The 60,948-nt window shown below is 34.3% G+C and overlaps 3 protein-coding genes and 1 pseudogene across 3 annotated transcripts; 2 read left to right on the top strand and 2 right to left on the bottom strand.

Annotated features, from left to right (window-relative positions):
• Positions 1–1,401: 1,401 nt before the first annotated feature.
• Positions 1,402–9,336, top strand: LOC129871007 (transcription factor MYB74-like; the record flags this gene model as incomplete). Its single annotated transcript, XM_055945872.1, has 4 exons — positions 1,402–1,537; positions 1,964–2,093; positions 2,445–2,572; positions 9,230–9,336. Coding segments are annotated over exons 1-4 (501 nt in total), but the record flags the coding sequence as incomplete, so codon positions are not given.
• Positions 9,337–11,790: 2,454 nt separating this feature from the next.
• Positions 11,791–15,382, bottom strand: LOC129870095 (cytochrome b6-f complex iron-sulfur subunit, chloroplastic). The gene is made up of 5 exons (XM_055944686.1): positions 15,205–15,382; positions 14,789–15,039; positions 12,890–13,007; positions 12,577–12,759; positions 11,791–12,087 (listed from the first exon to the last, which is right to left on the bottom strand). Exons 1-5 carry the CDS (start codon positions 15,241–15,243, stop codon positions 11,986–11,988), a joined length of 693 nt encoding a protein of 230 aa, XP_055800661.1. The 5' UTR covers positions 15,244–15,382; the 3' UTR covers positions 11,791–11,985.
• Positions 15,383–19,508: 4,126 nt separating this feature from the next.
• Positions 19,509–22,360, bottom strand: LOC129871006 (transcription factor MYB14-like; annotated as a pseudogene).
• Positions 22,361–30,212: 7,852 nt separating this feature from the next.
• LOC129871313 (uncharacterized) lies at positions 30,213–31,655 on the top strand. The gene is made up of 2 exons (XM_055946216.1): positions 30,213–30,349; positions 31,171–31,655. Exons 1-2 carry the CDS (start codon positions 30,227–30,229, stop codon positions 31,582–31,584), a joined length of 537 nt encoding a protein of 178 aa, XP_055802191.1. The 5' UTR covers positions 30,213–30,226; the 3' UTR covers positions 31,585–31,655.
• Positions 31,656–60,948: the final 29,293 nt, after the last annotated feature.

Genomic DNA, 60,948 nt, shown 5'->3' with positions numbered 1-60,948 from the left:
TGGGTTCATGTGAATGAATACATGAATCCATACTCTCAACAAACTCAACTCAAGAACATCATTAATATATATGAATTTATATACAAAACTCAATAGAAATTATAGATAACTCAAGAACTAAACTCATGGAACCTCAAAACTCAACTAAACTCGAATAAATGAAGATGTAGGACACGTGGATGAAATCAATCCAACGTTGTGAGTAACCTTACATACCTAGAAATGAAGAACAAACCAAGGATTTGATGGCCTTACTTGAAGAACTTGAACCCTAACTCTTTTTCTCTTCTCCAATTCTCGCTCTCAATGTTCTTGGATGTTTTTTGGAGAGAAAACACCTTAGAAACTGATATGGGGCGGAAATGGTGATCCCTAATGTAATAGGTTTAGATATAGGATGGGTGGGAAAGGTCCAGAATGCCCTTTCCTCAAGAAAAATCTTTAAAACGAGTCCAGGACCCTGCTGGCGCTATAGTGGCGTGCCGCGCCAGCACCCAAACTACTGAGACTAGTTTCGGGCGCTATAGTGGCGTTGGGCGCCACTCCAGCACCAGGCCTAAAATCGCTACAGTGATAGTCTATAGTAAAATGGTCATAACTTTTGACTCTGAATTCCAAAAAATGCAGTCTTGGTGGTGTTTGAAAGAAGACTCAAGGACCTTTAATTTGATAGGTAATGGGACACCTAACTCTTAATATACTGAAAGTTATGTCCGTTTGAAGTTGACCCTTATATGGACTCATCGAAAAACTTAGCCGATAGAAATTCTTTGAACTTGGTTTGATTTTAGAGATCCCTCATCAAACTAAACCACATGTAATACTCTTCAAATACTTAAGAATTGATCCTAACTCATATATACAACTAGAAGTCATTCAGTTCGAGTCTATATGCATATAAAGAATGGTTTGAGTCATTCGCGAAAAAAATTTGGGATATTACAAATAGATCATGATTTTTTACTTTCTTGAGTAAGAAATTTTTTCATGGAAAAAATTCTCCGTGTTGATTTACAATCTACACTTTACTTCTTATTGGGCAACTCAAAAACCTGATTCTTCAGAGTATTATAAATCACATAAAAATAATAGATATGATCTACGTTGAATTATACTGTTAATATATAAGAGTTAAACGTAGTCTTTCGGATAACATTTTTAACATTTCCCCCTAAGACACAACAAAGATAGGGACGCGTTGACGTACGTACAAAAAGGCCGGTACCAAATACAATTGACTTTCACTTTCCTTCAAATCTATAAATAAGAGTCTTAATTTCATAACTATAAATGCACTTTTATTTACAAATCACATCTTAGAACTTTTCCAATAATTGCCATAACTCTCTTTATTTCCTTCAAAATAATTACACCATTTTAGTGCAAAAAATAACCAAAAAAATGGGAAGATCACCAATTAGTTCTGATAAAAATGGACTAAAAAATGGTCCATGGACCCAAGAAGAAGATCTTAAGCTTATTCAATACATTCAAGTTCATGGTCCTGGAAATTGGCGTAGCCTTCCCAAGAATGCTGGTATGTACATCAATACTATAATATTTCCTCCGTCTCAATTTATTTGGTGGTGTTCGAATTTCGAAAGTCAAACAACTTTTTTGTTTGACCGATCAATATTTTGTCATTCTCCATTTAAAATATTTAAATTGTTAATTAGTTTGACTTATAATACCACTTATATGTATAGTTTTAAATTTGTAAATTTTATTTCAAAACCCGAAAGATTTTTTTATCCAAATTCATGGTCAAATCAAAAAATAAAATTTGACTCTTGGATTCGAAGTATATATGACACATAAATTGGAACAAAGAGAGGATTTGTTACTCTATTTGACAACTTGAAGATTATTAACCTTATATATATATATATATATATATATATTCAATCTTATTGATTAATAGGTTCTTTATTCTAATGTTTTATTTGAAAACTCGTATATGTAGGACTTGAAAGGTGTGGAAAGAGTTGTCTTCTTCGTTGGACAAATTATTTAAGGCCAGATATTAAGAGAGGAAGATTTTCATTTGAGGAAGAAGAAACTATTATCCAACTTCATAGTGCTCTTGGCAACAAGTAAGATATTATTATTTATTTTCTCTTTGTATCTTGGTAGTTAATACTCAAATCTGTTTCATTTTATATGATACTTTATTTTAGTTTATTTTACAAAAAATGACGTATTTTAGTATTTGGGTATTATTAACTTTATACTATCATTTTACTCTTAGGCTCTATATATTTAGTTTAAATCTATTTTTTTAATGTTTGATTGATTATAATATTTTGAAAAATATTTTTTCTAGCAAAACTAGTTTGTAAAAAAAATAATTAGAAAAATGACTTTTCTAATGAGAATAGAAAAAATCAAGTTTCATAAGAGAAATTTCATATAAACTTATCATTGTTATTGTTATCATTTTTCAGGTGGTCAGCCATAGCGGCTCGTTTACCTGGAAGAACAGACAATGAAATCAAAAACTATTGGAACACTCACATAAGAAAAAGACTTTTAAAGATGGGATTTGATCCAGTAACTCACAACCCTCGTCTTAATTTATTAGACTTATCATCACTCCTAAATTCCACACAATTCAACCTTACAAGTTTACTTGGACTACAAGCACTTTTAAACCCTCAAGTTTTGAGACTTGCCACTTTTGCCCCTAATATTTTTGCATCCCACAATGAAACTAATCCAGAAATATTATTACAAAAACTACAAGAAAATCAATTCTTTAACAAACAAATTCAAAACCATGAAGGGCAAGAAATGTCATTGCAAAAATTTCAAGAAAATGAACAGTTTTCCAATGCCCCTTTAGAAAACTATACCACAAATATTTTCCAACATAATAATAATCAGATTCAAGAAATACCAACATACACACAATCAAACGTGGGACCATATTTGGTGAATAATTGCCAAAACTTAAAAGAAAATGGGATGGTACCTTTGCAAAACTATGGCCAAAATGTAAAAGAAAATGCCATCAATCAGAATTTCAGTTTTGAAAATGAGAGAGATAGTTATTGTAATAATTTTATGAAGTTTGAGATTCCAGAGGGTTTATATTTTGATGATTTACTGTAAATATATTTTGAAAATGTATGTACTTTTTGTTATTTTATTTTTTCTTTTGTATTTTTTTGAATTTCTTTTCTAGGTTTGTTTGGATGGAACCATTGGTACATTTTTTTCCCCATTTGGTCGATCAAATTTTGTTGTTAGTTTTGCTTAGGTGGATTTTGAACTTTGTCTATATATATAAGCTTTGTGCTGTGTTACTATCGTTCTTTTTCCCGTGTAATTGGTGAATTATATAAAAAAAAGTGCTTTTAACCCTTGGTTTTAAGATAAATCGATAAAAATAAGCCCACAATCATAATTTAGAATTTTTAACTTAGCTTTTGGTTTATAAGTCAAAATCAAAAGTCAAAAGTCAATTCAAACAGGTTCTATATTATGTTAGAATTACATTCAATACTACTCTTCCGTCCTAAAATAGTTGTCACTAGAGTTAATTTGACTAACTTTCAAAGCTAAATTTGATTATATTAATTCGATATTTAAAATTAAAATTTAGATATTCAAAGACTATATATATAGTACTATAAATTACACTTTTTCTCATATCAATATGATGAAAAAATACATTTTAAAATATTGATCAAAGTCATATAATTTGATTCTGAAAAAGAATATCGTGACAATTAAAAAGAAATGGACGGAGTACATCTTTTCCAGGTTTGCTATTTCATATCGTTTGTATGCTTGTCACTTGTAGCGTGCTACATTTCCTAAATTTCTTCCGACTTTTATTTGTATTGTATCGTTAAATTCGGTATGTAATATTGAAAAGTATTATTTTGCGTAACAATTGATTTAGTGTACATAATCAATTTTTTTTCTTTATTTTATCCGTATTTATTATTTAATAATTTTATTTTCTTTCCCTTTATTTTACCTTTACATATATTATAAGTGTACCTTGTAACCTTCTTTTTGGTACCATTGTAAGCTTATTATTCAAATTGCCAATACATGACATTATGAAATGATAGAAAATGATATAATCTATTCAAATATTATATTTATTAAAATAATACAATATAATATAATATAAGATATTATGAAACTATAGGTAACAACCAATTCATACAAGCTACTACGTTTGTATTCTTTACTCTTAATGAAAGTGGAGTGAATTAAATAAAATAATAAACAAACTGTAACAATTCGAACCGTCGTTAATTAAAATCGAGAGAAATCGCAAGAAAAATAATTTAACTGCTCCGCACTATCCCGCCACAGCGGGATAGTCCCGCCACAGCGGGGTTGCTCCAGTGGGACTCCTGCCGCCAGAGCGGAAAATCGTGGGATAGAACTTAAGTCGTGATTTTCTTATTTTCCTACTTTTTTCAAAGGGTAAGTTAAGGGCGAGGGTTACTGCAAAAACCCTCAAAAAGGCTACTCAAGACTTGGGAAGGAGGGAAGAAGGAATTTCAGTCCCAGAGGAATTCCTACCGGTAGATTTCAAGCCTATCTTGCCCGTCTAACATCTGAAATCAAGGATTGGAGCCGATGTATCTCTTCACTACTTCTTGGCGCCCAGGTAGGCCAGGCTTCTCTTATCTCAATAGTTAAATCTATATCCATTGCGTAGTATAAAAAAATTTAATGAAAGGTTGCATAATTAGGCTCCGGGTCATGAGTAGAAATTCAGGTGTTATCAGTGGTCTAACTTGAAGTGACCTGGGTAAGAAAGTTGTGTAATGATTTTTGAGGAAATTAGCGGTGGTATTGTAGCATCTAGACTTGTGTATTGGTAAATGTCATAATTACACGTACAGTGGTAGAAAACATGAGAAGAATTATGATAAACCTTAGGGGTTAGCAACCTTGATGATTTAGTGCAAGACCTGAGTGATTTTATGTGCATTGTTCTGTTTGCCTAATTAAATTGTAAATGTGAATTTTGTGGTTGTGAGGATCGAGTGTCACGTTTCGACACATTATGAATTGTGTATCACGTTCTGACACATTTTTAGATCGGATGTCACATTCCGACACATATATGACTGAGTCTGAGTCCCATGAGAGGGCCAAGTGTGTGTGTGAATAGTCCTATGAGAGGACTCAATGATATCTGTTAATTGTGGAATAGTGAATATAGTTGTTAATGAACTAAAGAGTAAGATTTTATGAAAGAACCTCGCCGATGTTGTAGGTGTTAATAGTTGAGGATTGGGAGTCAACATAGGCTCATTATTGAGTAAGAACGTGAAAATTTGTGAGGCCAAGTTGTAATACATGGGATATTCTATGTCTTCGGGCTTAATAGGGGAGGTGGCTTGTTGGTAGAGAGTTGTTCTCATTGGAGCTTCGGTCAGGTGGTAGTTGTTTGTCATGACCCAAGCATAGGTCCTAGATGTGACACGGCAAATGAGACACCCGGAGGTACCTCACCCAAACCTCTTAGCATTCATTAAGCATTTCATTGGTAATGGTAAATAATAACAAGCGAAAATTAAAAATATTTTTTATTTTTGTGTCCAAACATACCTCTACTAATAGACTTGGCGGGGGCTAAGACATGTCCCTAGCTCACCCTCAAAATAAGTGTCAAGAAATTTTTTAATAAAAGTCTTATTATTCTACATAACCTAAGCTTAGAATAAAAAGGATGTTGTTCCCGAAATATGGGAACTCACCACAAACAATCTTCAACTAACTCGAATTAGCCACGTGAAGGAGATCGAGGTGCGACGTCGATTCCTACATGGTGATATCATGCAGGCAAAAGTATGCGTTAGTATTTTGAATGTACTAAGTATGTGAGTATGCTATCAAATGAAGAACATAAGAGAGACATGAGTAAGCAATATGCATAATGATTGCATGCATTAAACATAAAAAAAAAAAACCTTAAAACATTCATTTTTGTGGGGAAGTGACCTTAACCGACATTTAAGACCATGCGAGCTATTACATGGAATTCAACATAACCCCCTATGTTGGCACGGGGAGTCTGCTTGTCGGGTAGGACTCCATCAACTTTAACGTTCTTTAATTTTAACTTTATTGGCTAATTGTGGATCCACTAGCCTAAATAGCCTACAAGGACTCCTATGTTGGCGCATAATTAATGCAATACGAGATTTTACTTAAGGACCCCTTAGGTCGAGTCCCCATATACATGCTACATTCGGTGTTAGGTCAATCCCACGGAATAACATTTAAGTATCATAATGACATAGGCATTGTATAATTTTAGACATCACATCTTCATCGGTGGAATAGCTCATTAAAACATTTCATTTGATTCAAATATGTGAGAATTGTCCCTTCACATTGAATTCTTTCTTTGACTAAAAGCCCTTTCGTCATCATTCAATCATTTTACAAGACTCCTTTAAACCTATGCATTTGCTTCCTAAACTTTCAATTCAACTTCATTCAATATGAGAAGACTAGGTGAGTTCAATTCATAAAGACCTCCAAATACATTTAAAGAATACTTGTATGCATAAGGGTGATGGAAATGCATCAAAATACACATGTTAAAACAACCCACCATATATGCCTTAAATCCTTTTCAAACTTTCATATAAGCATTTTAACAAATCATTCATTTGATGAAATTAAGAGTCAATATACATCAATATATGTCAATAAGCATAAAATACATCATAATATATGCATTAAGAGTCATTGTGTAAAAGCCCATGAAGGTTCACCATTAGAATTTGAAATATCAAGTTGAGAAAATATTTGGGCCCATGGATGAAAACCCACATTCCTTGAGGATTCAACTCTTGAATGAAAAACTTGAAAAGAAATGAAGGCTTGATCTTCTTGGACATGGAGGAAGAAAGCTGTCACGCTCCGGGAGGGTACCCTAGGCGAAACCGGCACCCGAAGGCCATTTCTGACCCCCGAGCGAACCACCTGGTTCAGTCACTCATTCATTCAATCACATGCTATTAGTAGGAACTCAATTAAAGAAATACTTTTCATAATATAAAGGCCGAAGGCCAAACATCTACAATCAAAAGAAGACAATAAAAATAGGACTCCTCAAGATGATCGCTCGACCTCCCACACTCCAGTCTATGAAGACTCTATTCATGTCTAAAAGGTGCCAATGACAGGCCCATGGTTACCAACAATCTAAATAAAAGGAAGAGCAACAAAACTGTACAAGAAGGCCCAATACCCTCCGGGAACTAGGAGGACTCACCGACTGGCTGGAAGTGTATGTGGATCTTCAACGGAGCGCCGGTTGATGATCTCTAGTACCTGTCTCTGCATCATGAAACGATGCAGGCCAAATAGCGTCAGTACATGGAATGTACGAGTATGTAAAATGGCCGAATACAACGAACATCAAGGAAGAATAAATCAACTCGGGAGCTCAACTCAAAAAGGATGACAACTCAATCAAATGTCCTAAGTCTAAACAAGGATATGATTTAAACTGGACCAATCATATTTAATTCAACTCAATCTGACTCAGAGTATTATCAAAACCTATTTGGGAGTTTCTCTTAATCGACAACCAACACTTATGAGCCAGTGAAGGTACAACAAAACGACGTTGTTGCCACGCCCGTTCATACCTTGCCAGGGTATGAACGAATCGAACACTCATGGATCCAATCCAACCAGGTCCTATAATGTCAGGACAAAAGCTCTCGGAGAAGCATCCTGTCACGCCCCGGGAGGGTACCCTAGGCGAAACCGGCACCCGAAGGCCATTTCTGACCCCCGAGCGAACCACCTGGTCCAGTCACTCATTTATTCAATCACATGCTATTAGTAGGAACTCAATTAAAGAAATACTTTTCATAATATAAAGGCCGAAGGCCAAACATCTACAATCAAAAGAAGACAATAAAAATAGGACTCCTCAAGATGACCGCTCGACCTCCCACACTCCAGTCTATGAAGCCTCTATTCATGTCTAAAAGGTGCCAATGACAAGCCCATGGTTACCAACAATCTAAATAAAAGGAAGAGCAACAAAACTGTACAAGAAGGCCCAATATCCTCTGGAAACTAGGAGGACTCACCGACTGGCTGGAAGTGTATGTGGATCTTCAACGGAGCGCCGATTGATGATCTCTAGTACCTGTCTCTGCATCATGAAATAATGCAAGCCAAATGGCATCAGTACATGGAATGTACGAGTATGTAATATGGCCGAATACAACGAACATCAAGGAAGAATAAATCAACTCGGGAGCTCAACTCAAAAGGGATGACAACTCAATCAAATGTCCTAAGTCTAAACAAGGATATGATTTAGGCTGGACCAATCATATACAATTCAACTCAATCTAACTCAGAGTACTATTAAAACCTATTTGGGAGTTTCTCATAACCGACAACCAACACTTATGAGCCAGTGAAGGTACAACAAAACGACGTTGTTGCCACGCCCGTTCATACCTTGCTAGGGTATAAACGAATCGAACACTCATGGATCCAATCCAACCAGGTCCTATAATATCAGGACAAAAGCTCTCGGGGAAGCATCCGACTTTAACGGTTCAATCCCCCCTACGTTTGGCAACACAGGTATTGGGTTCGAGTATGGACTATACTCTTACCCAATTCGGTGCTCGATACTCCTCCCAAGACTCAATGCTCATAAAACTCCATCCAATCAACTCAATCAACTCATATCAACAAGTCTCATTACAACCTTGTCAACTCATCAACTCTATCACAATCAAATCTCTTCCAAGCATACTATTTGCTCAATCTCAATCATATCTTCAAAAGAAAATTTAAATGCACATGTATAACATCATCTAGATATAATCAATCATTACCTCCATCCATTTGAGAAAATCCTCATGACTCACCACATCTTCAAGACTTCAAATCGACATTTTTATAATAGGCAACATTTTTAAGAAAATAATATACTTTATCAAATCTACATAATTAAGAAGATCAATAAAACATATTTAGCAACTCATTCCTTCATCATCTCATACTCACATAAGGGCTCATTTTAGGAACCTCTTAGCTCCACAACATTGGCACATAAATAATTAAATAAAATAGAGACAAAACTCATTCAAACATGTACCATATCAAGAAACTCTATTTTTATGAATATCTAACCTCAAAACAAGAATAGGGCACATGGGTGGACTCAACCCATGTTTTGGATAGCCTTACATACCTTAGTGAAGACTTGAAGAAAACCTTGTAGTTGGGTCTTCAATGGAGGACTCAAATCTTGAAGTTCTTGGACTCCTTTTTGTTGGAAATGGAGAAGAAGAGAAGAGAGAGGAGCTAGGGCTTTTAGAGAGAGAGTGGGGGCTGAAGAAATGGTCCCAAAATGTATAAGGCTTGTGTATATATAATTTGGGACAATTCCCAAATTGCCCTTCCTCCAAATTCTGAAAATTAGGCCAAAACGCCCTTGGTGCGATAGTGGCGCGTCGTGCCCTTACAGCGCCAAGGCCAATTACGCCTAAAACCTGCACAACTTTTAGTGGCGCATCGCGCCAGGGATCAAACTACTGAGGCATGTTTCTGACGCGATAGTGGCGCGTCGCGCCCTTACAGCGCCAAGCCCATTGTTCTGAATTCTAGGAATTTAGCCTGAAAATCCTGCACAACTTTTAGTGGCGCGTCGCGCCAAGGGCCAAACTATTGAGGCATGTTTCTGGTGCGATAGTGGCGCGTCGCGCCCTTACAGCGCCAAGGTCATTTCCCCAGCAGTTGCAACCCAGGCCAAAATGAAATTCCTGTCGTGCTAGTTCATCTTAGGATCGTCATATCTTTTGACTCCGAATTCCAAAATTTACGTTCTTAGTGGCGTTGGAAAGAAGACTCGACGACCTTTAATTTGATAGGTCGTAGGCTACCCAGATTGACGTCCTTCAAAAGATAGGGTCGTTAAAAGTCGACCCTTACATGAACTCGTCCTAAACTTAGCCACGACGGATCTTTTGGACTTAGCTCGGTCCTAGGGGTCCTCAATGACCCCACATCACCTCCAACGCTCTTAAATTCCTCAGGGACTCTTCTTAACTCAAGCACATACTTCAAAATAAATACGATGGGCCCCACACGTATACAAAGAAGGCCCGAATCTTAGGGAAAATTTTGAGGGGTGTTACAAAAGCTTGAGAAGAACTTGAGAGGCTAGGGTTTTTTTGTATTTTTTGAGTGTGAGTGAGAGTGAATGAGTGTAGAAAGGCTTAGGGGTCTCTTAGATAGATGAAAATATACCTTCAAAATGACCTCACTTTGGGTTAAACACAAGAAGAGACTAAAATGACCCTAAAATATGGAAAATGAGCTAAAAACCCTGCAGGCGCGATAGCTGGCGCGCCCCGCCAGCCCTCAAACTACTGAGGCTGGTTTCGGGCGCTATAGTAGCGCGTCGCACCATTGGAGCGCCAAGCCTAAAATTTCTGCAGTGATAGTTTGTAGTAAAATGATCATAAATTTTACTCCGAACTCGGAATGAGAAAATTCTAGTGGCATTGGAAAGAGGATTCAAAGACCTTTAATTTGATCGGTCATGGCACACCTAATTCCTTATATAATACTAAATATGAGCATTTGAAGTTGACCCTATTCCGGACTCATATAAAAACTTACCGTTGGAAATACTTTGGACTTGGCTTGGTATTAGAGATGCCTTATGACCCTAAACCACACCTAATGCCCTTCAAATACTTAGGAATTGATCCCAACTCATATATGAAATTAGAAGTCGTCGAGTTCAAGCCTATATGCCTATGAAGAATGGTTCGGGTCTTGACATGAAAATTTTTAAGGCGTTACATTGTTGTTGTTGTTGTGTAAGAAGCTCAGTTAGTTATAAGGTGTAGTTATGAGATGGTTTAGGTCATTTTTGGTAAGGTAAATGGGTCAAGTCTAATGGTAGTTGTGTTGCTCGAGGGTGGCTAAGGTTGTCAGCTGGCTAAATGTTAGGGTGATCTTTGAGGTCATGGTGGGCCCATGACCCACATGTCTCAAGTTCGTAAACCAGAGTAGGTAGCGAACCCGTGGTTAGTAGAGGGGTGAAGAACTATAAGGGTGAGAGTAAGGAGTTTATTAGTAAGTTAGGGTGAACGGGCTTATAAAGCTTAATTGTTTATGGTCTTTCTTAATTTCCTGTTTATATATTATGCAGTGGGTATCTGATTGATCGATGATGCCTACCAGTACGTGTTGTTTGTGCTGATACTACTCTTGTTATGCCACTTGGCATAGTCTGGTTGCAGAGCCAGTGGAGTTCCCTAGGTGAAGGCGACGATGATCCTTCGACAACTCCTACTTTTCCTCCGTTGTGGTTGGATCCGTGTCTCTTCATTTGTCTTATGTCCTGTTCTGTAGAACTCTTATACCTATTTAGACTAGTATCCTTGGGGCTTTAAACAAAGTCTTGAATAAAACTTGAGCTGGTGATTCATTGCTAGTTTAATAAAACTTCTTGACTTATTATTTAAATTTTCTGTAAAGGATTCTCCTATTTAGGTCCTAGAGTAGGTGCCCACACGGCCTGACGGGTTTGATCGTGACACAAACCCTCAAGGAAATTACATAGTGATCTAGCGAGGAGAATTATAAAGTCTTCTGGTTAAATCTCAATAGAGACATATTAAGATATTCTTCTCATTTGTTCAAAGCTTTAGTGAGAAAAATTATCCAATATCTAAGCTGGGGTAAGATAGTAAATATCCGCTGAAATTAATTGATATGTATATAAACTTTAAATTAATCCAGACACCACCGTTATAAAATAACAATGAAATGATGATAAACAACTACAAAAAGAACTGTATCCCAAATGAAAAATGTTATTTTGGGACTGCAAGGGTAAATGTTTCAATAGTTACATTTTTTTTATAAAAAGAGGAATAAGCTTCTATGTAACAAAGATACAAGAGAATATATATAATAATAAATTATAAAAGCTAGGTGGGGTTTCTAAGCCCACCATGGAGCTTCACCAGTTCTGAAGTCTGTTTCAACCCAGGGAACAAACACCACCTTCCCATCATCAATATCTGCATGAGCCAATGCCAAGGACTGTGCAAACAAGAAAACACAATGTTAGTATTAGTGTCGAGTCCATCTGGACCTAGTACTTTTGAGACGGAAAATAAATTTATGTGTAAAAATCCACAAAAAATGCTAAGAAATAGTAGATATGAACGTATAAATTTAAAAATATAATGCGTTCGATGCTAAAAACTTTTTAAAAAGTTGAACCTGTAAAGTTTAGATACTAGATTCCGCCCTGCTTGGGAGGTGCAAAGATAGCATGGGACACATTCAAATTCAGGATTTTGTGTTATTATTAATGTTGTCTCTAATAACCTGGTTGTTCAGAGGCAAATTCAGAATCCAAAAATCAATGAATTTAGAATGAGCGTGATCTTAATGTATGTATACATTTTTAAATTATACCTAGTTCGAGCCAAAAAACAATGTGTTCAGTTGAATCCATAGAACTCGCCCTAAGAAAGATATAAAGACATCTACTAAGAGCATGGAAAACAGGGGTTTTAAACTTACCAAAGGAGCAGGTCCTCTAACAACTCTTCCTTGGTTATTGTATTGGGATCCATGGCAGGGGCAAATGAACTTGTTCTCAGCCGTGTTCCATGGCACGACACAACCAAGGTGAGTGCACACGGCGTTGATACCATAGGTCGCGAGTGTTCCATCGTTCTCCACAACAAGGTAAGTAGGATCTCCCTAAAAATTCATTGCAACAATATCACGACTCCAAAATCTCATTAAATGTCCCACGGATTTGTTAAGATCATCAAAGGTAACAACTGAATTTACGAAGAAATTATGACACTGAAAGAAAATGTACGAGTACCTTTAGTCCTTGTGCGAGGGTTCGCGTTCCAGGGGCATGAGTTTTGAGCCACTCAGTCGCAACAACATCATTACCTAATGCATCTTTGGCAACGGTACCACTACTACCACCTCCTGAACTGTTGATCAATTCCAAATTAGAATGACAAATCACGAGTCATGGTTAGTAACACAAACGATATTTGAGTAACAACAGTGCCTCGTAGATAGATAGATAGATCAAGTCCGTCTAGTGATACAAAAGCAATAGCATACTGATAATTCTTGTTATAACACCCTGTTTCTTCCTTTTACCTTTTTTCAAGTACAAAGGAATTGTTAAGATATCAAGTTTCCATGGCATTACATTTGTCTATATGTCCATAATTTTACCTAGTTTGAAACTTGGAAACACAAATTAAGATATCATCATATCAACTTAGAAGATCAATATGGTCGATAAGTCTGAAATGTATGGTCAAAAAAGAAAAATCCAGACATATCATTTTAGGAAGGATGTATGTTTTGACTATGTATATATACTAATATCTTCCGGATAATTTTTAAGCGCCTTTATTTTTAAACCAAAATAACAAAAATAACGTTTGGCTTATAAGCGATAAGCCCATCCAAACTTTGCACTAGTTGCTAAAATCTGCAGAGGAGGCAAAACAGGTACACAAACATGCTAAGGCTTAAACACAAGAAAAGAAAACTTTGGTAATTCAGATAACTAGTTACAAATTTACACCAGTTGACCTCCTCTTACATCCTCATGAAATTTCAAATGGAAATAATCAAAATTACAACTAATCGAATAAAAAACCTTATGAAAAGTACAAATTTTACACTATCAAGCCACGAAATAGGAGTTAGAATATAGAATAACAACTTACTAATAAGGTTACAATCCCAATGAAAAGGTGGCCTAAATTGGATTGGGTAAGTCATACCATGCTTCCTAGAGCCCCTAATATAAGACCTGATCCTAGAAAGACATGAGTTTCGTATTTCTTGGAAAAGTAATTCAACTGCTAGTGATTTGGTATGAGAATGATTGATTTTAACGAGTCAATCTTTCTCAACTTATTCAAGATATAATTAAATAAATAAAAATACGCTCATGGTAACATACTTCAATATGATATCAAAAGAGACTTGGATCCAAATCTCATTGTCACTCGCTGTCAATTTTTTTCCCATGTATTTAGCCCATGAAAAAGAATCAGCCCGCACAAGAGCATGTGAACGTATAATTAAGTAAATGAAGAGATTTTAGTTTGTCACGCACTTCAATATTACCTATGATGCAGCTATTAGTTATGCGGGTATTAGTTATTCAATTTTCTACTCTGCATAAGATATTACACAAATACCGTCAGTACTTAAACATGTAGTTGTTATGCAGATTTCTAAATTACAAATCAAACGTCATATTAATTATATATATAAATAACTTACTTCCTAATTAGCTACCAAACATTATACTCCCTCCACTCCATTCCATATTAAGTAAACTTTTGAGGAATTTTTCATTGTGTTCAAAATAATTGAATTGTTCAAAGTTCAAGATAGATGTTTGAAACTTTTTTCATATTTATTTTTTCATTTTTTGAAGTTTTATATTTTCTAGAGATAAATCACACTCCTTGCAAAAGTTATATTTATGATTTTACAAAGAGCAATAGTGAAAATATGGTTCAAATTATGTCCTTGAATGTTTTTCTTAATATATATGCATTGCCTCAAAAATTCACTTAATATAAAATGGAGGGAGTATAACTTATGTAGAAATTAATACATGAATAAGTTGCCTCTTTACTTGCTACCAATGATATTGTGTAAAACTTAAGTAAATTCCAATTATTTTTAAAAAAAAAACAGGGGAACTAATTTGTGACCAAAGGAAGATAGAACTAACCCAGGTGGTGCAAAGAAAGTAGCATAAGGTACAAGCATTCCACCAGTTGGGAGAGCAAGAGCACCCAATAGAAGCAAATTCATGAGGTTTCTTTTTTCCATATCAGGCACTCTGTCATCAGCTGGAATGCTAGTTGCCATACACTTCACTTTCATCCTCTTATCCTTTCCCATTCCATGACCATTAATTTTCATCGGCTTCACAAGCAACGCTTGTGAAACCGATGAAACACCACTCTTGCTAGAGCATAGCTGAAATTTAAAAGGAAAAAAAACACAAATAAATTGTTATAGTGGCGTAACCGGTATTTCCACTAAATCAAATTCAACGTTTCCTATGTATATACATAACATGTAAATTTGATATTATATATATATATATATATATACAATATAATATTTCGACTTTTGCAGTACCTGAGAAGGAGTTACAGGAGAAAGAGTGGAAGAAGCCATGTTAATGTAAATGTTTTTTTTGAGAGAAGAGAGGAAGTTGATGGATGTTACTCTTGTATTGTATAAAAAAAAAAATAGATTAGGGGAAAGATGATGAGAGTCACTCAATCACCAGATAAGGCAAAGTGACAAGTAGAGCCACACGTTTGGATATTAGCCTTTTAAAAATTTTTGATCGTTTGTTATTTTTCTATTGGTGGATTATGAATTATCTTCTTTTCATTTTCGTGTCTTTGTTATGGTATATCCAACAAATTGACCTATAGGGCATAGTTGGGCTCATAAATCAACTTTAAAATAAGAAAAAATTATTTAATACACAATTTATTTTATTGAAAAAATTATCTAATTATACTCTTTTATTTACCATATTTTCTATTACTCCATCTATTTCAAAAAATTTCAAAAATCTCTTCTTTTCATCCGGATACATTAGTTCAGTAATCTGGATACATTAATTTTAATTCATAAATATATCTATATTCAATGTATCATACTTTAAATGTTACCTGCTGATATATAAAAATATAATTAGTGTATCCGGATTACTAAATTAATGTATCTGAATTACTGAATTAATGTATCCAAATTACCATGTTTTTAAGGAATTTCTGGAAATTGAAAAAGGGCGGAGGAAAGTGGTAATTAGTCCTCTACACTATGTGATTCCTAAAAAATCTACTATTTTATTATATTCTCTAAAAAAAATTATTATTTGAAAAAATTACAAAAATCTCTACTCTCTCCTATTTTTAGATACATCACTTTACATGATGTATCAGTCGTATACATCACATTACGTGATGTATTAGGACGTTTTAGGATGTATCCGAATTTCATCAAATTTAATTTTTTTTTGTAATTTGAAAAAAAAAGAGTAGGGATAAAATGTAACAATCTCTTAACACTATGGGATTTGTGTAATCGTTCCTTAAAATAAGAAAAAAATACTTAAATACACAACTTATTTTATCATAGTCTTTAAAATTTCCTATCATTTGAAAAAAACTATAAATTTCTACTCTCTCCTATTCTCGAATATATCAGTTTACATGATTTATCGGTCAGGTACATCACTTTATGTGATGTATCTGTACGTTGAGGATGATGTATTGGGACGTTAAGGGATGTATTTGAAGCCGAAACGCAATATCTCGAAACATTTTTGGGATATATTCAGATTCCACCAAATTTAAGGAATTTTTATAATTTGAAAAAGAGTAAGGATAAGATATAATTAGCTCTTAACACTATGGAATTTGTGTAATTCCTACTTAAAATAGTTTTTGTAAAAATTACATAACTTTCATAGTGATAAGAGTTCAAATTACAAAAATTCATTAAATCTAAAGAATCTCGAATACATCAAGAAACGTGCGTAAACATAGCTCACAGAATCTCAGATACATCAGGAAACTTACGAATACAGAGTTCACGGATTGATAATGATACACAACTTAATGGGAGGAATGTATCCGAGAAGGAATAAAAATGTATCAACGAAAGTATTTTTTAATTTTTTTAAATGGTACAAAGTTTTAAAGATTATGATAAAATAAGATATATATTTAGATAAGTTTTCCTTTAAACGTCCGTACAATCTTGGAAATGGGCCACTTTATAATTCAAAGGTTTGAATTGTGCTCGATTTTTGTAAAGGGAAATTTTCATCAGTAGTTATAGTTTTTTTAATTAGATTGATAATTTTTTTGTTGGAATTTTATCTGTTCACTAGCTATTATTTTGTAGTTATATCTATTTGTTCAACCTAGTTGTATACAATTTCGCTAGATATATTATATTTATTCACTCAATCCAGTTATATCAACACAGAATTTGCTAAATACATTATATTTGTTCGCTCAACCTAGTTTGAATGAGCTTTTCATTTTATCTTGGCAAAATACAAAAAGGTTAAAACCGCTTCTGTATAAAAATCGGATGAATGAATAACATCATTAATTCTAGTATGGGCAATTTAATTTCGGGACCCAACATCGGTTGAGATGGGTCCATTGGTTGAAACAAATTTAGAACTGGTGAGGCTCCATGGAGGGGTTAGAAATCCCATCTTGTATCTTTGTTACATAGAAGCTTATTACCCTTTTTGTAAAGAAAAAAATGTAACTATTGATGAAACATTACCCTTGCAGTCCCAAAATAACATTTTTCATTGGGATACAGTTCTTTTTGTAATTGCTTAATATCATCATTTCATTTTATACAATGGCGTCTGGATCAACTTATAGGCATACAATTAATTTCATTGGATATTTACTATCTTTTTTTAGTTTAAATATCAGATAATTTTGCTCATCCAAACTTTGAGCAGATGAGAGGAACTTTTTCTTTTTTGGGGGCTCTATTGAGATTTAAATGGAAGACTTTTTTAATTGCCCTTGCTATATATGATTACTATGTCATATCCTTGAGGGTTTGTTTATCATTTTTTCTACATCGCTCCACTTTCATTAAGAATAAACAATACAAATGTAATAACTTGTTTGGATGGTTGTTACCTATTGTTTCATAATATCTTATATTATATAATACTATATTAATTTAATAAATATAACAAATGGATACATTATATCTTTTCTATCATTTCCTAATGTCATGTAGTAACAATTTGAAGAATAAACTTACAATGGTACCAAAAAGAAGAAGGTTACAAGGTGAAATTGCACAATAAATATGGATAAGATGAAGAAAAAATAAATTGCGCAATTACATCTAATTCAATTGTTACACAAAATAACACTTTTCATCATTACATAACGAATTTAACAATACAATACAATAAAATTTGAATAACATAAAAAATAAATATTATATTTAAAATAACAATATGATACACTGTAATAGATAACAAGCATCCAAACAAGTTGTAACTAAGAAGATCATACAAAACCAAAATATAAGAAAAGAGACAGAAAGGGGGAAAAAAAGACAACAGAAAAGTAAAGAGAAGCAACTCAATTTGGACGATTTCTCAGCCTCTTTTTAGCTTAATTAATATTTTTCAATCTGATGGCAGCAAACACATAAATTGTTATGAATCTACCTTAACCCCATATGTTTATGAGGTTCCTGGATAACATGAGCAACTCCTTTTGTGTCTGAATCCATTGGGGAAATCGTGGCGTATTAACTCAAACAACTGTAGATTAGTTGAAGAGTTCAAAATTTCATCATTACAAGGTCCTTTCTTCAATCTAACGTTAAGTGAATAAGTTGGAGTTTTAAAATATTTTTCTTCGTCCCAATTCTCTTTTTCACTATACTAATCTCAATACACACTGTATTATTTTTCCACATTTCTCATAATTCTCACTCACAGCATAAAAGAAAAAGAACCACCATTATTTATAGGTGTAAAATTCTTTCATAGAGTAAATACCAAGCTATCATTTGGCCCCAAGTTAAAATATTCATGGCAAGTAATTTTTGGATAAAGTTTTGGTGAAGTTTCACCATGCATTTGACCACAAATTTTCTCAAGAATAATTGTTTGTTTCAAAAAATATTATTTTGTACCTGTAAGTTCTAAAAATTATTAAAAATACCCATAAATTTGTGTTATCATTTTATAATGAACATGTTCCGTTAAAAAAATCTTATAACATAATTGATAACAATCAACAACAACAAAATAACAATATGGGCAAAAACAATACATTAATCGAATCAAAAATAAATTATTCTTTTTTCAATCTTGTCACTCAAACTATTCTTTTCTGGAGGAGGTAATAACAAACTATTCTTTTAGAAAATCTTCCCATATTCTACGAACAATCTCTTCCCGATAAAAAATGATGGGTGTTTTTATAAAATATAAAAGTTTGGGATAATTTTTAAAACTTTCCGAGTATCCAAGTTCTCGTTTTTTCTAGAACTTGAAAACTTGAGATATTTGTCAAGTATATTTGCCAAGTAATGACAAATTATATGACCGAACACTTGTTCCCAATTTCTTTTTAAATTTTTCTCCAAAAACTACTAAGAGCCAAACGACACCCAAAATAGTGGGATCATAACATTGTAGACCATGTGATAGGGGTTATAATATTTAAGTATTAGTGGGGCAATTAATGGTAGATCATGACATTAGGAGTTACATGAGTTACATCGAAAAATGATAATCATCTTCTTGTTAATTTATAACCACTAACATATACACTTTAATATTTTAATTAATATTAAATTGCATAAGAATTGGAAGGAAGAAAGTACAATCAGTATTAATTACTACCTCTCAAAATCCTTTAATAATATGAGCATAGAAATTCATCATAACACACAACAGGACCATGGTCAAATTCTGAAGGCACACAAAATTCACTACTAGTAGTGGTACTAAAACTATCTAGTACAAATGGTTCTCTCCAAAAATTTCCACTGGATTTTTCAAATAATTCTTCTTGAAATACCTCACATTCTCTATCCACAATATTTTCCATATTTTGGTCATTTGTAGCACAAGAAAGAAACTTCACTACATGATTCATTTGGTGAAATGATATTTTGGTCTTCAGCATTTTGAGTGACATTATTGGCCTTTCTCTTTTTTCCATTAGATGTTAATTCTTGAATTGATCTTTTCTTAAGAGAGGTGTGCCAATGATTCTTTATTTCATTGTCTAATCTTCCTGATAAGTAAACGGCAATTGCTGACCATCTTCAATAAAGAAATAAAAAGGTTACATTAGAATTTTGTATTAAAAAAAAGCAATTCAATATACAAAGCATCCGTGTCCGTTTACCTAGGATCCGAAAAAAGCCACTCAAGAGGTGTGATATATGTAGATAATCTCTCCTGCAAACATTAATGATTGTTTCATTCATTTTTTTATTCAGAAAAAGATCATCATCGTAAATATACTCTATTTGTTCAAAGAAAAAACAAATTGCAATAAATATATAAAAGGAGGATTGACGCATATGTTTGTATTATTTGTCTTTTAAGATTTTACATATTTTTTAAAATTAGACATTAATTAATTTTAATCATGAAACTAATTGTGCTTCTCTCTTAGTCGTTTCACTTGATTAAAACTTTACTAATTGAAATATTTAGAATAAATTTGAAAGAAAAAAAATAAATGCATCTTGTTTTCCTTGAAATATTTGAAGGAAATCTAGTTTATCGAAAGAATTTACTTTCCCCGTCTTAATTTATGTGAGAGTTCTCTGGTCATAGAGTTTAAAAATGAAAAAAAAGAATTTTTGAATTTGACAATTTTTAAAGAAAAATAGATTAAAAGAATTTAGAGATATTTATACATCTATAAATAATCTCATTAGAGATAAAATACTAAATTTAAAGTCAAATAAGAAAAAATACAATATTTTTAAATCGACTAAAAAGAAATAAATTGCTTACTTATTCCCAATTTCTGCATGAAGCTTCATGATGATCTGGTCTTCATCTATAGTATAGTTTCCTCTTTTAATATTTAGTCGGAGATAATTCAGCCATTTTGGTCTATAGCTCTTCCCACACCTTGATAATCCTTCACAAGGAGAAAAAACATCACTTATTAAGATAAATTTTGGATGTACCTTAGTGAGCGTTTGGCCCCAAATAATTTTTGGGAAGAACTTGAAAAATATTTGAGAACTTGTGTTATACAATTTGTTATTACTTGGCAAATATATTTGGCAAAATTCCCAAGTTCTCAAGTTTTAAAAAAACTAGAATTTGGGAACTTGGGAAGTTTTAAAAATTTAAAAATAACCTCAAACTTTTATATTTTATAAAAACACCAATCGTCTATTAATTTCAACTAAATATTTATCTACGAACTTACTCCATTAATATGATCAACCAATACTATTAATCCCTCTTAAATAAAACTTACCTATAAAAATATCCACCGACCCTCTTTAATTAAACTTCTCTCAATGAGCCAATAACTATATTTCTATTAAAGGAATGTGATATCATTTGCAAAATTATAGGAGAAGTGAAAGAGAGCCTAAGAATGACAAAGAGTTATTTAACTATAAACATGCCTCTTTGCGTAATGTAATTGAAAGAACATTTGGTGCGTGGAAAAGTAGATTCAGAATACTACAACAAGGCGTGAACAACTATGATTTACACATGCATGTGAAAGTAGTAGTTGCTTGTGCCATATTACATAATTTTTTGTATGAAAATCAAAGCAGTGATGAAAAATTCACTGAATATGAAAGTGATGATATGATCGTTGATAAAAATGATGAACAATTGACTCAGAGTAACAATATTGCTTCGTCTTCTCGGTCATCTGATTTAGAAATGAAAGTTTGTCGGAAAGAGATTGTTCGTACAATTAGGGAAGATTTTATAAAAAAAAGTTTTTTATTACCTCCTACGAAAAAGAATAGTTTGAGTGACAAGATTGGGAAAAGAAAATAATTTATTTTTGATTCAATTAATCTATTGCTCTTGCCTATATTGTTATTTTGTTGTTATTGTTGTTATTAATTATGTTATAAGGTTTTTTTTTGACGGAACGTGTTCATTATAAAATAATAACACAAATTTATGAGTATTTTTAATAATTTTTAGAACTTACAGGTACAAAATAATTTTTTTAAAATTTCACCATAATTTGGAAAAATTATAGCCAAACGCATGATGAAATTTCTCCCAAAAATAACTTGTCAAGAATATTTGAAAACTTGATCAGAGGATCTTATTAAAAGAAAATTCTATATGTTCCAAGATGAGGAGTCATTTTTGTTTTTTAATTTTAATTTTGTACACCATCTATGTGGGTAATTTTTTTTTACAAACTCTCAGGTCATTTAAGATAAATCTCCTTAAAATACGAGATTTGAAATTCCGACATGTTATATACATTATATCAGATAAAAGTGACCGGACGATATGAAAAATGTTCACAATAATGATATATATTATTAAAGTAGGTTTTACAAACTTGAAATTAAATTAGAGAATAATAATAGTTGATTATATATAAATATATATACCAGCAAACTTGGGAAGTTGACGCCAATTCAAGCAGCCATATTTAGTAGCATAAGCTGCTAATTTCCTGTCTTCTTCAAGTGTCCAAGTACCCTTTTTTAACCCACTTTTTTTATCATAACATTGTGTTCTAGCCATTTTTGTTCTCTCCCTCTTATTATTGCGCTTTTCCGTTTCTATATATATATATATATACTATTATACCAAAAGATATAGTGTCAAGTGAAAAAAACGTGTAATATTGTGTGAAATGAAAATAAATAAATTAAATGAAAACGAGTTATAGATGGAAAAAGAAAATAGGGGACTGTTGTACAATAATAATAATAATATATAGCTAGCAAAGTATGAAAGTATAATAAAAGAAGATAAAGGGAGAGAGAAATGGCAAAGGAAGAGAAAACGTAGAGTAGTAATATTTTCCGTGTGTTCCATGTCATTGCAGATTCAATACCTTTTATAGATAAACTTTGTTGAAAGAAAACGACCGAGCTACAGTACAAAACGCGTGAGCTATAGTAAAAATACTATTCATACACTGAAAATACTATTCATCTACAGTGAAAATACTATTCACTACAGTGAAAGTGGTTCCCATGGACATCCACACTTGTTTTACAACACTCCCCCTTGGATGTTCATGTACAAAAGAAAAATTCTAGTGAAAGAACAAATATCCTGAACACCCATAGATGTTGTGCCTCGTTAAAACTTTACTAGGACAAACCCAGTGAGAAAAAGTCTAATGAAGGAAAAAGAATACACACATCTGATAATATGTAATGACCCGTTTGGTCATTTTGAGAATGAGTCATTTCTCTTCCATAAAATACTCTCTCCGTAAAAAAAAAAAAAATTGGACTTTTTGATAATTATAATTAATTAATTGATGGATAATTTTAAATAATTAAGTTAATTAATGGGCCAAAGTGTTAACTTATTTAATTTCATATACCACTTGGTCCATAAATTAAATTAAGTTAAAAAGGAATTAGTGTTATTAATATTTTCTAAACCCTGCGAAAAGAAAGAAGGAAAACTAACCTGTTGCTGCGTTGCCTGCATACATACAATTATGCACTGCTTTGTGCCGCTTTGAGCAGATAAACATCAAGTAAGCCATACTTACAATTACATGGCTGTTGTTTAACATTTTCGGCAAAACAAAATAGCAAATTAGAAAGGTAATAATAAAATAATAAGTAGGCTGTGGGTTGGTGGTTCTTTCCACATTGTTTTCCTTTAGAAGTAAAATAAAGACACTATATTCATAAAGTAAAAGCTAGGAATGTGCAGGCAGTTATGCTCCTTGCACGTTCTTTAAGGATTTCCTATTATGTAAATTTAATTTGTTGCTTTGGTAAGTGTATGAATTTTAGATATTAGTGCCTTCGGTGGTGAAAGTGAAGGCATTGTGTTGAATTTAAAATGGATAAACTTGGCTGAAAATAATAATAATAATAATAATTTTATTTTGTTATCACATTATAAATTAAGTTTTTTTTCCATATATATATTGAAATAGATAATTAATTATTAGGTGTGTTGTATTATATGAACATCAATAGATTTATGATATTTGGAGAAGTCGGCTTGTAACTTAGAAAATACGAGGGATGACATATTAATTGGCATCAAGATTTGGAAATTTAATTGTAGATTTGTGTGAGTTTTGGGTCTAGGCTAGACATATAATAATATGAGTGTTGTTAGTTTCGAAATCTTATTGTAGTTATTTATTTGATTAGATTATACTTATTTGGAGGCCCAACGAAAAGGGAAGGCTCAAGTACCGGAGTAATTGCTCGATTAATTAAGGCAAGTGAATTTCTAAACCTCAGTTTAAGCTTGTAGATGCTTGTATTTCCGTGTTATGTGTACTGGGGAGTAATGAGAATTGAACTGGGTTATTGACTGTATGATTGGCCTTAAAAATGGAGATGAGGGGTATAAAATGGTGATCTAATGACATGTATTGGTGGAATTGATATGTTGTGATTATGGGTTTATTTTGGACATGTGAAATGACTATGTTGATGTGAGATAGGAAAAATTATTATTGTTGTCATGTTATTATCGTGAATTATATGAACATGAATTTATTGCATTAGTTCTGACATATTATGTGAGACTGAAAATGATACGAAATAAAAGGGGTCGGGCCACACACTCCGTGGCGGTATTATGAAACAAAGGGGTCGGACCACACGCTCCGTGGCAGGTATTATGAAATAAAGGGGTCGGGCCACACGCTCCGTGGCAGGATATATATATTGAGGGGACGGGCCACACGCTCCGTGGCAGGTTACATGGACAGAAATATCCCCCATGGGTTCCGGACTGTGATTCAGCGGATGTGTACCGATAGGACAGACATGCATCATTTCATTGCATTGCACTACACCTTTTTGATATTTGTGAATTTGTGTTTATCCCCATATTGCTCTGTGTGTGCTGAACTTGACTTGGTATGATTCATTGACGATACTATTGATGAGTATTTGTGGACTGTATTACTGTTGTTATTGTACAAGTGTAGAGTTGGACTGATTTTATGCAGGTTGTAGTTAAGGAGGTTCGGTTGGGAGGACAGGAGTACTTGTATCTATTAAGCTTTGCTTAGTTTTAGTTATCCACTTGCTGAGTACCGTGTTGTTTGGTACTCACCCCTTGCTTCCACACTTGTGTAGGTTGTGAGCCCGGACCTGCTTGAGCTCCTACTATTTTCTACTACATCCGAGGTTATCAATTCTGAGTGTTGAGGTAGCTGTTACATCCATCTAGCGGACACCTCTTACTCTTTTATTATGTTTTAGTCCTACTCTAGAGACAAAGATATTGTGACTGTATTTTCTTTCGTACTTCGGTAATTTATTAGTGGCTTGTATACGTGACAACCAGTCTTGGGGGATTGTGGAGATTATTTATTTGTTTTTGACCAAGTTAAACCTTATTTTATCTCAATTACTTCCGCATTTACTTTTCGTTGGTTATTAGGCTGACTCATCTCGGTGGATTGAGATGAGTGCCATCACACCCGGATTCGGGTCGTGACATAATACGCCTTAAATGTTGTCTCATTAAAAAACCTTACCAGGAAAACCCAGTGAGACAAAACCTTGGTTAAGAAAAAAAGAGTACAACGCGTATTTTACTTCCCCTAATGAAAACTTCAGTTGATATTTTGGAGACGACGCATTCCAATCTTATACCTTAGCTTCTCAAAAGTTGATGTTGGTAATGCCTTTGTGAATAAATCTGCAAGATTATCACTCAAACGAACTTGTTGTACATCAATATCACCATTCTTCTGGAGATCATGTGTGAAGAATAATTTTGGTGAAATATGTTTCGTTCTGTCTCCTTTTATGAAGCGACTTTTTAATTGAGCTATGCAAGCGACATTGTCTTCGAATATAACTATGGGTACTTTGACATCATTTTTCAGGCCGCATCTTTCTTTGATGAACTGTATCATTGATCTCAATCACACACATTCTCTACTTGCTTCATGAATTGCTATTATTTCAGCATGATTTGAAGAAGTAGCAATAATAGACTGCTTTGTAGATCGTCATGATATAATAGTTTCTCCGTATGTAAATAAATAGCATGTTTGAGATCGGGTTTTATGTGGTCTGATAAATAACTTGCATCTACCTAACCAATAAGGTCTGCACAACCTTTATTAGTATAAAACAAATTCATATCAATAGTACCCTTTAGTTAATTACACAGTTTTTAAAAATAAGAACAAACTTCAAGGATATTTGAGTAAATCAGCTGGTCAATTATCTTCTTAATTAGTCCATAAGTTTCTGTTCATCTGATGCATGACCCGTCGTTTAAAATTAGCCTAAAACGGGTTATTTAATTCATACGAGATTAGAAGCTTCATGATATATGTCAATGTTTACTATTAGTGGTATTGTTCGTTTTGGACTTATGTCCGTATAACTTTAACAAGTATTATTAGATTAGCGTCTAAGGACTCATTTGTTTTTATTAAGATTAAGACGTTTGAATTTGAATGCACATTTAAATATTAAGACGTGCATTAAGATTAAGACGTCTGAATCTGAATGCACATTTAAATATTAAGACGTGCATTAAGATTAGACGTCTGAATCTGAATGCACATCTGAATATTAAGATGTGTATTAATAATTAGATGTCTAAATCTGAATATACATCTGAGTATTAAAATGTTACGTAAAGATCTAAATATTAAATAGTTAAGGCTGTTTGTTTTCTAAATATCTGAATGTATAAAAACTGTCTTTATTTTTAAAAAAATGATAAATATAAAATTCAAATAAAATATTGAATTGATCTAATATTATATCAATAAAATATTTTAATATTTTATATGGAAATTAGTGGTGGTGATGACTAATGATGGTGATTTTATGTGCCAATTTGAGATGGTGTTTACTAATGATGGTGGTTGTGGGTAGTATTGTGGTATAGTGGTTGGTACTAGTGATTAACATAGTTATTGTTGGTAGCAATTGATAAATAATAGTGAATTTATACTGATAACTAATGACAGTGATGAGTGATGATAGAGCTTAGCGATATATAATAATGACTAATGGTAGTAATTATCGATAGTGATTAGTGAATGTAATAATGATTTGTGGCGATGATTATTATTGGTGGCTAATGGTGATAACGGTTGATTTTTGTTATTGACGATAGTTGTGGTTGGGCTGAGGTGGTGGTTGTGGGTGATAGGTGGTGGTGATTGGTGATAGTTGTGGTTGGGTTGAGGATGGTGGTTGTGGATAGTAGGTCGTGGTGATTGATTGTGGTTGTGTGTAGTCGGTAAAAGTAGATGGAGTAACGATGAACTGTCATATTTGTAGAAAATTTTAAATAAACATCTTAATAATATTAAGATTTTTTTATAGATCTTATTCATTCAGGCATATTCAGACCCATTAAGTGGTTGTAAGCTAAGAAAAACATACTTAATGATTAAGAACTGAATGATTAAGATTCAGACCTTAAAAACAAACAAACTTAATGACTGATATCTGAATGATTAAGATTTAGACCTTGAAAACAAATAAATTTAATGACTAAGATCTGAATGATTAAGATTAAGACCTTCATTAAGTTCAAACAAATGAGCCTAAGACTTGCTTTCTTTATATTATATTCAACATCCATCTCGTGTTTTTATTGATGTGAAATTCATTTAGGATAATACATACACCGTTTTTAAGAATTTAATGATCTCATTAAGGTTTGTTCTACCATCATTCAAAATTGCACGACAAATACTCGACTAAGTTGTTACAATATACATGTCACATCTTTAACATATTTTAAAAGGAGAAACTATCTTATTAGACATACGTTCATATCTTATATACTAATATCACTTATACTTTTAAATAATTACGTATCTTACAACTAATTAAGAGTTTTCTATCATATATTGAGGAAGAGATATCTAGATACATATGTTTTTGCTACCAGATACACAAAAATAGGGAAAGAGGCAAGCGAGATAGTCATGTATCTCAGATACATGCAAATTACACTAGATATATATATATATATATATGTATCTAATGTGATTCGCATGTATCTGGGATACCAGATACATAGGAGAGTGGTGAGCAAGATGGGAAGGAGGCGAACGAGAACTGTCTATGTATCCAGATACATGTGAATCCACTTAAATACTATGTATCTTGAACAAATTACATCTGTTGACCCCATGTATCTCGAGATACATGTATCTAAACGAATCTAGATATATCTAGACGGATCAAAATCTGATAAAATTTGTAATATTGAAAACGAATTAAAATGTATCTAGTAATTAACTTCTAAACTAGTGAGATTTCTCTAAGTTTTCCATTTTAAAATCATCACATAAGACGAGCATATATACAAGTTAGCACGTTTATCAGAAATAATCCTACCCAATATTTAAAGGAAAAATTACTTGATTACATTCCCTTATTTACCATATTTTTCATTATTCTCTCCCATTTTCAAAAAATTCAAAAAAATCTTCTTTCCATCCGGATACATTAATTTAGTACTTCAGATACATTAATTATGATTCTTAAATTATCTTTATGTTCAATATATCATGCTTTAAATGTTAGCTACCGATATTTAACACTCCTAATTTGTTAGTAATTTTTTGTATCAGAAACTAAATTAATGTATCCGAATTATTGAGTTAATGTATCCAAATTGCCATGTTATTAAGAAGTTTTTGTAAATTAAAAAAATATATATAATTAACTTTTTACAATTCCTAAAAAAAAATTACATATTTAAAACATGTCAAGTTGAAGTAGTACCAAAATTATTTAGTGGCAACTGGCAAGCTCTAAATTAAGATCTTTTAAAGAATATTAATGATACCTAAACCTTTTGTTATTTTAATAACTAAAGCTGTGCGCACTCGGCAGCCTTTCACAAATATAATTTGTTATATATTCATTTTAAAGTGCTTTGCATTCTAATTAAATTATTAATATAGACAAGTTTTGTCTAATTTAAATTGTTCTTTATCATAATAAAGTAGCAGCACCTTTAGTGCTCCCAAGAGTATCTTAACTTTTTACACCACTAATAATGTATTTTATTTCCTTGTCTAACTATAATTTTGATTCCGGCACTATTACAATTTTACACCTTTAATTCGCCTTTTTTTTTACTATTAAGTAACATTATATTTTAACGGTTCAAATAGAGTTTACATTTTGGATTTTGTAATCAATGACGAAATTAAAAAAATTTGCTAAGTGAATTTAAAATATTAAAGAATTAGATATACAAAGAAGTTAGTGGGATCCACCACTTAATATATATGTACATAAAAATAAGTTTAATATTATATATAACGTAATTTTCGAACAAATAAAATTCGGATGACCCAATTCTTAGGTCGCCTAGCTTTGCCCTGCTTTCAATTCTCTGGTTTCCAAAAAGGATTTAAATTATATGCGTAACAAAAATTACACTTTTAACGTAATATGATTGGATATATCAATTATTATGTTGTTATGTCTTTGAACAACTTATATGCTTATTCTTTTTTTACTAAAATATTATCTTCTTTTTTCATCACGTGGTAAAAGTGATTTAAAAAATAGATCAATTATTGTGATACTTTGTTAGCGAAGATCAATTAATTAATTAATTAAAAATCTAAGATTAAAAAAACACATAGTATAAGTAAATAATGCCAAGAGGTTATATCTTTTGCAACATGTTGTAACCTAACCAACTTCCCAAAAGAAAAAGAAAAAAAACAAATAGAGCGTGTTGTTTACAGAGTTAAAAGTTCATTATCTCAATTAAATCAAATGCATCTTTCAATTTAGTTAGGTGGTGAGCCTAATTAAAGACTTCATTCCACAAATGTGATTTTTAACTTGACATCAACTGATATCTATGTCTTTTAATTTTATTTATGCACAATTTGAATAAGTAGACACATATATTCTATGTGGCATAATACACGTAGAACATGGATTGCCATATGGGATGCATGCGTCTTTTTGTTTAACTTTATACATGTTTAGATGTCTATTGTGCACACCCAAAATTGAAGGACATATATATCAATTGTGACAAGTTAAAGGGCGTATGATTGTGTATTAATAGTAATTTGTTTATATCTAATTTATCGTCGTTAAAGATTTGCTTTGTGAACTTCCCTTTAGACCCCCAACACCATCAACGTGATTTGTGAGATTTGAATTATATACACACTTAAAAAATTGCAAACTATTAGGCCAACACCAATCTTGTTCATTAAATTACAATTTCCAAATCCAATATTTTGTTATACTAAAATAAGAGAAGAAAGGGACCAGCCGGCCAAGACTGTCCAAACCCTACCAAACAAAGCAAAACATTATTTTTTTTTCCCACCTTTCTCTAGCATCTTTTTGTTCTAGCTCAATATAAATTGAATGTCATATTTCATGTGTCCCAAAACTTTAAAAAAAAATAAAAATAAGGTCAATGAAGAGCAAGCTCTTTCTCTGTTTTCGTCCCATTGTTGAGGATTCTGTTCATCAAAATCATGCTATTGATCAATCTACTTCAAGTATTATCACAAAAAGAAGTGACAAACATGATCAATTGGTTAGTCTTTCTTGACAATCTAAAATTCTTTCTAGTCTTTTTTCTAATTTGGATGTTAGAACTTAAGACTATCCAAACTCCAAGATATATGTGTGTCTAGTGTGTGATCATTTCATGAATAGCATATTCTAATTTATTTAATTTTGTCTTCAAGATTTCACGAGTTTGACTCTTTTTTTTCATGGGCAAAACACATGAAATTATTTCTAAGTATTGATACCGGTAAAACTCAAACTCGATAAAATGTACATATGGGCCACTTTTCGACCCTGTCTTTTAAAAAATAATTATTATCAATAAGTTTCGAATTTCACATATGTCATGAAACTTCAAGATAATGATGATTTTAACTTACCAGCAAAAAAAGTGGCTATTTGTGAATTTGACCCCTCACACTCATGACCTATTCCTCTAGCTACATATTGTCATGTTGAAGTGTATGATTATATCATTTATGAGTTTAAATGAGTATTAGAGATATAAGATATATTTATTTACTGAATTATATCTTTAACAATCGCCAATTGTAAATGTTGAAATTGGGGGCGTATTTAATGTGCAAATTATAGTGTACATGAACTCATGGTGTTTCCGCAAAATTAGATATTTTATATACATAATTTTTAAAGCTGATATAATATTATCTGTCAGCATCCTGTTTTGAAAAGGCAAAATGGTTCACGTGTTGGGTTATTTACTTCAAGGAATTGATATCAATTCTCACTTAATGCCTTTTTCTTTCTTCTATTTTATAATAACGTATTCATGTTCTAGAAATCCTAAATCCTGCTCGGGCTAAATGGTTGGCTTCATTTTTGCAGTTTGAGTCAAAAAGTAGTAGGGGAAATAGAAGAGACAAGTTCTTCAAACCCTTATTAGATGGTACATCAAGGAAGCTAGGAAAAATGATCTTGAAGGGCAATAGTAACAAGCAAAAGGAAATTACTTCAATTGGCACTTTATCTAAGGGAAATCAGCCATCAAGGAAAATTGCATACAACCAAAGAGAAGCCACAAGAAGTACTTCAACATCATGTGATGAAAACAAGAAATCTAGCACAAATATTCATTTGATTGCTTTCACCTTATTTGTGACTATTTATTTTGGTAGGGTTTATGCTATATTTTTAACATTATTATGGATTCTATTGTTCTCCATAATGCCCAAGCCAGTTTGCAGGACAGTAGAAAAATTGTTTTTAGCTGGATGTTGTGTAGAAAAAACAAAGGTATAATAATGGATCATGATGTTCTTTTGAGATGGGAAATGAAAAACATGTAAATGTACAGATACATAAACATAGTACACCAACATTTCTTTTGTGAGTTGTTTTTTCATACTTCAGTCTCTTAGTTTGATTGAACACGAAATCTAAAATTACAAAAAAGACTCTAAAATCATATGATCTTAAAATGGTATGTGTTAGACACACTTTGAAAAGTTTGAATGGTTTAATGATCCATCATTTATTAATTCAATCTATTTTGACAGTTCGATTCAGTCATTTAAATATTAGTCTAACTTTAGACTAATTATATAACTCAAATTGACCCCTGAAAAACTTATTAAAGTATTTTTTAAAAAATATCTCTTTTTTTATTTTATATGTTATATATTGTCCACATAAAAAATATTATTACGTTATTATATGTTATATATTGTCCATATAAAAAAAATTATTAGGTTATTAAATAAATTAATTAAAATTAGGTAAGTGTGGACAATAACCCATTATTTATAAATTACTAGATTAATAACTTCTCATTTATTTTGTTTAGTGAGTTCTAATGGTTTGATTGAGCGAGTTATAATGATTGCATGATTCGAACATACGTATATATTAATTACAACATGATGGGTTCATTTGATTAAAATTATTTGTGTAGATTAAAGTGGCCATTGTTATAGACATGGTTCAATTCTTTTAGGGAAATATGATATTGTATGAACTAAATTGGAGTAAGGATTTAATAAATTAAACACCAAAAAGATTATGATGAAGCGGTAAATATTCCATCATCTTTAGTCAGGGATATTAGATTCGAACTCTGGTTATAGAGTTATTTTTTATATGAAGTTCTTTATCCTTCAAAATGAAATTTTTCGACGTGAATTTAGATTAGTCAGAACTCAAAGCCGATACCGTCAGACATCAAATGGGAAAACCAAAAAAATGAGACTTAATAAAACAAATCTAAAAATAGTAAGTATAAAATATTGTTTCCTAGTGATATAATTAAGACACTCCCACTTTCATCAACACGGATGGTGGTGGAGTGATAAGTACTCCTCCATCCTTAATCAAGGTTTTGACTTTGAGTCTCCTTGCGTACGGAGTCGCCTTTGTTAAGAAGTGGTTTACCCCTCCCCCCTCCCTTCAATGTGGACTCCCCGGTGCGAATCTAAATTTAGTCGGACTCCAATATATGAATATCGGATCCACCAGGTGGAAAACCAAAAAAAATACTCCCAATTTCCAATTAAATATTTTTCCCAACATAGTTGGTGGTCAGATAAGCCACTAGGAAAAAGAAGCCAAATTATGGTCTAAGCATGGAAATTAAAAGAGAACGAGTCATTTCTCTAAAGTAGAATCCACAATCACAATGAACGCTGTTTTTTTTTTGTTGTTCTTTATTTTTTTAAAATAAAATATTTTTAAAATTAGATGCATTATATATTGAAAAGGAAAAGTAAAAACACTAACAAGAAAAAAAGATTATGTCTACGTGGAAATCCGTTCTTAATTATATAGTACTTAGGTTAATTGTGTTTGTCATTATAGAACAAGAAAGAAAAAACCAATCGAGCTCCATTTGATTTTTTTATGTCTTAGTTTGACTAAATAAGAAATTTAATAATAATAAAAAAGACTCGTCTTAAACTAAGGCCTCCACTACTATAGAGAAGACAATAAAATTACTGTTGCAAATTATGTATGAAAAGAAGCCAAAGGAAAAATCAGAATGGATATTTTATAATTTTCTTTTTTCAGGTAAAAATAATATTAAAATATTTTTTTAATAGAAAAATGGAACACAAATACATTCTTTTTGTTTTGTGCAAAAGGCGATTTTATTCAAGTACTAGTTTAAACCCATGCAAAAATTATCTTTCAAAATTGAAGTTATTGAAAACAACATAAGTCGTAAATATTAGCTTCACTAAAGAAGTTGATGATTCAGAGGCGAATTCAAAATTTAAATTTTATGAATTCTGAATTGTAGGATAGTTTTAAATTTATTTTTTGAATATAGTAGTAAAAAATTAAAATTTAACACATACACATATAAAATTTAATCCAAAGCTTGAATTATATCGAACTCGTAACTTAAAAGCCAACTTCTACCTCTGAGCTGATCATCGTTATTTCTTGCCAAATTGCCAGATACTACATGAGATGTCTTTCAGAAAACACTTCAATTTCTTCTACACCATATATAAGAAAACCAAACAAACTTTTAATTAGAAAAAAAAATGAACATTTAGCCAAATTGAATTAATTATACATATTATTTGTTATTAATTAATTGAAATTTATATACTTACACAAAAATTAGACGTGGCTTTCTCATTTTTCCCTTCAGCATCACAATAATCATCTGTTCCCATCTGTTCATATCTCCTTTCCTTATTTTTTCGACGAAACAAACGTGGAAATGACAATCCAATCCTTCTTGTCCATCTTTTTTTCTATAACAAGCATATGACTCATGGTTACTCTATATCATCAAATATGAGAGAATTATTTTTCTCTAGTATTGTAATAGTATCATAAATACTCAAGAAGAAAGACATCTAGTTTGTGGGATATTAACTTCGTTTCTTTGAGAATCGAAGTTCAACTTGGGGTTGGTGACAAATTCAATGATTCTTTTGTTGCATTAAGGTACACGTACAATTCACCATTAGAGGATTTGGTGCAATGGATGGGCGCTAAGGCTACTCCTTTCTTAACTAGACATTCCGGATTCGAGTCCTAGGTAAAACAATTCTTGATAGGGAACATTTCCCCCGAGTAAAAACCTACATAGTGCAAATCTGAATTAATCGTGCTTCAATACGGATATCAGACACCTAATGAAAATTTTAGAAAAAAGGTACAAAATTCACTTTCCTTGCTACGATTTATTCTTACATGATATTTCATTCTTTTCAGGACTGATTAATAAGAAAAAAAATGTGTCATAAATTGGGACACAGGCAGTTATTAATATTGTCTATTTAGGAACTTTTCATGCTATTCACACTTCTAAAAAGAACCTTTCTCCAGAAATCTCATATTTCGATGCATTGAAAATTCACGTTTTTTTAGTAGTACATGAAAATGGGAATATGAATTTACCTTATGCTTTTGGTTTGGATTATTGGACGTACATTGAGGGTGTGTAGAATTATCGTGCCTTAACTCATGAGCATAGGCAAGAAGTTGTGCACGACGATCATACCCTCTTGTTCTTGTTGTGCCCTTAGGCCTCGATAAGAATTCATTTCCTTGAGTTCTTTTCAATTGATCAAATCTAGATTGTGAATCTATTGTTGATGAAGATTCAACATAAAAACTAATAATCACCCCTTCTCGTGTCATCTCGAACGATTAAATCTCTTGATAATAATCCATACGTTCTAAAAAGAAATTAAGATTGAAATCTCCTCTGACCGTATTTCTTGCTTGTATTGATGCTCTTTCAACTATTCAATCTGGTCATAAAAGAAAATTAGAGTTAAAATAAGTTTTTCGATTAAATGGGTCTACATACTGAACTAAAGCATGACTATATTTGTTCTTAAATAACTTGATAGAGTCTAGAGATGAAATTGGAGCAGGTGAAAAATTCCAATTTTATGCATATGTGTACAACAAAACCACTCCACTAAACTCTATATCAACTAATTTTGATGTAACATGAAATGCTATTGGGTTATCAGTTGTAAATTCAATCTATTATTATTGTTCACGTGTCCCTTTTGACTTGGGAGGTTGGTCTATTTTTTTTTCCTAGAAAACATTGGAAAGATATTAATTTAAGTTTGTGAAATAGGAGCAGTTTTGGTACAGCCTGATTGGACCTACCAAGTTTAATTGAAAGTTAAAGAAATTGGTTACATATGTTAAAAGTTTGGGCAAATATAATCTTTTACGTTTACAATATGTGGATACTTTTGGTTCAGTCTGACAGAACATCAATAATTTTATTAGAAGTTTTTCGACGCAATAATAATATATTCAGTATAATTTTATAAATAAGAGTTTGAAGAGGATAGAATGCACACAATCATTTCTATCTTTATAAGATACAAAGATTATTTTCGATAGATCAAATCGACTCAAGAAAAATGTAATCAAATCATTATACAAAGAAAGAAGAAAAAAAGGCGGCAACAAATTAACAAGAAGATAAGCAGAATAAATGTAAAAATAGGTAATATTACTAAAAATTAGGAGAATAAAATACTACGCATATGTTAACTAATACTACAATGCTCGACTATCTATTATCCTTTTACTCTTTTTTTCGACAATCAAATCTTTCTATCTAGGGTCATGTCCTCAATAAGATGAAGATGTGTCATATCCTATCTAATGTCTCCTCGTTAGTTCTTCTTCGGCCTATTTCTACCTCTTCTAAAATCGACTATAGTCAATATATCACACCTTCACTTCTCCTCTTCACATGTCCGAAACATCTCAGTGTCGCTTCCCACATTTTATCTATCAGAGAGGTCATTCTTATCTTGTCCAATATAACCTCGTTTTTTTTACTTTATCTCCTAGTATGCTCACACATCATCTGATCATCCTTATCTTCGCCACCTTTTATCTTTTGAATATGTGCATTCTTGACTGACCAATATTGTGCCACATACAACAAAATAGGTCTAACTATTCTTATCACACAACCTCGAGTTCATACATAATATCATCATAAACCATATAATACCCTGACATTTCTATTAATCTATCAATTTTAATCTATGTGACACTATTTAACTTGACATAAAAATTTTAAAAAAAGATTTTTGAAATTTGTGAACTAAAATAAATATTAGATATTTGTGTAACTATGAATCATTTCATTAAATATAAAAGAGAAATTTTAAAGTTCAAATGTCTCTGATTATGAAAAGGTAACTTTTTTTCTTGAGACAGGTTAAAAAAGAAAGAATGTCGCATAAATTAATATAAGAGAGAAATAAAATAAACATAATACGTTTCTTTTATTGGAGGAGATAAGTTGCATGATTTATAATAAATGTTATCTTAGTTATACAACCATTAATTAAAAAATTAATAAATTCTAAAAATATAGCATAAGAATGTTGGGTTTTAAATGTGTGAATAGGAAATGAAAGGTTGTGACCTTTCCAAAAGGTTGTGACTTTTCAACAAAAGTTGTGATTTTTTTTGAAGAGTTGCGACTTTTGTGAAAGGTTGTGACTTTTGTGAAGGATTTTTACTTTTCCGATAAGCCACAATAAGCACTTGTTCACACTACCCTTTGTTGTCTATAAATAGAGGATTTTTATCTAATTTTTAAAACATTGAATTCTCCCTCTTCTGCATATATTTTTTTACAAACAAAGTTGAGTCTTTGTGTGATTTTGTTGTTGACTTTTGAGTTCGCTGAAATTATTGAAGTTTGAGGTACCGCTACTTCTTTAATAGTTTATCCATTTTATCTTGGGAGGAAATAATCCTTAACCTCAGGTACAGTGAGAGGATTAAATTCCTTAAAGACACACAGTGAATTCTGTGGACTCGGATACTATTTTTTATTTTCATATTTATTGTTTCTGGTGTGCTAACTTAATATAGGGGAGGGATAACAATCTTAAGGAATTTATTAAATATCAATATTGATAATCTCTCATTATGAAAATTGCATCTTAATGACAACAAAAATGGTTAATGTGGCAAAGTTGTGTGGTGAAGCCACTAGAAACTTTTCTAATTGTGTCATTTAATTTTACTAGTAATTCTTTTTAGTGGCTTTTCAAATGTCACTGGTATCTTTCAAAGGATTGAAATTAGTATTTAAGAAATTTGGAACAAGTGTACTTTGTTGCTAAGAATGAGAATTTACAAAGGCACTTCGTGACTGCTCATATTTCAGAAAGAAAAAAATAATAATAATATTGATGGTGGTTCAATATTTTTTTTATTGGTGTCAAGAATGGGCTTAAAACGGCAATAGTTTTATATCTTTTTCCTAGAAAGTTTTTTATCCACTAAGAATTCTTGTTCTTGTTGTTTTGGTTTCAATTAGATTGAAACAATTAGGGACTTTTATGATTTTCTACTCTGTTTGAATCTAATACTAATTTGAAGAGTATAAAACCTTCATCAGTGTTCAAGATTCATTCGGTTTACGATTGGAAGAACATAAAAACTTCATCGTTAAATTAGAAACAAGTTGTATATTTTTGCTTCATCTTATATTCTGTTTGGAGGGCTGGAGACTAAAATCGAAAGACTTTCTACTCCAGTGATTAACTTGGTTCAAAGAAATAAAATCTTCATCAAGTTAATTGAGTTTTTATTTTTCTTTTCGGTTTGAAGAATATAAAAACTTCATCGAGTTGAACAAAAATCCCTATTTGGTTATTCTTTTATTTAACATTACTTTTGTTTTGACAAACAGAATGGGTGATATAAATGTATAAAGTTTTAAAGCAAACACAATGCCTTCAACAAGTAGAACACCAGTTTCTACAGCAATGGTGTAACGCCTTGAAAATTTTCATGTCAAGACCCGAAGCATCCTTCATAGGCGTATAGGCTTGAACCCGACGACTTCTAATTTCATATAGGAGTTAGGATCAATTTTTAAGTAATTGAAGTGTGTTGGATGTGTTTAGGGGTCATAAGGGATCTCTAACACCAAGCCAAGTCCAAAGAATTCCCATCGACTAAGTTTCCGGAATGAGTTCGCGTAAGGGTCAACTTCAAACGAACATATCTCCTGGAATATATTGAACTGGGTGGACCACGACCTACCAAATTAAAGTTCTTTGAGTCTTCTTTCCAACTCCACCAAGATTGCAATTTTTGGAGTTCGGAGTCAAAAGTTATGGCCATTTTACTACAGACTAGTACTGCAGGAATTTCAGGCCTGGGCAAAATTCAGGCTTGGCGCTCCAGTGGCGCCCCACGCCACTATATCGCCAGAAAACAGCCTCAGTAGTTTGGGGCTTGGCGCGACGTGCCACTATCAGATGTGTAGGTTTTTAGCCTATTCTGGCTTGGCGCTGCAGTGGCGCGATGTGCCACTATAGCGCCAGCAGGGTTTTAGCCCATTTTCCAGATTTTTAAGGGGCATTTTGGCCTTTCCTTGTGTGTTACCCAAAGTGAGGTCATTTTGGGAGGAAAATTCACCTAGTAAGAGACTCCTAAGCCTCCTTTCCTCATTCACTCTCACTCACACTCTAAGAACAAAAGGGAACAAAAGTCCTAACCTCCCAAGTGCTCTCAAGCCTTCTTCCTCCATCTCCATGAAGATCAAACCTTCATTTCTTTTCAAGTTTTTCATTCAATAGTTTACTTCTCAAGGTATGTGAGCTTCCATCCATGGTTCCTTTCACCCATGGAGTCCAAAAGTTCTTTTTTAGAATTTATATTGAAATTTTAAGGGTGAATCTTCATGGGCTTTTATATGATGACTTTAAATGCATAAATTATGGTGTATTTTGAGTTTATTTACCTATATTGATGTATTTTGACTCTCAATTACATGAATTGAATGATTTGCTAATGTGCCTCTATGAAGGCTTGAAGGAGCGTTTTGAATATGAATGGTGGATTATTTCGAGATGTTTTAAATTGATGCATTTCATCATTCTCTTGCTTGCAATAATTCTTCAAAATACATTTAAAGGTTTTATGAAGAAAATCCACCTAGTTTTCCTCATGATTAAAGTAAAGTGAAATGAAGTTGGATTGAAAATTTATGAAGCAAATGCCCATGATTAAGGGAGTCTTGAGAAATGATTGAATGATGATGAAAAGGCTTTTAGCCAAAGAAGGAATTCAACGTGAAAGGATAACTCTCACATAGTTGAATCAAATGAAATATTTAATGAGCTATTCTACCAAAAATTGATTTGATGTCTAAAGTTATACAATGCTTATGCTATTATAATATTTAAATGTTATTCCGTGGGATTGACCTAGCATCGAATGTAGCATGTAGATGGGGACTCGACCTAAGGGGTCCTTAAGTAAAGTCTCATGATGCATTAACTATGCGCCAACATAGGAGCCCTTGTAGGCTAGTTAGGCTAGTGGATCCACAATTAGCCAATAAAGTTAAAGTTATAGAACGTTAAAGTTGACGGAGTCCTATCCGACAAGTAGACTCCCCGTGCCAACGTAGGGGGTTATGTTGGATTCCATGTAATAGCTCTCGTGGTCTTAAATGTCGGTTAGGGTCACTTCCCCACAAAAATAAATATTTTAAAGTTTTCTATGATCATGTTTATTGCATGCATTCACTTATGCATATTGCTTATTCATGTTTTTCTTATGTTCTTCATTTCATAGAATACTCACATACTTAGTACATTCAAAGTACTAACGCATACTCTTGCCTACATGATATTACCATGTAGGAACCGCCGCCGCTCCTCGATCTCCTCCACGTGGCTAACTCGTATTAGTTGAAGATTTGCTAGTGGTGAGTTCCCATGTTTCGGGAACAACATCCTCTTTTATTCTAAGCTTTGGTTATGTAGAATAGTAAGACTTTATTTAAAACATTTCGTGACACTTATATTGAGGGTGATCTAGGGACATGTCTTAGCCCCCGCCAAGTCTATTAGTAGAGGTATGTTTGGACATAAATGGATAAATGTTTTTATTTCCACTTATTATTATTTATCATTACTAATGAAATGCTTAATAAATGCTAAGAGGCTTGGGTGAGGTACCTTCGGGTATCTCATTCTCCGTGTCGCGTCTAGGCCCTAGGCTTGGGTCGTGACAAATGGCTACTGCAGAAAAGCCTGGAAAATTTACTGGTATTGACTTCAAATGTTGGCAGAAGAAGATATTCTTTTATCTGACTACACTCAGTCTACAATGATTTATAAATGAAGATGTTCCTGTGTTAGAAGAAGGAACTCCTGACAACGAAAAGTTTATTGTGACTGAGGCATGGACACATTCTGATTTCCTTTGCAAGAACTACATACTCAATGGATTGGAAGATGACTTGTGTAATGTCTTCAGTATTTGTAAAACCTCTAAAGAACTCTGGTATGCTCTTGAGAAGAAATACAAAACTGAAGATGCAGGCTTAAAGAAGTTTGTGGCCGCAAAAATTTTGGACTATAAGATGGTTGATAGCAAAACTGTGATGTCTCAAGTCCAAGAATTACAAGTCATTATTCATGATCTCCTAGCAGAAGGTATGATCAAATTCAATAGTTATATTGATAAAATTGTTGAATATAGTAGTGATTTTAAATTATCCATTAAAGGTATGATCATAAATAGGACATTTCAAGTAGCAGCGTTTATTGACAAACTACCTCCTTCATGGAAAGACTTCAAAAATTATTTGAAGCACAAGCGAAAGGAGATGACTCTTGAAAATTTGATTGTTCATCTTAGGATCGAGGAATACAACAAGGCTGCCGAAAAGAAGGCTTGAGGAAACTCAAAAATTATGGGAGCAAATTTTGTTGAGGATGGTCCAAATAAATTTAAAAAGAGGAAAAAATCTTTTGGACCAAAGAACTATCCTAGCAAAAAGAAGTTCTAAGGAGACTGCCACAATTGTGGAAAAACTGGACACAAGATTGTGGAATGTCGTGCTCCCAAAAAGGAAAAGAAGAAAGGTCAAGCCAATATGGTTGATACAAATGAGAATGTTGAAAACTTATGTGCAATGATGATTGAATGCAACCTGGTAGGAAATACCAAAGAATGGTGGCTTGATTCAGGAGCTATGTCGCATGTTTGTGCGGTCCGAGAAGCCTTCGCTACTTATTCCCCTGCCGCACCTGATGCGACTATCTATATGGGAAATTCTGCAACGGCTAAGGTTGAAGGATATGGTAGAGTATTCCTAAAAATGACATCTGGCAAGGTGGTGATGCTGAACAAAGTTTGTCATGTTCGAGAAATAAGAAAGAACTTGGTTTCTGTCGGTCTTCTTATCAAAAATGGATTCAAGTGTGTTCTAGTTTCAGACAAAGTAGTTGTCAGTAAGAATGAAATGTATTTAGAAAAAGTCTACCTCACTGCGGGTCTTTTCAAACTAAATGTAATGGTTGTTGATAATAATAAAGTTCAAGTTTCTTATTACTTACTTGAGTCAAATAATTTATGGCATTCACGTTTAGGACATGCCAATCATAAAACCTTGCGAAAACTGATTAACTTAAATGTATTGCCTAACTTTGAGTGCAATAAATCAAAATGTCAAGTATGTGTTGAATCTAAGTATGCTAAGCATCCTTATAAATCTGTTGAAAGGAATTTCAGTCCTTTAGAATTAATTCACACCGATATTTTTGATATGAAGTTAACACCAACTCGTGGTGGAAAAAAATATTTTATAACTTTTATTGACGATTGCACTAGATATTATTTTGTCTATTTGTTAAATAGTAAGAATGAAGCAATAGAAGCATTTAGACAATACAAAATTGAAGTTGAAAATCAGTTGAATAAAAAGATAAAAATGATAAGAAGTGATAGAGGTGGAAAGTATGAATATGTTTGGAAAATGGAATCATCCATCAAACTACTGTCCCTTACTCACCTCAATCAAATAGAATTGTAGAAAGGAAGAATCGAACTTTAAAGGAAATGATGAATGCATTACTTATAAGTTCAGGTTTACCACAAAACTTATGGGGGGAAGCCATCCTTATAGCAAATCGAATACTCAATAGAGTTCCCCACAACAAAACACAGTCTATTCCATATGAGAAATGGAAAGTGTGGGGGTGTCTAGCCAAAGTCCAAGTTCCTAAACCTAAGAGAGTTATAATAGGACCTAAGACTGTGGACTGTATTTTCATTGGATATGCTACAAATAGTAAAGCATGTCGATTTTTGGTTCACAAGTCCGAACATCAGGATATTCATGAGAATACGGTAATAGAATCAGATAATGCTGAATTTTTTAAACATATCTATCCGTATAAAACTAGATTTAAAGTATCTAGTGAACGATCTAAACGACCTCGAGAAGAACCAAAGGAGAATGTACCTAATAAAGAGAATCCAAGGCGAAGTAAACGTCAAAGGACATCTACTTCATTTGGATCTGATTTTGTAACATTTCTTTTTTAAAATGAGCCTCAAACATTCAAAGAAGCTATGTCTGATGCGGACTCATCTTTTTGGAAAGAGGCTGTCAATAGTGAGATTGATTCAATCTTGAGCAACCCTACTTGGGAATTGGTTGATCTTCCTCCAGAAAACAAACCTTTGGGTTCAAAATGGATTTTCAAAAGAAAAATGAAAGTTGATGAAACTATTGACAAATATAAGGCAAGACTTGTCATCAAAGGATTTAGACAGAAAGAAGGCCTTGATTATTTTGATACATACTCACCTGTAACAAGGATTATATCCATTCGGATGTTAATTGCACTAGATGCAGTATATGGCCTTGAAATTCATCAAATGGATGTAAAAACAGCTTTCTTAAATGAAGAATTGGAGGAAGAACTTTACATGGAATAACCCGAGGGCTTTGTGGTTTCTGGTAAAGAAAATAAAGTTTGCAAACTTGTTAAGTCACTTTATGGACTAAAACAAGCACCCAAACAATGGCACGCGAAATTAGACCAAACCATGTTGGCAAATGGATTTAAAATTAATGAGTGTGATAAATGTGTTTACATTAAAGACACTCCAAATAAAGTTGTCATTATTTGTTTATATGTGGATGATATGCTAATAATGAGTAACGACATTGCAAACATAAATACTACTAAGCGTATGCTTTCTAGTAAATTTAATATGAAAGATCTAGGAGTTGTCGATTTGATATTGGGAATTAAAATTCACAAAACTCCTCAAGGTCTAGCATTGTATCAAACTTATTATATCCAAAAGGTACTTGAAAAATACAAGTACTTAAACTTCAAAAGTGTAAAAACACCAATTGATGTGAACCTTGATCTTGATAAAAATAAAGGTGAAAGTCAAGCTCAATTGGATTATGCAAGAGTGTTGGGAAGTTTGATGTACATTATGAACTGTACACGGCCAGACATAGCTTGTGCTATAAGTAAATTGAGTCGATACACGAGTAATCCCAACCAAAATCATTGGATGGCAATGAAATGAGTTTTGGGATATTTAGAACATACTCAAAACTTTGCTTTACATTACAATAAGTATCCAACAGTTGTTGAAGGATATAGTGATGCAAATTGGATTACTGGGTCAACTGAAACTAAATCTACAAGTCGATATGTTTTCACCATTGGTGGAGGAGCGGTATCTAAGAAATCTTCCAAACAAACATGTATAGCTCGCTCTACAATGGAGTCTGAGTTTATCGCCTTAGACAAGGCTGGTGAAGAAGCAGAATGGCTTCGAAATTTCTTAGAAGATATTTCATTTTGGCCCAAACCAATGGCTCCTAAATGCATACATTGTGATAGTCAAGCTTCAATAGGAAGAGTTGGAAATGTTATGTACAACGATAAGTCTTGTCACATACGACGAAGACATAATACCGTTAGGCAACTACTCTCTAGTGGAATTATCACAATTGACTATGTAAAGTCAAAAAATAATATCACGGATCCACTTACAAAAGGCCTAGCTAAAGAGGGAGTTGAGCGATCATCAAAGGGAACTCTACCTAGAAGACTGGAGATCCCACGATCTAGGTTCAAGGAGATCAAACAAATTCATTGATGACGGTTTAACATTGTCAAAATAATTTTTATGATCCATTCTCATGATGTGACAATGTTCAGTAACAAGGATAAGGCGTGAGGACCTTTTAATGATATCTAAGTTTGATATAGGACATATCAAATGGTGTTTCTATGGGATAACACATTTAGATATCGCCTATGTAAGTGTGAAGTGTAAGCCGCTTCAAGGAGAATCCGGTAAGGCCAGTTCTCTATGCACTTATGAACCAAGAAGTGTTCATGGCTGAAACGAACAAAACAATGAGAACCAAAAATAGTTAAAGGGTTGATTGTGTGACTTATGTTGTCTAGGTATACACCAAAGATCGACGGTTCAAAGATATCAAATCTACCAATTGACCGAGTATATCCAATATATGTTTACTACGGAAAGTTCAAAGGGAAACCTACTTATCCAGATGCAATTAATTCTTACTTACAAATCACAGAGTTTTTCATGCATATGTTTTAACAATAGTCATTCCCTATTCATGTGGGGGATTATTGGGTTTGAAAGGTGTGAATAGGAAATGAAAGGTTGTGACCTTTCCAAAAGGTTGTGACTTTTCAACAAAAGTTGTAATTTTTTTGAAGAGTTGTGACTTTTGTGAAAGGTTGTGACTTTTATGAAGGATTGTCACTTTTCCGATAAGCCACAATAAGCACCTGTTCACACTACCCTTTGTTGTCTATAAATAGAGGATTTTTCTCTTATTTTTAAAACATTGAATTCTTCCTCTTCTACATATATTTTCTTACAAACAAGTTGAGTCTTTGTGTGATTTTGTTATTGGCTTTTGAGTTTGCTAAAATTATTGAAGTTTGAGGTACCGCTACTTCTTTAATAGTTTATCCATTTTATCTTGGGAGGAAATAATCCTTAACCTCGGATACAGTGACAGGATTAAATTCTTTAAGGACACACAGTGAATTATGTGGACTCGGATACTATTTTTTATTTTCATATTTATTGTTTCTGGTGTGCTAACCTTAATATAGGAGGGATAACAAAAAATTCGATGATAAAATGTCACGACCCACTTTTCATCAGGTCATGATGGCACCTACTATAACCCTCTAGTAGGTAAGCCAACCCGTCAACCCAGAACTTCAAGTAATGTGTTTGAAGGCAAAAACTATATAAGAGCATTGAATTATAAAAGTAAACAGAATGAATAAGCGGAAGTAAACCAAAACATGTTTTAAACAACTAAAGATCCCTCCCAGAACCTGGAAGTCACAAGTACAGAGCTGCTACAAAATAAAATACGAGTACAAGTCCCGAAAGTGGACCAAAAGATATAAAATAACTGGCTAGTCTTAGAAGGCAAAAGACGGGCCATCCATGCTGAAGGAGACAAGAATGATCTAAAAACGCCAAGTACTCACCCTAGTCTCCGAAGTTGACTGCAACAGGCTCGATTTATCCACGGCGATAGCTGGTGCTCGGTCCTGCATCACGAAAGTAGATGCAGAGTGTAGTATGAGTACCAAGACAACAGGTACCCAGTAGGCATCATAGGCCGACTGAGCAGAAAAGGTAAAAACAATATGAAAAAGAAGAATAGCCTAAATAGGAGTCAACATAAGCATCAAAAGGGAAAAAAAATACTACCTATGAAAACTACAGCTAACTATACCCAACTGGGCCCCCATAAGCCCAACCGGGACACTCGTGCGCAAGTTAAATAAAAACTCGGACGAACCCCCATAAGCCCGTCGAGTATACAGAATAGCTATAACTACCAAGGCTAGGAACCAAGAATCTGCGATGTTAGGAGCCGAAGTATTATATCATTTCCAAACCCAGAATCTCTAAGAGTCAATCGATCTAGTGGTGACTTAGGGGTCGAGGCTGGGACTGGGACCCAGAGGCTCACCCGAATATTCAAAGTGGTCAAGGCCAGGACTGGGTACCCGGATGCTTGCCATAATACATAAGTACGGTCGAGGCCGGGACTGGGTACCCGGATGCTCGCCGTAACACATCGATATGATCGAGGCCAGGACTGGATACCAAGATGCTCGTCATACTACCAAGTCGACGGAGGCCGGGGCTGGGTACCCGGATGCTCCTCGATAATTCAGAATGGAGGCCGGGACTGGGTACTCGGATACTCACAGATATTTTATCTTATGGTGCCGAATATTCTCCTTTCCAACTAAACAATAATAGTACCATGAATCTCCTTTCCAATGAGTCAACCAATATGCCGCCAAAACTAAAACCGGAGCCAAAGTCAACGATCACGAAATCTAGTGCTGCCGACGCCTCACAAAAGTCACGATTATATCGAGTTATGGATGATGGTATTTTTAAGAGCAAGAGTAACGCCTAGCTAAGGCCAAACTACTAGGCACTAGCCCGCTACACCATTCTACAAGGATCTAAGTCTACCGGAGCGACGCCGGGACATCTAAAGCAAGTTTACATCCTATACTAAGGCCAACATACCCCACTGTATCAATAACATGCTCATTCAACTCTACTTATAAAACTTAACAAATAACGACAAGATACACATGCTTCTAAATATCCGAAAACCCGATAATAAGCCTAAAGCATGATTTCTAACGCCTAAGATATACAATCAAACTACCCAACCCAAATTCCAACTATTTCAACATGCTTTCACACATTTCGGCTCAATCTAAAGAAAGGTAAACCGTAGCCTACCTGTAGACAAACACGCGGGCTTCAAATCACTGTGCTGGAGCTTTTCCCTTTCGAACGACCTCGGAACGCTGCCAAACTGTCAAAAATAGAACCACAACGTCGATACGGTCGTTTAGACACTAATTTCATAATTTTTGGAAATGGACCAATTTTTGGGTCGAAAACGAGAATTGTGGGGCCCACATACGAAATTCCGGATTTGACCCCCAAAACAGGTTCTAAACGTCACCCCAAGCTCAAAATTCAGATTTATAATACAATTCGGGGTGGGAAATTACGCAAGATGATCAAACAACCAAAACTCATAAATTCGGACTAAAGGACCAAAAATGGCAGCATCAAAATCAGTAGATTTTGGAAATACGAGACTCTTTCAACCCAAACAAATTGCACTATGATGATCCTTGCAAAAAACCCCACAATATAGCCTCAAGAATCACTCAAAACGGAGTTATATTGACCAAGATACACTCTTTCAAAATTCAATAAAAATTTCATTCCGAAAATCACTAAATCTGCAGCTAAAAATCAATTTATTACCTCGAACGACGTGCCAAAAACAGATTCTGAAACTTCCACTATGTTCTCCTTAAATTTCCACGCAATATAGCCTCTGGAATCGCCCAAATCGGATTTATATTGGTCAAGAAATAACTTGTCAAAGTTCTTCAAAAATCCATTCCGGAAATGGACACTGCTGCAAATAATATCACGATTTTTACCTGAATCGAATACTCCAAATCAGTTTTCAATCTCTCCAATGCATTCTCCACGAAAAACCTCACAATTTTGTCTTTTGAATCACCCAATTTGGAGCTCTAGAACTCAAGAAATGAGGGTTCAAAGTTGAGGAGAAAATCTGAAAAATTTTCTGCACTGTTGCTGCAGATTTTCTGGTTTTGCCACAATTTAAAGTCTCCGAACGAACCTTCGGAATTCGTTCGGAATCAGATAAAAATAAACCAAATATGCTACCCCACTAAATTCGACATTCCGGACTCAATGACGCATTCAGAATTTCCATACGAGATCATTTTAATAAAAAGTGGGTCCCACATCCAAGAGTCATTTTAAGCCTCATTCCACAACGGGCCTCGATATTAGTTCGGAAGCCTCGAAAAATGAACTAAGGGTCGTTCTAGACCAAAATCAACATTTCGGAACTAACCGCGCTGCCAGAATTTTCATTTGAGCGCGTTTTCCAAGAATATTGACCAAAGTCAACCATAAGCTAAGTTTAAAAGTCAAAAGCGTCAAATGGCCTCAAACTCGCATCGATTGCCTCGATAGTCATTCCAACAGTGCTACTAGCCTAATTTGGTCATTCCGGAGCTGATGGAACCATCAAAATTTGAATTCGAGATCTCGTTGACCCAAAACTCGAAAAATCGCAACTAAACTAACTTAGGCCTTTAAAATACCAAAATGGACTCGAAACCTCTAAAAAATCAGACAACACTTCTTCTAGACCAAAAACCATCTCCTGAATCCAACGGAGTTGTCGGAATTCTATTCCGAGCATCGGAACTTCAAAAGTTGACCAAAGTCAAACCTTGGCTTAAAGTTCCTCAAATTCTCAATTCAAGGCCTCAAATCTTCGTTACAGCTCCAAAACTGATTCCGTAAAGTCTCCTAAGCCTATTTCGACAATTCGGAGCTGCTGGAATCGACGGAATTCGATTCTGAGACCCGTAGCTCCAATTGACCCCAAATACCACTTTTTAACACTTAAAGCTTATAAAACTCAAAATTTCCAAAGATTTAACTTTTCATAGGATTTTCTAAAAATCAACATCCGGTAACAATTAGAAATGACTCGGGGCATCTAAAGGGATAGGTAAAATGGTCATTTTACAAAAATTTCAAAAAAATGACCTTGAGGGTCATTACAATATCCACTACTAAAAGAACTTTCGTCCGCGAAAGTAAGGGCAAGAGTATACCTGGAGGGTCCAATAAGTTGGGGAATTGCTCCCGCATCTCCTGTTCGATCTCCCATGTAGCCTCCTCGATCGGACGATGGCGCCACTGGACCTTAATCACAGGGATGGACTTAGAACGAAGCTGGCGAACATCTCTGGCTAGAATAGCAACTGGCTCCTCAACAAAAGTCCGGCGATCATCCAACTCAACAGAGTCATACTGAAGCACATGAGACTCATCTGGAATGTACCGGCGCAACATAGAAACGTGAAAAATAGGATGTATAGCTGAAAATGCTGGTGGCAAAGCCAACTCATAAGCAACCTCTCCAACTCTCCTCAGAATCTCAAACGGCCCGATATACCTAGGGATAAGCTTACCCCGCCTGCCGAATCTCATCACGCCCTTCAAGGGCGACACCCGAAAGAACACCTGATCTCCTACCTCGAAGCGCAAGGGCCGACGCCTGCGATCAGCATAACTCTGGTGCCTACTCTGAGCTGTCCTTAACTTATCCTGAATAACCCGAACTTTGGCTATGACATCCTGAAGTAAATCGGTACTGTGCGGCCTAGGCTCTGAAGACTCAAACCAACCAACCGGAGTACGACAACGCCTACCATATAAGGCTTGAAACGGGGCCATCTGAATGCTAGAGTGGTAGCTGTTGTTGTACGCAAACTCTGCCAAAGCTAAGTACTGCTCCCAATGACCCTTGAACTCTAATACACAAGCTCGCAACATATCCTCCAGAACCTGAATAGTACGCTCTGACTGACCGTCGGTTTGTGGATGAAATGCCGTACTAAGATCAACCCGGATGCCCAACTCTCTCTGAAAGGCCCTCCAGAAATTGGAAGTAAATTGAGATCCCCTATCTGATATAATGGATATCGGTACCCCGTGCAGACGGACCACCTCCTGAATATAGATTCGAGCTAGACGATCTGCAGTAAAAGTGGACCATACTGGTAAGAAATGCGCTGACTTGGCCAATCGATCAACGATGACCCAAATACCATCATTACCCCTGAATGATCGAGGCAATCCCATCACGAAGTCTATGGTAATTCGTTCCCATTTCCACTCGGGAATGGGTAATCTTTGAAAGACTCCACCAGGCCTTTGATGCTCCACCTTAACCTGCTGGCAACTTAAACAATGGGATACATACTCAGCTATATCTCTCTTCATACCGCTCCACCAGTAATGTTGTCTCAAATCTCGATACATCTTCGCGGTGCCTGGATGGATAGAATATTTAGAATCGTGGGCCTCGTGAAGGATCAACTGAATGAAGTCTCCAACTCTGGGAACACAAAGGCAACCATCGAACCGTAGTATGTCATCCGAATCTATAGAAGCCTGGCCACCCTCGCCTCGTAATACTAACTCTCGAAGCTTTACCAATTCTCCATCCTCAAACTGTCGACCACGAATCTGGTCCAATAAAGACGATCGTGCTCCTACAAAAGCCAAAATCGGTCCGGAATCTAAGATTTCCAACCTGACCATTCGATTAGCCAAATACTGGATGTCCAAGGCTAAGGGTCGCTTTGCAGCAGACAAGTAAGCTAAACTACCCATAATCTCCGTCTTCCGGCTCAAGGCATCCGCTACTACATTTGCCTTGCCCGGGTGGTAAAGAATAGAGATATCATAATCGACTAGTAGCTCAATCCAACGCCGCTGTCTAGAATTAAGATCTTTTTGACTCATAATGTACTGTAAGCTACGGTGATCTGTATATATCTCGCAATGGACTCCATATAGGTAGTGCCTCCATATCTTGAGCGCGAAAACTACCGCCGCTAGTTCTAAGTCATGGGTGGGGTAGTTGCGCTCGTACACTTTCAACTGTCTGGAAGCATAAGCAATAACCCGGCCATGCTGCATTAGTACACACCCAAGACCTACACCAGAAGCATCACAATATACCGAAAAGATCTCTCCCTCAACTGGTAGAGTCAGAACAGGAGTGGTGGTAAGCAAATCCTTAAGCTTTCGAAAGCTCGACTCACACTCCTCGGACCACACAAAGGGAACATCCTGGCGGGTCAAACGGGTCAATGGGGCTGCAATGGTAGAGAAACCCTCAATGAATCGTCTATAATACCCAGCCAATCCAACAAAACTCCGAATCTCCGTAACAGATGTGGGCCTAGCCCAACCACGAATAGCCTCAATCTTCGCTGGATCCACTCTGATACCCTCTCTGGACACCACATGTCCCAGAAATGCCACAGACTCCAACCAAAACTCGCATTTTAAGAATTTAGCATAAAGCTGCTGATCTCTCAAAGTCTGGAGCACAACCCTCAAGTGTTGCTCGTGCTCCTTCCTACTCCTTGAGTATACCAGTATGTCATCGATGAATACAATCACGAAGGATTCAATATAAGGTCTGAATACTCGAGTCATAAGGTCCATAAAAGCTGCGGGGGCATTAGTAAGCCCAAACGACATCACAAGAAACTCATAGTGGCCATAGTGAGTCCGAAAAGCAGTCTTAGGAATGTCAGCTGCTCTAATCTGCAACTAATGGTAGCCAGACCTCAAGTCAATCTTAGAAAACATGATCGCACCCTGAAGCTGATCAAATAGATCATCGATACGGGGCATGGGGTAACGATTTTTCACCGTCACCTTATTCAACTACCTGTAATCAACACACATCCGCATAGTCCCATCCTTCTTCTTAACAAATAAGACAGGCGCACCCCACGGCGACACACTCGGGCGAATAAATCCCTTACCTAGAAGATCCTCAAGCTGCACGCTGAGCTCCTTGAGCTCTGCAGGGGCCATACGATAAGGTAGTATAGAAATAGGCTTAGTTCCCGGCTCCAAATCTATGGCAAAGTCAATATCTCTCTCTGGGGGTAGACCAGGTAGGTCAGTAGGGAAGACATCAGTATACTCCCTAACCACAGGAACTGAATCAATAGTAGGGGCCTTGCTGGACACATCACGGATATAAGCTAAGTAGGTAAGCCAACCCGTCAACCCAGAACTTCAAGTAATGTGTTTGAAGGCAAAAACTATATAAGAGCATTGAATTATAAAAGTAAACAGAATGAATAAGCGGAAGTAAACCAAAACATGTTTTAAACAACTAAAGATCCCTCCCAGAACCTGGAAGTCACAAGTACAGAGCTGCTACAAAATAAAATACGAGTACAAGTCCCGAAAGTGGAGCCAAAGATATAAAACAACTGGCTAGTCTTAGAAGGCAAAAGATGGGCCATCCATGCTGAAGGAGACAAGAATGATCTAAAAACGCCAAGTACTCACCCTAGTCTCCGAAGTTGACTGCAACAGGCTCGATTTATCCACGGCGATAGCTGGTGCTCGGTCCTGCATCACGAAAGTAGATGCAGAGTGTAGTATGAGTACCAAGACAACAGGTACCCAGTAGGCATCATAGGCCGACTGAGCAGAAAAGGTAAAAACAATATGAAAAAGAAGAATAGCCTAAATAGGAGTCAACATAAGCATCAAAAGGGAAAAAAAATACTACCTATGAAAACTACAGCTAACTATACCCAACTGGGCCCCCATAAGCCCAACCGGGACACTCGTGCGCAAGTTAAATAAAAACTCGGACGAACCCCCATAAGCCCGCCGAGTACACAGAATAGCTATAACTACCAAGGCTAGGAACCAAGAATCTGCGATGTTAGGAGCCGAAGTATTATATCATTTTCAAACCCAGAATCTCTAAGAGTCAATCGATCTAGTGGTGACTTAGGGGTCGAGGCTGGGACTGGGACCCAGAGGCTCACCCGAATATTAAAAGTGGTCAAGGCCAGGACTGGGTACCCGGATGCTTGCCATAATATATAAGTACGGTCGAGGCCGGGACTGGGTACCCGGATGCTCGCCGTAACACATCGATATGATCGAGGCCAGGACTGGATACCAAGATGCTCGTCATACTACCAAGTCGACGGAGGCCGGGGCTGGGTACCCGGATGCTCCTCGATAATTCAGAATGGAGGCCGGGACTGGGTACTCGGATACTCACAGATATTTTATCTTATGGTGCCGAATATTCTCCTTTCCAACTAAACAATAATAGTACCATGAATCTCCTTTCCAATGAGTCAACCAATATGCCGCCAAAACTAAAACCGGAGCCAAAGTCAACGATCACGAAATCTAGTGCTGCCGACGCCTCACAAAAGTCACGATTATATCGAGTTATGGATGATGGTATTTTTAAGAGCAAGAGTAACGCCTAGCTAAGGCCAAACTACTAGGCACTAGCCCGCTACACCATTCTACAAGGATCTAAGTCTACCGGAGCGACGCCGGGACATCTAAAGCAAGTTTACATCCTATACTAAGGCCAACATACCCCACTGTATCAATAACATGCTCATTCAACTCTACTTATAAAACTTAACAAATAACGACAAGATACACATGCTTCTAAATATCCGAAAACCCGATAATAAGCCTAAAGCATGATTTCTAACGCCTAAGATATACAATCAAACTACCCAACCCAAATTCCAACTATTTCAACATGCTTTCACACATTTCGGCTCAATCTAAAGAAAGGTAAACCGTAGCCTACCTGTAGGCCAAACACGCGGGCTTCAAATCACTGTGCTGGAGCTTTTCCCTTTCGAACGACCTCGGAACGCTGCCAAACTGTCAAAAATAGAACCACAACGTCGATACGGTCGTTTAGACACTAATTTCATAATTTTTGGAAATGGACCAATTTTTGGGTCGAAAACGGGAATTGTGGGGCCCACATACGAAATTCCGAATTTGACCCCCAAAACAGGTTCTAAACGTCACCTCAAGCTCAAAAATCAGATTTATAATACAATTCGGGGTGGGAAATTACGCAAGATGATCAAACAACCAAAACTCATAAATTCGGACTAAAGGACCAAAAATGGCAGCATCGAAATCAGTGGATTTTGGAAATACGAGACTCTTTCAACCCAAACAAATTGCACTATGATGATCCTTGCGAAAAACCCCACAATCTAGCCTCAAGAATCACTCAAAACGGAGTTATATTGACCAAGATACACTCTTTCAAAATTTAATAAAAATTTCATTCCGAAAATCACTAAATCTGCAGCTAAAAATCAATTTATTACCTCCAACGACGTGCCAAAAACAGATTCTGAAACTTCCACTATGTTCTCCTTAAATTTCCACGCAATATATCCTCTGGAATCGCCCAAATCGGATTTATATTGGTCAAGAAATAACTTGTCAAAGTTCTTCAAAAATTCATTCCGGAAATGGACACTGCTGCAAATAATATCACGATTTTTACCTGAATCGAATACTCCAAATCAGTTTTCAATCTCTCCAATGCATTCTCCACGAAAAACCTCACAATTTTGTCTTTTGAATCACCCAATTTGGAGCTCTAGAACTCAAGAAATGAGGGTTCAAAGTTGAGGAGAAAATCTGAAAAATTTTCTGCACTGTTGCTGCAGATTTTCTGGTTTTGCCACAATTTAAAGTCTCCGAACGAACCTTCGGAATTCGTTCGGAATCAGATAAAAATAAACCAAATATGCTACCCCACTAAATTCGACATTCCGGACTCAATGACGCATTCAGAATTTCCATACGAGATCATTTTAATAAAAAGTGGGTCCCACATCCAAGAGTCATTTTAAGCCTCATTCCACAACGGGCCTCGATATTAGTTCGGAAGCCTCGAAAAATGAACTAAGGGTCGTTCTAGACCAAAATCAACATTTCGGAACTAACCGCGCTGCCAGAATTTTCATTTGAGCGCGTTTTCCAAGAATATTGACCAAAGTCAACCATAAGCTAAGTTTAAAAGTCAAAAGCGTCAAATGGCCTCAAACTCGCATCGATTGCCTCGATAGTCATTCCAACAGTGCTACTAGCCTAATTTGGTCATTCCGGAGCTGATGGAACCATCAAAATTTGAATTCGAGATCTCGTTGACCCAAAACTCGAAAAATCGCAACTAAACTAACTTAGGCCTTTAAAATACCAAAATGGACTCGAGACCTCTAAAAAATCAGACAACACTTCTTCTAGACCAAAAACCATCTCCTGAATCCAACGGAGTTGTCGGAATTCTATTCCGAGCATCGGAACTTCAAAAGTTGACCAAAGTCAAACCTTGGCTTAAAGTTCCTCAAATTCTCAACTCAAGGCCTCAAATCTTCGTTACAGCTCCAAAACTGATTCCGTAAAGTCTCCTAAGCCTATTTCGACAATTCGGAGCTGCTGGAATCGACGGAATTCGATTCTGAGACCCGTAGCTCCAATTGACCCCAAATACCACTTTTTAACACTAAAAGCTTATGAAACTCAAAATTTCCAAAGATTTAACTTTTCATAGGATTTTCTAAAAATCAACATCCGATAACAATTAGAAATGACTCGGGGCATCTAAAGGGATGGGTAAAATGGTCATTTTACAAAAATTTCAAAAAAATGACCTTGAGGGTCATTACATAAAAAATAGAGAATTATTATTTTTTATTCAAATTGTATCTAGTCATAGGAATTATTACTTTTATTAATAATTGTGGCTTCTCATTCATCGCGTACATACTCCAATTAATTTCATTATGTTAAAGAATAAGTGGTGCAAGTGATTGTCCACTTGAATTATTATTTTTCTTCATATGGGGCTCACTGCAAGTTGTCAATTTGTCTCTTATGTTATGGCTATAAATTGACCATTTAGCAACGAAATGAAAATCATAGAAACAGACACGGCTTTTTCAATTCTTCTGCTCTCCTCTCTCTCTTATTCTCACCTTATTTTGCTAAGTTAATTTACTTTATAACACATTATCAATAGGAAACTCTAATTTTTTTTCTAGAAAATTAACTTCTATATCAGGTATATCTATTGAAGAAATTTAATTTTAGTTGTCTTTGTTATTTTTAAATTAATTTTCATCATGTCAAATTTGTCAAAATTGGAGTTTGTGGCACTTAACATTTCTGGTAAAAATTATTTGTCATGGTACCTGATGCTAAAATCCACCTTACCGCTAAGGGTCTTGGTGATGCTATAATCGAAGAAAATAAAGCATCAAGTTAGGATGAGCGAAGGCTATGATTTTCCTTCGTCATCATCTAGATGAAAGGTTGAAGATTGAATATTTGACAGTGAAAAATCTACTTGAATTGTGAAAAAATTTTAAAATGAGGTATGACCACCTCAGGGAAACGGTATTGCCAAGGGCTCGTTATAAATGGATGCACTTACGATTTCAAGATTTTAAAACTGTAATCGAGTATAATTCTGTTGTATTTAGAATAACTTCTCAATTAAAATTATCTGGGGAAACTATAAATGATGAGTACATGTTGGAAAAGACACTAACTACTTTTCATACCTCTAATGTGATATTACAGCAGCAATACCATGAAAAATATTTTCAAAAATACTCTGAATTGAACTCATGCTTTCTGGTAGCTGATAATGCTCTTTTAATGAAAAATAATGAAGCTCATCCCACTGGAACTGCTCCGTTACCAAAAGCAAATGTGGTAGAAGCACATGACCAGTCTGAAAGAAGAAAAGTAAAAATCAAGGCTACAATAATGTGCATGGACGTGGCAATGGCAGAAGACGATTTAATAATCGTCGTGGTGATGGTCAACATAAAAGGAAGAACAATATGAGTTCTCAAAATGGCCCTTCAAGAAGTAACTGTCATCTTTGTGGCATGAAAGTCCACTAGAAAAATGAATATCAGACGTTTGAGCATTTTTGTAAGGCTTTATCAAAATTACTTCAAAAGAAAAGCAAATAGAGGTGGTGCCTCTTCTTCTAATGCTCGGATAGAATCACACTTGATATTTGAAAATAATGTTGAGGCAAAAAAATTAAAGTGATGGAGTCAAATGAATGAAAATGTTTGATATAAGCACTATGAGAGAAGTATCTTATGTTATTCAATCTTGATTTCGTACATTCTTATGTAACTATTTATTTTGTTTCGGACATGAGTTGAAGTATGATTCGTTGCCTATACCCACACGTGTTTCTACTTCAGTGGATGGATCCCTAGAGGTTGATCGGTGTACCGATCCTGCGATATCCTTTTGGTAGGGTAGGATGCTTTTACAAACTTGGTTATTTCAGTTGTGATAGATTTGGTATTGTTTAGGGATTGTTGAAGTATAATAATTTGAATTTACATGCACAATTCTTTTTATAAGAATTTGTAGAAGAGCTACCATGAATACTTACAGTTGTCCGACAGTCTTAAAATTCAACTCTCATCGGGGTCTCATTTTGGCTATGTATGGTAGAATGTAGGGGGCCAATGGGTCTAGTGTTACCGCTCTTAAGGATTGTTTACAATCACAACTACTGATCTACCATTTTCGATAGTGTTATTAGAAGTTTTGTATGCTTGGGTATATCGCTCGCTAGGAAGGTATTCAATCATTTCATTTTTTGGGTTAGATAAATCATATTCTCCAGTAATGAGTACCTAATGCCTAAAGATCAGATTTGTATAGCTTAAGCTCGTGGGAAGCTTTGGTAGTGAGAATGGAATCTTAACAAGATCTGTGATAGTCTGTGCATTATGAGTGTGGTGATTGATTCAGGTTCACTTCTGGTTGTAGCCGGTATTAGTCTAGATTTTCTCGTGGTTATGTGATGAAAGATTGTCCTGATGGTTATGATGAGGTTTAGAGGGTTTCGATTAAGGTTTAGTTCATGGGTTAATCTGTGACGTCTAAATTATCCCTAATTTATAGATTTGCCAAAGTTTGATTCGAAAGTTCAATTCTTAGAAGTTGATCTTGATGGAATAGTCTTAATGAAGAGCTCACTTGAAGGAATGAAAACCGACTTTTGAAGATTATAACTCAGGCTTTTGGTAACGTTGGTTATTCTCCCTTCTCTTTTTTTATGTTTGAGGACGAACATGATTTTTAGTGGTGGATAATGTAATGACCCGTTAGGTTATTTTGAGAACGAGTCCTCCTATCATACGAGACCCTTCCCATAAAATTTTAATGGGTTATTTGGACTATTCGGTAATTTTGGTTAATTAGTTGAGAGATAATGTTAGAGAATTAATTTAATTGATGGGCTAAAGTGTTAATTTATTTAATATCTTATACCACTTTTCTTATATTTATTAAAATAGGTTAGTAGGGTTTGTAAATATTAATACATAAGTAGTTTGGAAAAGGAAAAAGAATAATAATAAAAGAAAAGAAAAAAATAAATAAATTATATATATATACAATCTGATGGTTTAATTCCATCAGATGTAGCGATAAATAGAGAACAACGACGAGAAAATGAGAAACAGAAATGGGAAGGAAAAAAATACGGAGAAAGAAAGAAAAGATAGGGGGGAAATAAAGGAAAAAAGAAAATTAGAGATTTTCAATCACAAGCGTCAAGGTAATTATTCTCATCCTTTCCATTAAATTTTCATGTGATTATGAACATATTTTTAGGGCATATTGGTGGAGAAACAATGCTGAAATAAGAAAATATGACCCTAGGGTTCTTCATATAAAATCTTGATTTGGGGGTCGAATAACGATCCATTTTAGCTGAAATTTGACATGTGAGTTTATTTTATCATGACTGAACATAATCGGAAAGAAAATTTCAGATTTGACTTCAATGACATAGAATGAGTTAGTTCCCGAATTTTGATATATTGAGATAGATAATTAAATATTAGGTATATTATATTTTATGAATTCCATTAAATTTATGATATTAGGGAAATTAGAACCTAACCCTAGGCTTAAAATTTGGAAATATGAGAGTTGACATTTTATTTGACATCAACATTAGGAACTTGATTATAGATTTAGGTAGATTTTGGGTTTAAGCTAGACATATAATAATATGGGTGTTGTTAGTTTCAAAATCTTATTGTGGTTATTTATTTGATTAAATTATACTTCTTTGGAGGCCCAACGAAAAGGGAAGGCTCAAGTACCAGAGTAATTGCTTGATTAATTAAGGCAAGTGAATATCTAAACCTCAGTTTAAGCTTGTAGATGCTTGTATTTCCGTGTTATGTGTACTGGAGAGTAATGAAAATTGGACTGGATTATTGACTGTATGATTGGCCATAAAAATAGAGATGAGGGGTATAAAATGGTGATCTAATGACATGTATTGGTGGAATTGATATGTTGTGATTATGGATTTATTTTGGACATATGAAATGACTATGTTGATGTGAGATAGGAAAAATTATTATTGTTGTCATGTTATTATTGTGAATTATATGAACATGAATTGATTGCATTGGTTCTGACATATTGTGTTGAGACTGAAAATGATATGAAACAAAGGGGTCGGGCCACACGCTCCGTGGCAGGTATTATGAAACAAAGGGGTTGGGCCACACACTCCGTAGCAGGTATTATGAAATAAAGGGGTTGGGCCACACGTTCCGTGGCAGGATATATATATTGAGGGGACGGGAAACACGCTCCGTGGCAGGATACATGGACAGAAATGTCCCCCATGGGTTCCGAACTGTAATTCAACGGATGTGTACCGATAGGACAGACATGCATTATCTTATTGCATTGTATCGTATTTTGTTGATATTTGTGAATTCGTGTTTACCCTTCTATTGCTCTGTATATGCTGAACTTGACTTGATATGATTCATTGATAAGACTATTTATGAGTATTCGTGGACTGTATTACTGTTATTATTGTACAAGTTGAGAGTTGCGCTGGTTTTATGCAGGTTGTAGTTAAGGAGGTTCGGTTGGGAGGATAGGATTACTTGTATTTATTGAGATTTGCTTAGTTTTAGTTATCCACTTGTTGAGTACTGTGTTGTTTGGTACTCAACCCTTGCTTCCACACTTGTGTAGGTTGTGAGCCCGGACCTGCTTGATCTCCTACTATTTTCTACTACATCCGAGGTTATCATTCCGAGTGTTGAGGTAGCTGTTACATCCATCTAGCGGACACCTCTTACTCTTTTATTATGTTTTAGTCCTACTCTAGAGACAAAAACATTGTGACTATATTTTCTTTTGTACTTTGGTAATGTGTTAGTGGCTTGTACACGTGTTAACCAATTTTAGGGGATTTTGAGGTTGTTTTAGGTATTTTTGGTTAAGTTAAATTTTGATTTATATCTTTTTCTTTCGCATCTACTTTTTGTTGGGTATTAGGCTGACTTGTCTCGGTGGGTAGAGATGAGTGCCATCACACCCGTATTTGGGTCGTGACATGGAGGTTGAATTTTTTTTTTACGGATTATAATTGATGTTTAATTTCATTATATGACTTACAATATGTTGTTGTTTTTATGTACTTTTGATTATCATATTTTTACGTTTATTTATTTAAAAGAAAAGAAAAAAAAAGAGCTTATGTTTTTCAAGCAATATTGTTACTTATTTTATCTCTTATAATGTATTTTTATTTAATGAAAATAAATAAATTTCTCAGTCTTCAATTGGATCCAAGATGAATAATTGGGATATGTGCCTTTTGAATAGTGTCACAACTCATACGATATTAAAAGAAAAGAAATATTTCTGTCATTTGATTATGAAAAAGGCTTATATCAATACAATATCTCGTAGTATAAAATTGATTGAAAGCTCTAGAAGAGCGGCCTTATTACTACCTGGAGGAATGATATTGGTAATTGATAATGCATTGTATTGTACTAAGTCTCAAAGAAACTTGTTAAGTTTCAAGGTTATTCGCCAAAAAATGACTATCATATTGAGACTGCGAATGAAGGAAAGATTGAATACCTTTATATTACTACAATTAATACGGAGAAGAAAATTGTGTACGAAAAATTACTTGCACTTTCTTCTGGATTGTACCATACAAATATTGACAATCACATGCCATAGTAAACAAAAATGACTATCATATTGAGACTGCGAATGAAGAAAAGGTTGAATACCTTTATATTACTACAATGACTACGGAGAAGAAAATTGTGCACGAAAAATTACTTGCACTTTCTTCTGGATTGTACCATACAAATATTGGCAATCACATGCCATAGTAAACAAAAGATTTACTGATTCTAATGATTTTATCATTTGGCATGACTGGTTGAGTCATCCCGGTTATAATATGATGCGCAGAATTAT

This window comes from Solanum dulcamara, chromosome 10 (assembly GCF_947179165.1).
Source record: "Solanum dulcamara chromosome 10, daSolDulc1.2, whole genome shotgun sequence".
In the NCBI taxonomy this organism is placed as follows: domain Eukaryota; kingdom Viridiplantae; phylum Streptophyta; class Magnoliopsida; order Solanales; family Solanaceae; genus Solanum; species Solanum dulcamara.
Note: the sequence above shows the minus strand (reverse complement) of the source record. Positions and strands in the feature narration are given on the sequence as shown.

Bases quoted from the DNA above. Each gene is read 5' to 3' on its own strand.
- LOC129870095 (XM_055944686.1), bottom strand. From the start codon at position 15,243: ATGGCTTCTTCCACTCTTTCTCCTGTAACTCCTTCTCAG. The intron at 15,040-15,204 runs GTACTGCAAAAG...TTTAAATTTCAG, and splicing joins CTCCTGTAACTCCTTCTCAG to CTATGCTCTAGCAAGAGTGG. The intron at 12,088-12,576 runs GTAAGTTTAAAA...TTGTTTGCACAG, and splicing joins TTAGAGGACCTGCTCCTTTG to TCCTTGGCATTGGCTCATGC.
- LOC129871313 (XM_055946216.1), top strand. From the start codon at position 30,227: ATGAAGAGCAAGCTCTTTCTCTGTTTTCGTCCCATTGTTGAGGATTCT. The intron at 30,350-31,170 runs GTTAGTCTTTCT...TCATTTTTGCAG, and splicing joins GTGACAAACATGATCAATTG to TTTGAGTCAAAAAGTAGTAG.